We start from the raw sequence: 65,611 nt of genomic DNA on the forward strand, positions 1-65,611 counted from the left end.
TGCACTGTCAGACATTTACAACATCCAAAGATTGGAAAGGAACTGGCTGTCAGGGACACTGACAGTAGTGGAATGAGGTGAGAGAGGAAGGTTGGGTAGTGGGGAGAATGAGATTGATAAACGAGGAGGGAAGGTTACGTTAGTGAGTACTTTACTGGTATGCTGTCCTGGGCATCCCCAGCCATTTTCGAACAGCAGGGACTCTGGATAACAAATACTGAGAAACAAAGCCCAAACAAATAAGGCCTGTGTGGACAAGAGGGCGGCATCTCAGCAGAATCTGGATTCTTTCGTACTCTGCTCTTCTTGGCCGTCTAGTGCGATGTCCTAGCACAGTGTGCTGTGGCTCCACCTGCTCTTCCACACTGCAAAGCTGCCCCCCTTCCCTCCAAGGAGCCACAAGACAAAAGGCCATTTGGTCAGATGACATTTTACTAAGTTGGAAACACAAAATGTGTCTTTGGAGAATATCAAGAGCCACACGTGGGCCAGAGAAGAAAGCAGAGGTGCGACAATCAGGGTGGGACCTTGGGGGAAATGTGGCCAGCCAAGTGGGACGTCAGCGGTGACTGAAGAATCCTTGAGGATGGTTATATTTAAATGGCTTCATCCTACTGGGACCCCTAGAGAAACAGGAGAAGGGAGAGTAGTTAACACCGTGCCTCCTGACTGATAAGAAAATGACGGTCCATTCACTCAAAGGAACAATCTGTAGCTGTTAAAAGGTAGAATTACATGATATGGAACACTGTGAGACAAGCGGACTGCAGAACACTATGTAAGGTGTGACAGCATTTTTGTAAAGACTGATTTATATGCTTGCAAAAGGATTAACACAAATTGCTATGGGCCCGGGAAGACAGGAATCAGTTCTGGGATGGTTTGGGCCCCCTCACTTTCTTATTACTTGGTTAACCACAAGCATGTTTTATTTCTACAATAAAAAATAAATTACAAAAAACATTCCTGCTTATAGGAAGATTCTCACGCATGTGGAGTCTGGAAGTGCAAAGAATCTGCCTTAGCTGCCTACCAGAAGCCTTGTGCTCCATATTTAGTACATCTTAGGTGCGATTCGTATCATTTTACACATGAAGAAACAAGCTCAGAGAGGTAAACTGTTTGCCCGACATTATTCAGCCACCAGGAAGTGGCAGAGCCGAGATTCAAGAACAGGTCTGACACCAAACCCTGTTTGTCCTAGGCAGGCTGACAGTCAGGAGCAAGCAGGTGGGTGGGCAAGACCTGCATCCACAGCCTTGACCCCAGGAGGTGGAGGTGCTTCACCTGTAATTAAACTGCTTCAAGCAAAATAACTTTCTCTTCCACACAACTCCACAATTAATGGGTGCCCAGCTAAAAAGGGACCCTTTCTCCCCTTGCATCTGCTTGTGACTGAGTCAATAATAAAGAGAAGGTGACATCTGGGTCTTGGTCTAAGGAAGAGAGAGAGAGAGAGACAGAGAGACAGAGAGAGAGAAAGAGAGAGTGTGTATGTGTTTTGCAGGGGATTGTTGAGGGGAGAGTGAAGGTTATTACTCTAATACCAGTGGTTGAGGGCTTACTCTGCCAGTGCTGTGCTTGGTACTTTACATGCACATTCTTATTTAATTTCTTTTTTTTTTTTTAATTTAATTTCATCCTCCCAACAACACCTGAGGTAGATGCTGCTTTACAGATGACAAAACTGAAGCTCAGAAGGTTGGAAGAGCTGGAATTTGAACCCAGGTCTTTCTGGCCCCAAAGCCCTTAACTGTCATATACCTCCCAACATCAGGAAGGTGCAGTTACCTGGGAAGTCCAGGCACACTGTGATGAAGAACCCAAGCCCGATGGTACCCAGTCACAGGCAGAGCCAGGGCCAGCCCTCAGGTCCCCTGCTACCCAGGATAGCACTCTGCACCCCAGAATCTTGGTCTCATCCCCACTGTCAGCCTTGCCTGTCCCACCTCACCAGCCATGGAGTTTACTGGATCAGAATCACCACAGGAGCACCTTCCTGCATGTCCTGCCAGAGAATTCAGCCTGGGCAACAAAGTACTTCAGCAAGTGGGTCCTTCAGGAACATCAGAGAATAGCAAATAAACATGGGCTGAGTGAGAGCTACCACCCTGGAAATGTGCTGCAGCAGGCTGGGAGGGTAGGGAGAGCCGAGGTCTCACATAGACCACTGGAGAGTAAATACTAGAGGGCACCAACACCTGGGTACCAGCTCTGCCTTCCACCAGCCACTTGGGGGCTGGAGCTGGTTATAACCAGACAATACTGTGAACCAGAGCAGGTGGAAGTGCCAGATGGAGGTGGAAGGATGCTGGGACAGTGTCCAGGGGCTGAGCCTGGCTGTCCAGGAACAAGGGGAAAGACACCTTTGAGCCTGACAGGGAACAACTGAGATATCCTGATTATAAACAGATTATAACTCTAACCTTTCCACAAACACTGCTCCTTTCCAACTCCTGGCCCAAAAGGGAAGGGAAGCCTAAGCAGTGGACTCTGGGTTTTTGAAACTGACTCTTTAAGCACAAGCACATGAGTTAGGGCATAAACGGGCAAGAAGGACCTAAACCAAAAAGAAAAGGAAACTAGAACTGCTATGAGCCCAGACACCCTAAATCCAAACTTTCAGAATGTGCTGGCATTTTCTGAGCACCTATCTTAAGCTAGAACTGTCCCAGAAGCATTAGAAGACTTACCTCTGATTCCTTATAAGCTAGAAGGTATTACTTCCATTTCAGCTTTGGAGAAATGGGTTCAGGACTAAGGTACAGTGACTTTCCCAAAATCACACAGCTGGTAAGCAGAGAGTAAAGCTCTACCTCGAGTCTGTTTTACTTCAGAGTTGGGTTCCTTCTGGAGCTGCTACTGTCTAAGGATGTGATTCCCACCTGATATGTGAGCTCTCTGGGAAGACTACAGCAGACCCTCTAGGGAATGGTGGGGATGTACATATTTGGATGATAAAAAGCAAACAAAGTCCTATTGTTTTCCACAGAAGGTATAGAAAGTAAAGTTCAGTCATAGCCTCTTGGTTAGTGGTCTGCCTTTGGGTAGAGACAAGAAATGCTGCTCTGAGCTCAGTGTGTTTGTGAAGAACAGTTAGGCAAGGCCGATAGGAGATAGGTTGTGGGGAAGTTTCAGGAAGAATGGAGCAAGTCCTCCCCAGGAGGTATGGCTGCAGGATTTTAATTTCCACTGTGAACACAGGCAAGTGCACCTGCAACCATCCTGGGCTCTGTAAAAGGAGACTTTGCCTCCCACAGGACTCAGGTTTCTGCACAATCCCCATAAGAGGCAGGGTGAAGGATCTCCAACCAGAGCCCCTCCTGTCCCCATCCCTTACCTGAAGAGCCGAAGACACATCTTCTCCTGGGGAAATTCCTTGGGCCCCTCCACACTGTCATCGTGGCTCTCAGTCTCTAGGTAGACATCCAGCAGCACGCACAGACGCTGCAGCTGGTTGGTCAGGAGCTGGTGGCTGGGCCGGGGCCCACACAGCTCCTTGTAGCACACATTGACCTCACTCTCCATGGCCTGTGTGGGTGGGAAAGCCAGCAGGTCAGACTTCTGGAATGGCCTGCCAGTGTGTGGTCGATCCACTGGCAGGGCTTCCATACCCAGCTGGGCCTGAGGGCTCCATGAGACCTGTGTCTGGTGCCTCTGCAGGAGCTGGCCAGCCAGGATGAGGTGGACAGGCTTGTCCTGGGGCTCTCTCTCCTCAAGACAACAGGGTTTTCCTGATTTTGACCCATAACTTTCAATGCCTTTCATGCTCACAGCCATAAGGAGAAATCTTAAGGTAAGATCCAAGTCAGAAGGTACTAGGGTTAAAAATATAAGATCATGTAATACATACATGAAAAGATAACAACATCATTATCCATTAGGGAAATACAAATTAAAACCACAATGAGATATCACTGCACACCCACCAGGATAGCCATGGAACCTGGTACATTGTTGGTGTGAATATAAATGGTACAGCCTCTGTGGAAAACAGTTTGGCAGTTCCTCAGAAAGTTAAACATAGATTACAATATGACTCAGCAGTCCCATTTCTAGGTATATATGCCAAAGAACTGAAAACTGGAACTTGAACTGATATTTGTACACCGATGTTCATAGGAACATTATTTGCAATTAGCCAAAAGATGGAAGCAACCCAATTGTCCATTAACCAATGAATGGATAAACAAAATTGGTCTATCCATACAATGGAATATTATTCAGCTATAAAAAGGACTGAAGTGCTGACACATGCTACAACATGGATGAACCTTGATGACATCATGTTGAGTGAAATAAATGAAACACAAAAAGACAAATAATATATGATTTCACTTATATGAAATACTTAGAATAAACAAATTCAAAGAAAGTAGACTACAAATCACCTGGGGCTAGCGGTGAGGGGAATGGGGAATTATTATTTAACGGGTACAGAGTTCCTGTTTGTGGTGATGGTAGCACTGTAGTGTGAATATAATTAATACCACTGCATTGTACATATGTAAGTGGTTAAAACGGGAAATTCGATGTTGTATATATGTGACCGTGATAAGATTTAAAACAATATGTATATATAAACTTACAACTACTCTAATAAAATAAATAAGTAAATATATATACAAATATACCTAGCCATAAAGCTGCTACCAAATCAAATCTAGTATAATAATAATTAACCACTGCAATGCTCTCACACATTCTCATGCCAGAGCCTATCTAATGCTTTTGAAAATTCACGTCTTCACGCAAGGCCAAGACATCACCTTTTATTTATTTATTTTCCCCTCATTGTTTGTACTGTCTGTTCTCTGTGTCCATTCACTGTGTGCTCTCTCTGTCTGCTGGTCTTCCCTATAGGAGGCCACTGGGACCCAAACTTGAGACCTTCCATGTGGGAGAGAGGGCTCAACTGCTTGAGCCACCTTAGCTCCCTGACAGTCACCTTTTGAGGCAGGTATTTATAGCCCCATTTTATAAATGGAGAAACCTGTGGATCCCAAGTTAGTTAAGTGGGTGAGATGGGCCTAGGATTTTTCATCTACTACACCATGTAGCTTCCAGGAAATTCTACAATTTCTGGCAAGAGCCCCTGTCTGAAAGTTAAACCATTGTCCCACCCCTCAGTTGAAGCAGGCCCTGCTACTTCCCACTTGCCCAAGAAGGCACTCCTGCGCTCCCTGTCACTCCCAGCAAGGCCTTACCCGAATGTTGTCATCGTTGCTATTGGTTTTTTCCCCTTTCCAATTCAGACAAAGCTGGAAAATTGGTGGGATGGAGGAGTAGCCAGGGTTCAGCACGACAGCAGCTTGGAGTTTGGCTGGGAAGGGAGTAGACAGGAAAAAAGATCAGTTCTAGTCTCAGCCTGCCGGCCATGGCACCCTCCCCACTGTAGTCCTGAGGCTAGCTCAAATGTCTCATACTAATTCAAGTGCTGCAGAGGGCATTCTAGTACTGACTGACTCACATGTTTTTTCTAGAATTCCTGAAGTAGAATTGCCAGGTTGCAGAATGTGAGGCCCAGTGACTGGTTCCTCCAAGGACCTTGAGCTATTTCCTGTGCCGGGGGGTATGTGGCTCCCTAGAGTCTAGTCCCCATTGGGTTTGCGCAGGATTTCTATTTGCTAACTTTACAGACTGTTTTAACTGGTGTTCCTTTATTTGCAAAAACAGTTAAGGATTTTTCTATGTGAAGGTTTATGATCTGCTTTTTCTTTTCAACAATATTATGCATCAGCAGTTACATCAGTGAAATATATTTTCCCTATTTTGTTCCTTTTATTAATATATATTTTGTTATGTAAAACTTTTCAATAGCCAGCATTTAATAAGCACTACGTGTTCTATACACCACACAAAGCGCTTTACATATACTTTAGTTCATCCTAACAATGATCTCCCACAAGATGTGTTCAAGTCCTAACCCCATCCTATGGGTGTGAACATGTTTGTAAATAGGATCTTTGGAGAGCCTATTAAAATGAGGCTAAACTGAATTAGTGTGGGCCTTAATCCTAGACTGGAATCCTTATAAGCAAAGGAAATTTGGACACAGAAGTAGAAGCCACAGGAGACAGAAGGAGATTGTCAAGTGACAGTGGCAGAGGGAATGATACCGGCAAGCCACCACTAGAAAACTATAAACTTTGGAGTAAGCATGGCCTGCCAATACCTTGATTTTGGACTCTAGCCTCCAAAACGTGATATAACAAATTCCTGTTGTTTAAGCCAACCTATACATGGTACTTGTTATAGCTGCCCTGGCAAACTAAGACAGATCCTATGAGATGGGGACCATTGTTATCATTTCCATTTTATATATAAAGAAACAGAGACTCTAACAGAAACTTTCCCAAGATCCAACAGCTCCCAAACAGCATTGCTGAGTTTAACCAAAAAAGCCTGATGTCAAAGCCTGTGCTCATTATCACTGAACTAAACAACTGCATATTTGAATATATTCATTTTTTCTCTGGTAATAGGCTCCACCTTTTTCAATGGGCTGGCACTTATCTCCTCTCCAGCAATGGGATAAGTATACCATTCCTTTTTTTTTAATTTTTTAATTTTTTTAATGTTACATTAAAAAAATATGAGGTCCCATATACCCCCCACCCCCCTCACCCCACTCCTCCCCCCATAACCACCACCTTCTCCATCATCATGAGACATTCACTGCATTTGGTGAATACATCTCTGAGCACTGCTGCACCTCATGGTCAATGGTCCACACCATAGCCCACACTCTCCCACAGTCCACCCAGTGGGCCATGGGAGGACATACAATGTCCGGTAACTGTTCCTGCAGCACCACCCAGGACAAATCCAATCCCCGAAAATGCCCCCATATCACATCTCTTCCTCCCACTTTTTATTGATTTATGGGGGGAGAGGGGAGTTTAACTCTTTGACCCACCAGTAATTCAAATAATATATTAATAGGACAGGAAAGTACAGGTTAAGGTAATTTTTTCCTGACAGTTACAACATTTATTAAAAAATGACCCCTTTCCTTACTGTTGTTTCTCTTATAACGATCTGCATATATTTCTGGGTTTCTTTCCTCACCAATTTTTTTTTTTTTTTTTAAAGATTTATTTATTTAATTCCCCCCCTTTCCCCAGTTGTCTGTTCTCTGTGTCTGTTTGCTGCATCTTGTTTCTTTGTCCACTTCTGTTGTCGTCAGCGGCACGGGAAGTGTGCCATTCCTGGGCAGGCTGCACTTTCTTTCACACTGGGCGGCTCTCCTTACGGGGCACACTCCTTGCGCGTGGGCCTCCCCTACGCGGGGGACGCCCCTGCGTGGCAGGGCACTCCTTGCGCGCATCAGCACTGCGCATGGGCCAGCTCCACACGGGTCAAGGAGGCCCGGGGTTTGAACCGCGGACCTCCCATGTGGTAGACGGACGCCCTAACCACTGGGCCAAGTCCGTTTCCCACCAATTTGTTTTTAATCCGCATTAGGTAAAGTTCTCAAACTGATCCTTTGTAAAATAATTAAAAAAAAAAAAAAATATATATATATATATACGTAGTTGTTGCGGAGCTATACATCTAAATTTCACTTGCACCCTTTTAAAATAGTAACCTATATGTTTAGGGATGAGATAAAAATATTTTTAAAAAAGGCGGAGGAGTGGAGGATGATAAGCAAATGTATAGGGAATCGGACTTTGGCCCAGTGGTTAGGGCGTCCGTCTACCACATGGGAGGTCCGCGGTTCAAACCCCGGGCCTCCTTGACCCGTGTGGAGCTGGCCATGCGCAGTGCTGATGCACGCAAGGAGTGCCTTGCCACGCAAGGGTGTCCCCTGCGTGGGGGAGCCCCACGCGCAAAGGAGTGCACCTGTGAGGAAAGCCGCCCAGCGTGAAAAGAAAGAGCAGCCTGCCCAGGAATGGTGCTGCCCACACTTCCCGTGCCGCTGACGACAACAGAAGCGGACAAAGAAACAAGACGCAGCAAATAGACACCAAGAACAGACAACCAGGGGAGGGGGGAAATTAAATAAATAAATAAATCTTAAAAAAAAAAAAAGCAAATGTATAAATTCTAAATAATGTTTGCTTATTATGTGGGAGGGAATGAAATGGGATTGGGGAGCTTCAATTGTATATAAAATATTTAATTTACTCAGAATATTATTAAAAAAAGGACACAGGGAAGCAGATGTGGCCCAAATGATTGAGCTCCTGCCTACCACATGGGAGGTCCCAGGTTCAGTTCCCAGTGCCTCTTAGAGAAGATGAGCAAGATGGTGAGCTGGCCAACAAGATGACACAATAAGGAGACACAAAGAGGAAAGATAATGAGAAACACAACAAAGCAGGGAGCTGAGGTGGCTCAAGTGACTGAGCGCCTCTCTCCTGCATGGGAAGTCTCAGGTTCAGTTCCTGGTACCTCCTAAAGAGAAGACGAGGGAAATGGATGTGGCTCAATCAACTGGACTCCCGTTTGCCATGTGGGAGGTCCAGGGTTTGGTGCCCAGGGCCTCCTGGTGAGGGCAGGCTGGCCCATGCAGCAGGCTGGCCCATGCGGAGTGCCGGCCCATGCAGAGAATGTCACCCTGTGCAGGAATGTCACCCTGTGTGGGAATGCCGTCCTGCACAAGAGAGCTGCCATGTGCAGGGATGCCAGCTGACGCAGAGAGCTGGTGCAGCAAGATGATGCAACACAAGACACAGAGAAGAGAAAATAAGACATAGCAGAAGAGGGAGCAGAGGTGGCACAAGAGAGTAACAGCCTCTCTCCTACTCTGGAGGGTCCTGGGACTGGTTCCCAGAGCCGCCTAATGAGAATATAAGCAGACACAGAAGAATACACAGCAAATGGACACAGAAAGCAGGAGAGCAGACAATGGGGAGGGGGGAAAGAAAGAGGGGAGGGGAGGGGAAGGGAGGGGAAGGGAGGGGAGGGGAAGGGGAAGGGAGGGGAAGGAAGGGGAGGGGAAGGGAGGGGGAAGGGAGGGGGAAGGGAGGGGAAGGGAGGGGGAGGGGAGGGGGAGGGGAGGGGGAAAGGGAAAGGGAAGGGAAGGGGAAGGGGAAGGGGAAGGGAAGGGAAGGAAGAAAGGAAGAAAGGAAGAAAGGAAGAAAGAAAAAGATGAGCAGACACGGAGAGCACACAGCGAGTGCAAATGAGGGGTGGGGGAGATGAATAAATAAATCTTTAAAAAATAAAAAAAGGACATGAAGGAAAAAGAGAGAGGAAGGAAGTAGGTATTAAGACTCTAATATCAAAGACTCCGACCCTTCCTTCCACTTCTTGCTGTGGACTAGAACGACAGGCTTCTTTCTTGGCTCGGTGGCCAGGTTCTATGAAAAATGCCAGGCCCTGCTGAGACTGTGGTGAGACCCCAGCACGACAGGCCAAGTTTGGCAATCTGGGTCCTGGTGGAAACAGATGCTAAGAGAGCAGTGAGGAACCACAGCTTTTGATACCTCTAAAGTGGGGGCATTCTGAAGAGAGAAGGAGGTTCCAACTTTATAACCACAAAGAGTGACAACTCTGCCTTTTTGTGAAGAGGGGAAAGAACAGGATGTTTGATTCTAGAGACCAGAAAAGGCGCTAAGGGCTCAGGCTCAAGTCAGAGCTAGGTTTGAATCCACCATTTCCTGGCTTTGTGACTAAGCCTTAATTTCCCTACCTATAAAAAAGGGAATGATACTACCACTCCCAGGTCTGCTGTGAGGGTTAAATTAGATAAAGCATGTATGTGCCTGTGGCACAGACTAAGTCTCCACTCAGTGATGGCTATCATAATCATTGTTATTTAAGTATCCCTGGCAGTATTGCAGACCTTTTGCTTGCTTTAGGCAACCCTCAAGAAGGTTTTATTCTTAGTGGCTTCCCTTGCCTAGAACCAATGTGATCAGTACAGCAATTACCTGTGCCCCTTTCCACGAGAGCCATGTAGTACAGATTGGTGTCCCCAGCTAGTCCCGCCTCCACAATGTCTTTGGTGAAATGCAGCTCCTGAAACAGTCACAAAAGACAGGGAGTTAATCACTGACTCAATCCCCTATCCTTCAGGTGAAGGGCAGTAGTTCAAAGGAAACATGGGCATGCAGAACCTGTGAGAGCAAGGGTGACCTGTTGCTCCTCCACCTACCATGTAATCCTCATGGGCAAGTGTCACCCACTTGACCAGGCGAGAGACAACCTTTGCAGGGAAGAGGTACTGGCAATCACTGGTAACTGGCACAATGCCATGTTCTAAAAGAAAGCAAGATAGGTGAGGTCACAGGTAGAAAGCAGGTACTGTTGGGAAACTACATCCTCCTGAGGCCCTCGGGAGGGCTGAGATGGCCCTGACAGCTGTCTGGTATGCCTGATCCAGAGCAGGTACCCAAATGAATGTGTGCAAGGAATGCAACTTCACCAACCTGACCTTCACCCTGAAAGATGTGTATGTGGCTGGACCCGGCACCAGCATCCATGGTGCTTTATCTTTAACGCAAATGATAGTCCATGAAACAAAACCCCTGCAGCCAGAACCAGTGACAGGGCCTCTGCAGAAGTGACTGTTAATTAGATCAATTAGCCTTGAGGGCTGTGTTTTCACTGCTGACCTTGACTGAGTAAACCAAAGTGCTGTCAGTTTTTCTACCAAAGGAGAGGAGCTAGAGAACTGCTCGAGGGTAAATTCTTGCTGGCATTTCAACACGTAAATATGCCTTCTAAGTAAATGCTGCCCAGGAAGACAGCCATCCAACCCTGGGACAATATCCTCAGCATACTGAGAGAGTGAGGCATGAGAGAAAGCAGGGCTGGCCTGGAGAGATCAGCGACCACTGGCCCAGGGGTTGGCGTCTCGGAGGGGTCTTGGAAACCCAATGCCTTTCCTAATAAGAACTCTCTTAGACCAGAAAGATCTTAACTAAAGCCACCCTGCAAATGCCTTGTACATGGCAAGCACATAACAACTATTAATGAATAAACTAAAAGAAGTCCCCACAGGACCACTGCCCAGGGCTCAGCTGCAATCAGCTGGAGGCTCACCAGAATCAGCTGGAAGCTCACAAAAAATCAGGGGCCTATCACTCTGGAGACTATCAGTTCAGTGGGTGGGAATGAGGGAGTGGATCCCTGGGCAGCTGTATTTCAAATAATTTGAATGTAAACTCCTCAAAGGCAGGGGCTTGGTCTTTTCTTCTCCCAGCACCACACCCAGAGACCAAGAATTAGGTTCCTGTTACTTACCTGTAAAAAGCACACCAAAGTCTGGGAAGCACTGACCTAGGATGAGCTGCTCCTGACCATCTTCTAACTCAGGGGCTCTTAAAACACTTTTGTCCCATGGACTCCTTTGCCAGTCAGGTGAAAACCACAGACCCCCTACTAAGTCCACACTACACTGTGTATGATTTAATAAATACATCACACCCACACCAACATATCCCCACAAGAGTAATGTTTTTTGAATTTCAATTCAAGCTCATGGACCCCTGGTTAAGAACCCCTGCTCTAACTTGTGCTGCCCAGGCTTTGGGTATATTCTCTGAGGGTGGGGACAGCCCTGACGGCCCTGGGGGAAGTTAGACCTCCGCTTAGGCCCTCCCCAACCCCTCTTCTCTGTAAGAACTGGGAATCCAGTCCTTTTTGCCATCAGGCTTCAAGAACTCTGAATGACAGGCTAAGCCGTTCCTTTCCCTGTGTTGTCTAAGTGGCTCTCAAGCTGCAACCCCCTCAGCGGCTTACCCAGAGATGCAAACTGCTTATGGAGGGCCAGACGGGACTGCACCCTGGTCTTCAGCAGTTTCATGGTGGTCTCCATGTGGCTGGCACTCAGCGAGTGGTCAGCGATCACTGTGTGCTGTGAATGACAGTGAGGTGGCACACACTGGTGACTGCTCCCTCTCCCCTCTTCCAGGCACTGCCTCTCTCCTAGGACTTTCTGGCCTGTGGCAGCCCAGCCCACCCACGCCCCGTGACAGTGTCTTTTGGGAATGGCAGGATTTACCTGCCATGACAGGCCAGATGCAGAGTCCCAGCTAGAATGAACTCCTGAGAAAAAAAGGCTTTAGCTAAGATGCTGCATCCCCCGGGGTTCTAGTTCCTCATTATTTTTGGTGTCTTTATACATAATACTAAGGAAAGCACAAAGCCATATTATATCCAGAGCAAGTACCCAAGTTGCTTTGATGTGGAGGGCTACTAGGTTCAGGGAGAAGACCAAAGGTCCCTAAACATTTCTAGGCCTTCTATGTTTTAGTGATGGAGTATCCTGCAACCCTGAGTTCTCCTCAGCTGACGAAGGACAGGTTAGAGCCCCAAATAAAGCAGAATGCTAGCTCAAGGCCCTAAAAGGCCATGGGAGGTCTCTCTGAGGTATGTATAGGAGAGAAAGTAGAGCTCCTCAGCCAAGGAGACCAGACCAATGTACACACCTGGGGCTGCTCTTTGGGGAAGTGGAGGCCACCCAGCTTCTGTACCCACAAATAGGGATGACCCAGGTCAAGTACATAGTCTCTCAAAGTCAGGATGCTGCAGAAAAGAACACAGGACAAAATGGTTTTATAAGTTGTTTCTGCTGTGATCCCAGCATATTGCCCTTCTACCATCCTCCCCTTTCCCACAGTCTAGACCTGTAGGCTCAGTCATGATCACAGCCCAGGCTATCTTTAAAGCCTTGTGACTTCATCATTTCCTTCCTGTGAATCTCTCTCCCATATTCACTTTTCTCTTTCTCCTTGCAGCAAATCTCATGCATTTGAGATTTGACTCATGCAAATCTCAAATAAAAAGAGTCATTGGTCTACCAATTTCTAAAATATTTGAAAAATTTTTAATCCCCAGAGGATTAAAATGCTAACATTTTTGGGGAGTGGATATAGCTCAATTGTTGAGTGCCTGCTTTGCAAGAACGAGGTCCTGGGTTCAATCTCTGGTACTTCCTTAAAAAAAAAACTGAACATTTTGATGGTATAACATGTTCTTATCATGTTCATTGAGTTTTGATCCTCCCTCCACACTATGACTCCCCCACTCTTGGCCTCACAAGCAGGAAAGAGCACATGTTCCCTTTTCTCCCTTCTGCCCTGGGTCACCCCTCCCTTCTGGGAGGCTTCTGGCCCTCACGGGTCTCTAGCATTGGGCTTGGGCTACTAAAGACACTCAGAAGTGAAGAGGCTGGGAGAGGAAGAAACCTCTGCTGACTTACCCAACTTTATCAAATTGATACTGATTGGCTGGATTTGGAGTTTTCTTCCCATGATCCCCAGGGTACAAACAGCTTAGGACTGAGTCAGGAGACAGCAAGTCACTGGAAAAAGGAGAAGAAGCTACAGTGAGAATGCTAGCCATGCAGGTCTTGGATATTTGGGGTTTGGTAATGCCACCCTATCAACGATCAATGCCACCCCTTATGAGTGCTTCTTGTGGGACACACCATATATATGCCTGAGGCCACTGAATCCTCAACACCCTATGAGGTAGGGAATATTATCATCTCTATTTTACAAAGGAGGGCCTCAGGGCTCTGAAAGATGTGGCCTGTCTGAGATAACACTGCTAAGAAGTGGTGGAGTTAGGATTTGTACTGTCTGATCAAAGGTAATAGTAACCCTAACCACTAGATTTTTTTCTTTTTCTTTTAAAAACTAATCCCTTTCAAGAGTTATATAGAGGCCATAGCCTTATCACAGGGAGCAAAACCCAGTGACAATGGCAATAGAAATAATCACAAGTCTCATAGAAGTAGAATGCACTCCTTGCCACCCCAGAGAGAACAAGTGTGCTGCTTTGTTGCTGTGTCTAGCTCATTTTGACCAAACTGCAGGCTGATCACATAAAAATTTATACTTCCCTTTGTATTTCTAAAAAAAAAGATATTTTCAGATGCCCTGGAGACAAGGTGACCTAGCACTGTAAGCAGAGGGTGAGCACGTCACTATCGCCAGCCAGCAGGAATGGTTAGGGCAAAGTCTGTAATTAAACGTGACAAGCAGAAAAGAGAAGGTCCTGCTCTGTTGCAGAGGGTAATATATTAATCTTATCACAGAGGATGGCAAGGTCCATTCTTTCCCTGAGCCAACAGTGGGGGGCTCTCTTTTATCTTTCCAAGGGTAGCAGCAGAAGCCACTCAGGCTGGACATGTGGATCTGCTGCTGAGCCCCAGGGACACCCTGACCCCAGCAACCTTCGGGAAAAGCAGAGCAGGTGGCTGTGGCTCTTCCCTAGTCTTATCTAGTCCAGAGTATCCCTGTGCCCCAAGGGTATCTGCCCAATTCACTGCCTTACAAGGAGATCAGGCTAAAGAGTGAAAATTTTCAGACTTCAGTCAAAGTTAAGTGACTATTACTGGCAGCTTTTTAATTGACAAAACCTGATGGAAGAATGAAATCATCTTGACAAAATTTAGATCTGCAATATGTGGCTCAGGAAAAATGAACTTGGTAAAAATAATGGTCATAAAAGGGGAGGTTATATATAGTTACAGACATATGTTACAAACAAAAAAACTTCAGTGCATCAATTCTTTATTATAAAATTATAATGAACAAGAAGGGATTTTAAAACCTTGGTAAATTAAAAGTGAAAATGATTAAATATGGATTAATAGCTTAATGAAAAACTGATTAATAAATTAAACTGACCCAATGGAGATCATGCTGGAAAATAATTTCTCAAGGAAAATTTAGCAATGTTGGTATACCTACAACAAAATGTTTGTATTAAAAACTTTAATCCTTTAATGAATTAATAGATCCAGGCAATGGTCATCAATGGCTGCTAACATTACAAAAACAGATAGCCTGTGCTCCTGGTAAGTACCCAGTGACATCTGTGATGGTCTCACCTTCCACCTCTCCACCCCTATCCCAAATCAAAATAAAATCTGATGGAATCTCTAAATCTAACTAACGATTTAAGGAATACAGGGGGTAAGGACAACATGCTAAACTGTACCCCAGGGATACAATCGTCAAAATCCACACATGGGGAACTCTACTAAGCAAACAACCCTCTTTCCTTAAAAACTGGAAAAGACAAAAAAAGATGGTGAGACCATTTGATAAACAGACCTGGGAAAGGCTTCAGCCAATTACAATGTCTAGACCTTAGAGAGCTCCAAATTCAAAATGTGAGAAAATCAAGAAAATATGAAACCTGATTGGATATTGGATGATATTAAGGAATCACTATGATATTATGATTATACTGAGAGGAAAAAAGTGTCTCTATATTTTAGAAGAATGGATATTGGGTTGGTGTCTCCACAGGGTCAAAGTAGCCTGTACTTGATCAAAGGCCTCTGGGAGCCTGGAGCCTCAGGTTGTAGATCCAGGGTTTCACTATTAAGCCACATGAGCCACATGCCCTCTGGATATCAGTTCCCCATCTCTAAAATAGGGGGCTAGGCTAAACAAGCCCTGAAGATCTAATCACATGGTACTTCCTTTTATGTCTCCTCCCTTTTTGGGACCAGGGCCCACCTGGAGATGGCAGCAATATAGTACATTGGCTACAAAGATCCGGCCAACTTCAAATTAACTCTTTCTACTCACTACCACGACCTTGGGGAAGTCTCCGAACTCTCCAGAGCCGTCAGCTCCTTCACTGATATACTGAGGACAATAAGATCTATACTGTGGGGGAAACGGACTTTGGCCCAGTGGTTAGGGCGTCCGTCTACCACATGGGAGGTCCGTGGTTCAAGCCCCGGGCCTCCTTGACCCGTGTGGAGCTAGCCCATGCGCAGTGCTGATGCGCGCAAGGAGTGCCCTGCCACACAGGGGTGTACCCCGTGTAGGGGAGCCCCACGCACAAGGAGTGCGCCCATAAGGAGAGCCGCCCAGCGCGAAGGAGGGAGCAGCCTGCCGAGGAATGGCACCGCCCACACTTCCTGTGCCGCTGATGACAACAGAAGTGGACAAAGAAACAAGACGCAGCAAAAAGACACAGAAAACAGACAACCGGGGGAAGGGAGGGGAATTAAATAAATAAAAATAAATTAAAAAAAAAAAAAAAAGATCTAAACTGTGGAGTTACTGTTAAGAATTAAACAATTCTTCTAATTGATATGATAAACATACCAGCTGTTTACCAAGTACTTCACCTGTGCTAAGCACCTGGCTGGACTCTTCAAAAGCCCCATGTGGGGACACTACAATTGACAGTCACAGAGTGAGAAAACACTCAGAGGCCAGGTAATGTGCCTAAAGGTACATACACAGCTGTGAGGGGCAGAACCAGGATTTGCCTGAGTTCCAACTTGAGTCCTGACTCATAAGCAGTCCGCAGTGCTGCCTCCATTCTTGCCCACACGGAGCTTAGCGAGAAGCTAGAGTTATGCATGCAATCAAGGCCTGCCTACAGGACTGCTGTTAATAGGCTGGCCAGCTGAGAAATGAGCAAGCAAAATGATCCGGATGAGATGCTCCTCTGTAACCAGGGCTCCCAGGAAGGAGAGCCCTGGCTGAGCAGGGTTTCTGGGAGCTCTGAAGGCGGCCCTGGGCTCCCCCTACTGGGGTCAGGTGGGAACAGGGTCAATTTCATCCAGAGTGCCCTTGGGCAGTCTAACAACACTCTCAAGCACAGGGCCCCAGGCAGCAGCTGAAGATGGGGACTCTTAACTGCTAGGTCTAAAACCCAGGGGATGCCCCACCATTGTGTAGCCATGGGAAGTGCCCTGCCCCTCCAGGCTTTCTATAGCTGACATGAGGTCTAAGTGGAATCAGGTAGGTGTGGGTGCCAGCAGTGGTGCCGGGTTGGAGCAGTGCTCTCATAATCAGAGCTACTTCCTCTCCAGGCCCTGTTGGCCTTCCCTGCTTCCCACTCCTGGCTACAACACGACTGCCATGGCCAGGGGCTCCCTGGAGATACTGAGCCTGTGCCTCTGCTCACCCTCCACAAACACCCCACAGTCCTTCCTTCCACCCCCAAGTAAGGACAGCCTGGGAAATCTGTCAACCCGACAAGGTCTGCCATATCTTATTTTTATACTCCCACACTTTCCACTGGATGTAAAAAGCTGGTATTCTGCCCCGCCTACACAACTTCACAAATTAAAGTGAGTGCTTTCTAAATACCAGCCAGTGGTGTGCCAGGGCTTCTACACTATGTGGACACAATACAGAGTCAATGTAGCCGTGAACCTCCAAGAAACCAGGGAAGAGAACAACCAAGAGCAGCCCAGCATCACAGATCTTATCACAGGCCCCACTCCCATGCCCACTCCCACCCCCCACCCCAAAATACCCTGCACTGATGGGCGTGATCAGCTCCGTGGCAGTTGTGACTTTGGCTTTTACTGTCATGATGTTGAGGTTCATCAGGTAGTAGAAAGTCAGGTGAAGCACACTTTCATCTGGAGATGGGATTGGAAGGAAATAATTTATGAGTCAGACACTTAGAGCAGAGTCAACAGTACCATAGAAAAGAATTTAAAAGAGGCTTTGTAAATCTTTTACTAGAAAAAAAACTGAGACTGTTGAATAAAAAGAGTAAAGTGTCCACAAATTCTCCGATGCTCCTGCCTCCAAAAGGTAGAACTGAACTGTCCTCTTCTTGAGTATGGACTAGACTTTGTGAATTGCTTCTAGCAAAAAGAGCATGGAAAATGGTAGCTTTATTATGGAAAAATCTGGCAGATACCACCTTAATCAAGTGATCAAGGTTAACCAGTAATAAGACAGAGATATCATGAGAGCACAGATGACATCTTGATATTCTTTCCCCAAATCCATTACCTCAATGTAATCATGAAAAAATATCAGACAAGCCCAATCTGAGAGACAGTCTGTATGTGTCAAGTGCATGAAAGACAAGGAAGGATTGAGGAACTGTCACTAACAGGAGATTAAGAAGAATGACAATTAAAGGCAATGTGGGATCCTGGACTGAATTCTAGTTCAGATAAAAGACATTGGTGGAAAAACTGGGAAATCTGAATAAATTCTGTAGTTTAGTTAATAGTATTGTATTAATAAAGTTAATATTGGTTTTGTTAATTGTACTCTAGTTAAGTAAAACATGAACAATAAGGCGAAGGTGGTTGAAGAGTATATGGGAACTCTCAGTACCATCTTTGTAACACTCACTAAAATTATCTCAAATTAAATGGAAAAAGAAAAAGGCAGAGACAACCAGCGTATAGAATTATGTTTCCATTTGTGTGAAAAATAAAGGGGAGGGGAATGGATGTGGCTCAAGCAGTTGAGCACCCGCCTCCCACATGGGAGGTCCTGGGTTTGGTTTCTGGTGTCTCCTAAAGACGAGCAGATGCAATGAGCTGAAACAACAAGCTGATGCACCAACCAGATGTTGCGCGAGCAGTTGGGACAGCTGCCTCTCACATGGGTTTGGAGAAATTTGAAACTGTAATGCTTTCTTGGGCCAAGGACTCTCTGGCTTGCCTGACCCTCTGCACCTGCAGCTGGCTGAGCTCTTAGGTGCCATAGGAACCCCAAGAGCAAGGTAGGTGTACTGGGCTTGCTGCAGCCAGACCTTTGCACTTCAGGTCTAGCATGACGGACAGTGGGTGCCTCTTCAGCATCTCTTTGCGCTTGTCATCCAGTTGAACTCCCAGTGTGGGTCTCCGGCGTTTCTGACAAATGGAAAGAGCATAGACAATAAGCTCTGACTCTCTCACCCTGCTCCTCCCTGCCCACCAGGGCCCCAGCCCTGCCCTCCAGGACCTACTACTTAAGCTCCTAGAAACCCTTGCTTTCAAATCTATTTCTTCTGCTTCCTAGGGAGGAAAGCACCTGCAAACAAGCAAACCCCTGAACAACTGCTTGACGCCCCCACAAGAGGAAATGGTTCTCACCGTAGTCTGCTCCTCTTCAGCATCTGAATCGCTCTCATCATCTGCAGTCACAGAGAGAAAAAAGCTAAAGCAAGTGGCTCCAAAATGCTCACTTCAACCTATGGGGCTTAAAGACACAGCCTTCTGCAGAGTTTCTTTAGAGCAGGGGTTCTTGACCTTTTTTGTTCCACAGACCCTTTTGCCAGTTAGGTGAAAACCACAGACTAATACTAAACTGTGTATTAGTCTGCACCAACATAGCCCCAAGAATAATCCTTTTTTGCATTTTCAATTCAAGCTCATGGACCCCCTGAATCTTTCCATGGACCCCTGGTTAAGAACCCCTGCTTTAGAGTAAACAATAAATTCTTTCCTGCTTCCTATTTAGCATAGAAAACAGTAATGGAAAAGAAAAAAAAAGAATGACATATAATCCAACCACCCCTATTCTCTTAAAGGGCTTTTTAATGTTATTTCCATGGCCCATAAGCCTCTCCATTGGTGATGGTAGTAATAACAGTAACATAAATAAAAATAGTGATAATAATAGCAGTTCACATAATTTAAAGGCTGGCTATGTGCTGAGGATAGTGTTAAGAGTCTCACACGCATTACCTCATTTAATCCATATAAGTTAAGTCTACATGAAGAATTACTATGCCCTTTTTAAAGATGAGTAAAACTGAGGCTCAGAAATGTTAAAGACCTTCCCCAGTATCATCAAGCTAGTGAGTAGCAAAGCTGAAATCCAAAGGCAGTGCTTTGTGACTCCAGAAACTGATCTTTTCCCGTCCACCCCAGAGTCTTAAGACATTAAAGTCAAGCTTCCTGCTACATGGAACTAGAAAGGCAAATTTTCAAAGGACCTTTGGTGGTGACCTGGTGTCCCTGGAAGTCTTGGGGAAGGTTACCCACCTACCACATTACCTTGGGAGTCCTCAGGAGGCTTGAACAGAGCCTTGGCTTCATCCACACTGCCTTCAATCGCCACAGACAACGTCTTATCTGGGGGCAAGAAAATGCTTCATAAGGAAGTTGTTGAGGGAAGGAGCTAGGCTACACAAGCAGGCCAGTTATGGGACTGATTTCCACTGCTTCTGGCCTAGTTCCTTACTGACTAGGGGTGGAAGGGCAAAAGTCCTTACTCCAGATAAAGAGGAACAAGATGGGATAACCTAAGTCTTTTCTATCACATACCGAGAACAAAGAACCCAAAGTACACTTTCCTGGACAAGCATCACCTGAGACTAGCTGTGAACATCTGTCTCTTTTCAGGCTTACACCCAGGTGCAGAAATTCAATCCAAGGGCTTAAAGCTGCATGCAGCTCTTCTAATTTCCTGAAGGGTCTCATCCAGAAGCCTGGAACTGTCGACATCCCAGAAAAGACACTCTCACGTGACAAGTGCTTATTTCCTGCTTTGCATTCTGCCAAGCATATGACTGGCAGCATCATGTTTAGCTGGGAGACAGGAGGACAGTGGGGAGGAACTTGGACCTGCAGTCTAGTCCTAGGCCTGAGTCCTTGCCCCACCACCGCTTAACATGGGATCTGGCAAAGTTATGTTACTGCGCTGACTTTCATCTTCATGTCCATGAAACAGGGACTTGACAAGAGTATCTGCCCTATTAGGACAGGAGGATGGAATAAGCCAATGCTTATAATTTTAATTATAAAATCATAAGAAGAATTAATTTTTAATCCTCATAGCAACCCTCTAGAAGCACTAATATTATTACAGCCATTTACAGATGATAAAATTAAGGGTCAGAGAATTAAGTACTGTAGCCAGGAAGCAGATAAGCTGGGATTTAATACTAGGTTTATTTAGTTAAGCCTGTCCTCTCAAGCAAGAAGCTAACTGCCTGTCTGTTCACCAGGCCTGACATCTCAATGAGCGACACCTCCATGAGCTCTAGACTGGCAATCACCCACTCCTGCTCCATTTATAAGGGCACTGATAGTTACAGAGCCTGAAACGGTTTTCTCAACCTTACTCAGGAGGAATGGTAAATTTCCCCCAAATGAGATTATATTCCCAAGCAGCCCATTACCCTATTCCTGACAACCCGATATGAATTATCACACTCTACTAGTTTCCCCATCACCCACTGGCAAATGCTATGCTACTCTTTTGAACATAGAATTCTACAAATACATGGGAATGGAAACAGGTTAGACTTTAGATTCAAATGAAAAGAAAATTACTCACCCTGCCTAGGGGGCTGGGAGGATTTCAGGTGAGCTGATGATGGAAACAGGAGGGAGAACAAAGGGGAGGGAGAAGACCAGAAGGACCGGGAAAATACAGAGAGAGACAGTAATGCGCTGGTATCCATGGCTGGGTAGAGAGGCACGCAATGGTGCAATGGATGTCTGTTGTGGCAGGTGGGGTGATGGTGGGGAAAAACAGTTTACGTGCTGGGTGAAAGCTGCATCAGGGCTAAGAGGAAGGATTTCCACCCACTTCTCAAAACTCTAGTGGAATCATGGCTGCCCTTAAGCTTAATGAGGAGTCATCCTCTAACTCAGCAATTCACTATAACGACATGCAGTCTGACTCAGAAAGTGACAAGAGCTTGGGTAAGCTGGCTGGGACCTGTGTTTACCAGGTCCCTCTGTGAGGCTGAGCAAGAGGCACTGATGCACTTGCCAGGTGTGCCTTGATAGGAGAGGCTGAGCATGGCAGCCAGCAGGAAGCCCAGACTGGCTGCCAGGGCTCTGTACCCAACAGCCATCCAGCCAGGCTCAGGAAAGATTCAAAGCCATCCACTCTGAAATACCCTTCAGGTTAGTCTAGCCTCAGGTCAGCTGGTTAAAGCATCCATGCTGGGCAGTGCAGTGGGGAGGTAGCGTCTGTCACCTGAGACTGTGAGCAGGGCCAGGGAGCTTTCCTCGGCAGGCTGGTTTCGAAATGAATCAGATGGGTTCCAAGCGTCTCCCACAGGCCCTCTTCCTTGCCTAGCCCCCATACTCACCACAGGCCTGCCCGTAGGCAGTAGCCTGGACAAAAAGGACGTAGAGTGGAGGCGGCAGGTGTCTGGCTGTCTCATACTGCTTGTGAGCCTGGTCAAATGGCATGAACAGGTACTCCTGCACTGGGAGAGAAGCCTGCATGCAACAAAAGAAGGATTTTTTAGTTTTCCTTTTTAAAGCAGTCCACATAGGACAATGTGGCTGCTTAATTACCTTATACCGTTTTTCATTCAAGGAAGTGATATATGATAAACGAATAGAATAAATAGATGGCTAAAATGGTTAAAATAAATTGTATTTTTTATACCACAACAGTAAAAAAATGAAATTATAAGAAGACATCACTTCCAAAAGCATCAAGAAAACATCAAATACCTAAGAATAAAGAAATGAAAGACATGTAAGCCTCTGCACAAAGACCTGAAAATCAACTATCTAAATAAATGGAACTATAGGCCATATTAATTGCCCGGATGACTCAATAGTGTCAAGATATCAATTTCCCCCAAATTTATCTACAGATTCAGTGCAATCCAATCGAAATCCCTGCAGATGGAAACAGATAAGCTGATTCTAAAATGTACATGTAGGGAGAAGCAGCTGTGGCTCAGTCAGTTGGGCTCCCATCTGCCATGTGGGAGGCCCTGAGTTTGCATCCCGGGGCCTCCTTGTGAGGGCCCGTGCACCGTGGAGAGCTGACAGTCCACGTGCCACAGAAAGCTGACGGCACGTGCCTGCGGAGAGCTGATGGATCATGCGCCGCAGAGAGCTGGCGCAGCAAGATGACGCAGCAAAGGGAGACAAGCAGATACAGAAAAAACGTGCAGCAGATGGACACAGAGAAGAGACAGTAAAAAATGGAACAAGCCGCAAAGGGGGGAATAAATAATAAGTAAAAAAATCTTAAAAAAATAAAATAAAATGTATATGTAGGGAAAAAAATTTAGCTCAACTGATAAAGTGACTGCCTACCACATGGGAAGTCCAAGGTTCAAACCCAGGGCCTTCTGATCTGTGTGGTGAGCTGGCCCATGCGCAATGCTCATGCGCAAGGAGTGCCGTGCCACGTAGGGGTGTACCCCACATAGGGAACCCCACACGCAAGGAATGCACCCTGTAAGGAGAGCCACCCCATGTGAAAAAAGTGCAGCCTGCCCAGGTGTGGCGCCACACACATGGAGAGCTGACATAGCAAGATGACGCAACAAAAAGAGACACAGATTCCCAGTGCCACTGATAAGAATCCAAGTGGACACAGAAGAATATACACAGCAGATGGACACAGAAAGCAGACAATGGGGGGGAGAAATAAATAAAAAAATTAAAAAAATAAAATAAAATGTATATGTAAATGCAAAAGGACTAGAATAACAAGGACAATTCTGGAGAACAAAGCTAAAGGGCTATACCACTGGGCATTGAGACTTGTGATAAAGCTACCTAAATAAGGCAGCGTGGTACTGGCACAATGATAGACAAATAGATCATCAACAGGTCCATACATGCAGACATTTGATTTACAATGATAGTGGCATATTAGAACAGTAGAGAAAAAGAACGGTCTTCTATAAAAATGAGTCAACTGCATACCAAATTGGGGTAAAATCATGACCCTCACACCAAATATAAAAATCACTTCAAGGTAGACTATAGATCTAAATGTAAAAGGTAAACAATGAAGTTTATATAAGAAAAAAATTAATATCTCCATGACCTTGGGATAAAGACTTATGTGGGACCAAAAAGCACTAACCATAAAGAAAAAGACTGATAGTTGGACCATGTTAAAATTAAAGATATCTGTTCGTCAAAAGATACCATTACAAAAGTGAAAAAGTCACAGAATGGGGAAGCGGCTGTGGCTCAATCAGTTGGGCTCCCGCCTACCATATGGGAAGCCCTGGGTTCGTGTCCCAGGGCCTCCTTGTGAAGGCAAGCTGGCCAGCACGCCAGAGCTGATGGCCCGTGTGCCACAGAGAGCTGACACAGCAAGATGACGCAACAAAAGACAAACAGACACAGAAAAAACGTGCAGTGAATAGACACAGAGAATAGACAGCAAAAAACAAGCCACAAGGGGGGTAATAAACAAATAAATAAATAAATCTTAAAAAAAAAAAGTCACAGAATGGGAAAAGATATCTACAAAGGATTCATTCTGAGAACAAACAAAGAATTCCAGGTAACACAGCAAAAAAAGGACAAAAGACTTGAACAGGACCTTCATAAAAGAGGTTATCCAAAAGGCCAATAAACATACAAAAGCTGCTATGCTCAATGTCATCACTCCCCAGGGAAATGAAAATTAAAACCACGAGGGAGCCAATGTGGTTCTGTGGTTGAGTGCTGGCTTCCCACATATGAGGTCCCAGGTTCAATCCCTGAACCTATACCCTAAAAAAAAAAACAAACAAAAAAAAAAACATGAGATGCCCTCCCAGATAGCTAAAATTAAGAAGACTGATGATATAGTGTGTCAGCAAGGATACGGAGCAACTGGAACTCTTCTATAGTGCTAGTGGGAGTGTAAATCGGTATAATCACTTTAGAAAACTGTTTATCTGTTTACCAAAGCTAAATATATGCATACTCTATGACCCAGTGATTTCATTCCTGGGTATATATCCAACAGAAATGCGTATGCATGTGCAACAAAGGACATGAATATGAATGTTCATAGCAGCATTATTAATAACTCCAAACTGGAAACAACCAAAATCAAATACTAACCAGCAATTAAACTAAATAAACTGAGAGTCACAATAATGAAAATGGGGAAGCAGATTTGGCCCAGTGGTTAGGGCATCCATCTACCACATAGGAGGTCTGCGGTGCAAACCCCAGGCCTCCTTGACACGTGTGCAGCTGGCCCACGCACAGTGCTGATGTGTGCAAGGAGTGCTGTGCCATACAGGGGTGTCCCCGCGCAGGGGAGCCCCCCGTGCAAGGAGTGTGCCCCGTAAGGAGAGCTGCCCAGCGCAAAAGAAAGTTCAGCCTGCCCAGGAATGGCGCCGCCCACACGGAGAGCTGACACAGCAAGATAACGCAACAAAAAGAAACACAGATTCCCATGCCGCTGACACAGAAACGGACAAAGAACACGCAGCAATCGACACAGAGAACAGACAACTGGGGCAGAGGGGAGAAGGGGAGAGAAATAAATAAATCTTAAAAAAAAAACAACAATGTAGATGAATCTCACAAATATGATGGTGAGCAAATGAAGCCAGACACAAAAGAGTATATATATTATATGATTCCATCTATATAAAGTTCAAAAATAGGCAAAACTAACCTAAGACGTTAGAAGTCAAGATAACGGTAATGGGGGTGGGGTGGGGAATGATGGTGACTGGGAAAGAGCCAAAGGGGGCCCCTGGAAAGTGTAACATTCTTTCCCTGATCAGGGTGCTGGTCACACAGATGCGTTCACTTTGTGAATACTCATTGAACTGTGTTTCCTGTGTGTTTTATTTCGATAATTTTTAAAAAAATAACTAAATACATGCATATTATTTTTAAAAGTTGTCGATAGGTTTACAAAGTAAAAACCCCAGGTCCCAGCCCTTAACAGTAACTGTTAATAGTTAGGGATGAATAATGTTTTGGTATGAATACAGACTTTTTAGGCATATACATGGCACAAAGAAGTATAAATCCAGTCAGAAACTTTGTCAACGAAAATACACAAATGAGATCATGCTATATGTTCTACAACTTGGGTATTTTTTGTTTAATAGTAATACAATAATATTTCTGTAACATTATCCCCTCAGTGGTAAGATGTTCCATACTTCCATCACAGCTGCAAGGTTGTTCCATACAATTTATTTAACCTGTACTCTACTTAGGGACATTTAGAGCCTTTTTGGCTAACAAGAGAAAATTTAACCATGTGATAAGTACAACCAAATAAAACACTTTGTTTCTATTTTATTTTATTCCTATTATGAAGGGCTACTGGTGAATATTTCTGTTGACAACTGTACCTCTAGAATTGAAAGGAGAAAATGAAGATCCTGACAAATCCAGACAAGTAAATCTATAATTTTTTCCAGGGTCCTTGTACAAAATTCCTCCAAATTAAGCACTTTGCTTTTTAAAATGATAAGGATTTAGACTAAATCTGGCTTCACAAAGCAAACAAAAATCAGGTCACCTACATAGAAAGACATCATATTTTATGGATAAAGTGGGAACTTTTCTTCCTAAGGTATCTAGTAGCTTTCACATATGAGTAAAGTCCTTTTCAAACTAAGTGGATCTGCTAAGCAGTCTGCCTCCAAGGTGCAGTCAAGAAAGGGGGCTTCAGTGGTTAGGGCGTCCGTCTACCATATCGGAGGTCCGCGGTTCAAACCCCGGGCCTCCTTGAGCCGTGTGGAGCTGGCCATGCGCAGTGCTGATGCGCGCAAGGAGTGCCGTGCCACGCAAGGGCGTCCCCCGCGTGGGGAAGCCCCCACGCGCAAGGAGTGCGCCCGTGAGGAGAGCCGCCCAGCGTGAAAAGAAAGTGCAGCCTGCCCAGGAATGGCGCCGCCCACACTTCCCATGCCGCTGACGACAACAGAAGCGGACAAAGAAACAAGACGCAGCAAATAGACACCAAGAAAAGACAACCAGGGGAGGGGGGGAAATTAAATAAATAAAATAAATCTTTAAAAAAAAAAAAAAAAGAAAGGGGGCTTAACATATATCCATTAGAAACATGTTTAGATACCAGGAGACTGCAGGGTTGTAAAAGCACGCAGTGGGTAAACCACATTTACACAGTCAGAGAAAGTGTTCTACCTGGAAGAAGCTCTGGGTGAATATAAAACACCTCAGGTAAATGTGTGTATAGGTTCCCGAGCCCACCTGGTCAGGGTCAGGGATTTTTCCACCTAGGACACAACCACATGGGTAGGATACAGGTAAGACCATCCTTGCATTGTACCGTAATGTAACCATAATTAGGGCAAGAGACCTGGCAAAACCTAAATGGTGAAGTGGCTGCTGGTGGCTTCATGTAAGCAAGGTCTCATCGAGTGCAAACTAAAGGATAGAGGGCCTAACCTGCATGATGCTATTGAGGCGAGGCTGGAGGCTGCTCAGGTACTCCTTCTTCACCTCAATCTCTTTAAGGATCTTCTCTTTGTTGGACAAGCTCTCCCGGTACTTCTCTGCCAGCCTGTTGGAGGAGGACAGAACACTGTCACCAGTTGCCTCCTAGGGTACCCTTCACTGTCAGGCTTCACATAGTACCAGCAGTTGCGACTAACTGCTAATATTTATCAAGCACTTACTATGGGCCAGGAACTTTGATAAGCTCTTTATAAGCACTATCACATTTAATCCTTAAAAAAATCATGGAAAGTAAGGTATTTTATTATTTCCAAAGGAGGAAACAAAGGTTCAGGGAGGTAAGTAACTTGTCCAAAGTCATCCAACCACGAGTAAGTGCAGTTTGAATCTATGCCTAGCTCCAGAGCCTCTGCCTGAAACTGCTTTGGAACACCTGTATTTTTTTTACTCCATGTCTTGGCTCAAATGCTAGACCCAACACTTTCACAAACATGTGAACCTAGCTGCTACATGACCCAAATGAGACCCAGAGACTGGCCTGAATGGGTGAGGGTGGGAACAGATTCTAAGCTCACGGCTCAGCCTGTGCCCAGGGCAAGTAGTGGCCTGGAGAGCGGAGTAATGAACCAGCTCTACCTGCTAAAAAACTGACATCAATTCCCTAAGAACTCGTCTTCAGTGCTCATTAAATTTATAATATGGACTAAAGGCACAGAATATATTCTGTAACACAAAAAGGGATAAAAACAGCTGCTTTTTCATTGCAAGACAGAGCACACATGTCAACTATAAACCTTAGAACTCTTGCACAAATGTGAAAGGGGAAAAAGGCATGATGAATGGAAGGGATGGAATCCTGAAAAGTCCAGTATGAAAGAAAGGCCTAGATTAAATTACATAGTATAGACATATTTATGGTAATAAATAAAAGCTGTTTATTAAAACTAAAATGTTTTATATGTAAAGGTGTGCCTTGAAGCATTATTTATGATAGCCAAAAACAAAATGCAAACAACCTAAAAGTTCAATAGGGAGATGACTGTATGAATTATAATTTGTCTAAACAAACGAATGTTACACAACCTTCTAAAATAATACTGACAAAGCTTTCCAATAATATAGTTATGCTTATAGAGAGAGAGAGGAAAAAGCAAAATACAAAGTTAGATTTATGGTACAAAAGATACTTAAGTCTCAGGTTTTAAAATTTAAAAATTTTAAAAGTTACTCCATTTTGTGTGATCTAAGTATCTTTTAAGAACAAATAAAAAATACATTAAAAAAAAAAGTTACTTCAACTTCCTGTTAATGGCCTTAAGCAATTCTGACTCCATCCTGGATGAGACTGGTCATGTTTGAACGAGATCACAAAATGGGATTTGGTCTTAAAGACTACTCTGCTTGTTCCACAGTACTTTGCCGTTACATACTGGGTCATACAAAGCACTTGTCCCTGTTCCCTGTGGTGAAAGGTCTGCTGTCCACATAGGTCAGGAGAGAGGAAATGCTACCTTTTCCGCTGCTCCAGCTCCCAGTCCAGACGTGCAAGGGTTTGCTGATGAGGGTCTCCCATGGTGACTTCAGCCTTGCTGATATCTGAAGGAGCCTCTTCATAAAACTCCTCTACACTGACCAGATCAATTTCTTCATGCTTTGACCTGCAGGCAAAAGCTAGCTGTTAAACTGCTGTTCTCAAGAGCCCAAAGTGTGGTCCACTTAGCCTTGGACCAGAGCTACCCAGGAAACTGAAATCCAGTCTTCTCAGCATATGCTCACTAGTGGCCATTTCACTATGAAGGGAGGTAGTTGTAGATGTGCCACAGGATTCTTAACCATGCTGTCCAATGTTCTTATCCCTAAATTAGCTAAAGACCTGGACCATCTTGTGTGTGGGGTGTACAGGGATCAGGTTTCAGTGTCATCCCTCTCTGAGTAGACTCCCCCTCATTAAGGAACTTTGTAGATCCAGTTTTAAAATTAACTAAGAATGCAGACTTTTACACAAGTCGGTAAGGACAAAATAAACAAAAAAAAAGCATTATCTACATAAGCAAAGGATGGAGAAGTTCCAGCATGGTAGAACCAGATATGAAAAACACCTGAAGTATGTTGGGTGAAATAAACCACAAACAAAAAGACAAATATTTTATGACATCACTTATATGAAAGAGAAATGCAAACTCAAAGATTACAAATTTACAAGATTAAAGTAGGGAAGGAGATGTGGTTCAAGTGATTGAGCCCCTGCCTACCACATGGGAGATCTGGGTTTGGTTCTCCGTGCCTCCCAAAGATGAGCACAACAGCAAGCTGAGGCAACAGACTGGCATGGTGAGCTGATGCAACAAGACACACAGAGGAAAAGCATAACGAGAGATACAACAAAAGCAGGAAGTAGAGGTGATCAAGTGATTAGGTGCCTCCCTTCCACATGGGAGGTCCCGGGTTTGGTTCCCAGTGTCTCCTGAAAAAAAGACCAGCTTACAGGGAAGCAGCTGTGGTTCAATCAATTGGGCTCCCATCTACCATATGGGAGGCCCTGGTTTCGCTTCCCAGGGCCTCCTTGTGAAAGCAAGCTGGCCTGTACCCGCAGAAAGCTGATGGTCCATGCCCACAGAAAGCTGACAGCCTGTGCCCATGGAAGGTGGCGCAGCAAGATGATGCAACAATGGGAGACAAGCAGCCACAGAAGAACATGCAGCAAATGGACACAGAGAGCAGATAGCAAGCAAGCCGCAAGGAGGGGAAATAAATTAAAAGAAGAAAAAAAAGACCAGCATACAACAGACAGACACAGCAAAAGCAAACAATGAGGGGGTGGGAAGAAATAAAGAAAAATAAACCTTAAAAAATAAAGGAAGATTAAAGTAGATTATAAATTATCTGAGGGTGGGGGTGGGAATGGTGAGTTAATGCATAATGGTTACAGGGTTTCTATTTGAAGTGATGGAAAAGTTTTGGGAATGGATGGTGGTGATGATAGCACAAAATCATGAGTGTAACTAACAACACTAAGTTGTATAATTGAATATGGCTAAAATGGGAAATTTTATATTGTATATATGTTATCATAATAAAAAAAATTTTAAGAAATTGTTCCATAATAATTTCAAAATAAAATGCTTAAAGAAACTAAAAGATCTGGAGGCTTTAATTGTTGTACCTATACTGACATAGGTGTAAAAGAAAAAGAAATACAACATTCTGGGACACATTAACATAGTAGAGTGCTCAGGTCATGACAAGTGATGACAATAATTAAAAGCAGCTACCGTGTACTAAGTACCCACCATCAGCTGTCCTGCCCTCATTTACTTCTCACAACATCACTGTGAGGTGGGGATGTTCATCTCCATCTATCAAACAAGTCAGAGGCTTCAAGAAGGTAAAGATGTGGCCCAAGGTCATGTAGCTGGTGAGTGGCAGAGCTGGGTTGGAACCCAGGCTGTCAGACGCCAGGGCCCAGACTCTTTCCATCGGGCCACCTGTCTTCCCACGGGCCTGAGTCCCACTAATACTGGATTTATCTCCTTCTATATGAAGCAATGGGTACAGGTTAGGATATAGCTTTTTTTTTTTTTTTTAATTTTAAAACAGTTTAAGACTCAAAAGAAGTTGCAAAAATAGTACAGTATTCCGTATATCTTTCCACCAGTGTCTCCCAAGGACAACTTATTCAACCACAGTACATTGTCACAACCAGGAAAGCGACATTGAAGCAATACTATTTTTTTTTAAATATTTATTTATTTATTTCTCTCCCCCCCTCACCCCGGTTGTCTGTTTTGTGTCTATTTGCTGTGTCATCTTTGTCTGCTTCTGTTGTTGTCAGCGGCACAGGACTCTGTGTTTCTTTTGGTTGCGTCCTCTTGTATCAGCTCTCCGTCATCTTATGTCAGCTCTCCGTGCGTGCAGCATCATTCCTGGGCAGGGCTGCACTTTCTTTCGCGCTGGGTGGCTCTCCTTACGTGGCACACTCCTTGCGCGTGGGGCTCCCCTATGCAGGGGACACCCCTGCGTGGCATGGCACTCCTTGCACGCATCAGCACTGTGCATGGGCCAGCTCCACACGGGTCAAGGAGGCCCAGGGTTTGAACTGCGGACCTCCAAAGTGGTAGATGGGCGCCCTAACCACTGGGCCAAGTCCGCCGCCTGAAGCAATATTATTAATTCAGGTACAGACCTTATTCAGATTTCACCTCTGCTACTACTGTTAGTATTGAACTATCCATTATGTGATAAATTTGTGGAGCAGATAAAATGCTTCTCAAAAATCAGTGTCATCATTATTAAAAAAGAAGCTGGGGAAAGTGGACTTGGCTCAACGACCCGTGTGATGAGCTGGCCAATGCGCAGTGCTGAGGCGTGCAAGAAGTGCTGTGCCACGCACGAGTGCCGTGCCACGCATGGGTGTCCCCCGCATAGAGGAGCCCCATGAGCAAGGAGTGCGCCCCGTAAGGAGAGCCACCCTGCGTGAAAAAAGGGCAGCCTGCCCAGGAGTGGCACTGCATGCACAGAGAGCTGACACAGCATGATGATGCAACAAAAAGAGACACAGATTCCCAGTGCCGCTGACGAGAATAGAAGCAGATGCAGAAGAACACACAGTGAATGGACACAGAGAATGGACATAGAAACTGGGGCAGGGGAGGGGAGAAGGGAAAATAAATAAATAAAAATAAACTGGAAAAAAAAAAAAAAGAAGCTGGGAAAACAGATGTGGCTCAACCAATTGGGTTCCCATCTATCATATAGGAGGTCCAGGGTTCGATGCCCAGGGCCTCTTGGTAAGGGCAAGTGTGCCCACATGGAGTGCCAGCCCATGCAGGAGAGCTGCCCTGTGTGGGAAAGATGCCCCATGCAAGAGTGCCGGCCGACGCAGAGAGCTGGTGCTACAAGATCACGCAACAAAGGGAGAAAAGCAGACACAGAAGAACGTGCAGCAAATGGACACAGAGAACAGAGAGCCAGCTGCAAGGGGGGGGGGTAAATTAAAGAAATAAATCTTAAAAAAAAAAAAAAAAAAAAGAGGCTGAACCCAGTGACTAATGTAGTCCCTCTGCCTTCTTTCGGTTGGTACAAACAGTGCTGACCAAGCAAGAAAAATGTCCTTTCTCTTCCCCTGTCTACTCCCTCCACCATCTTATTTCTCTAGCCTCAGTCTTGTTTTGCCAGAGACACCCCAAATTAAGGAAGACATTGGCAAACTGTAAATTTTTCACCCACAACGAAGGCAGCTATGCAGCAAGAAGTTCAGGTTCCAAAGCATAAAATGCATTTGGAAAAATTAATTGCTGGGTGAGAGAAGGAAACTGGGTCACAAAGGATGAGACTGGAAGACTGGAAGTCAGTTGTTCTCACACAATGTATTCAGAAGTCAAAACAGCAGCAGAAAGACCCTTGCTAGGAGAAATAATGCTTCTTTACCAGGTGCAGTGCTCAAAATCAAAGGAGTCAGAGAGGTTTCTGAGGTTCTTTGTGCAGCCTGAAACTACTGCTTCTGATTCTTCACTTAAAGTGATCTATACACCCTTCTTCCAATCTTGTAGTCTTCTAAGTTCATAAGTTGTTTTTGTTTGTTTGTTTTAATAGAGGTCAGCTCATGCTGAGCTAGATAGCAAAAAGCAGTTACCAACAGACCATCTTTGTCAAAGCCCTTTCCTCCCAAACTTACTTAAACTCCAGGCATTTGGTGATCTCCTTCTGCAGGTGCATCACCTCGTATAAAAGGTTCTGTAGCTGCAGGTGATAGGCATCTACTTTCTGCTTAGCCTGAAAGGAGGACAAGGTCAGAGGTGAGTAGGGCAAGCAAGGAGCAGAGTGTCAGCAAACTCAGAGAAGAGGTAAAAGGTATAAGGAAGGGGATGGGGAATGGGGAGAAGAATGGTAAAGCCTCTTAACTCCTACCTCATGGGTCTGATCTCTTCCTTTTTTCAACCTGATGTGGGCTAGTCGGTTAAGCTTCTTTAGAGTCATGAAATGCACACAGCTCTGAATCCTGCGTTCTTCGATTTCAACGGCCTGGAGGCAAAGAAAACTGGTGAAGAGCTCTGACAATAGGTGCTGGTTCCAACTTCCTTCAGTCCCTCACTCCTGACCCATCCTCAGTTAGGGCCAAAAATGGACAATGGAGGGAGCTCAGAACCATGAAAACTATCAGAGGGAAATGAAGGAGTGATTGTATAAGAGAAGTGCTTAAGGTTCTTAGGCAATAAAGCAGTTTTTGCCTGAACTGGAGGAGAGGAATTGAAAATGAAGCAAGGGCAGTCAACACACAATTATTATCTATATCTACAGAACCTGTACAGAGAAGCTAGCAATAGCAACATCTTGAGACAAAATTTGACCTCTGTAAATGACATTATAGAATAACTGAAACGAAAATAACAGAATGATAGTAATGCAGCTTGGCTACAATAAAACAGATCAGATGTGATAATTTTCACAGTCTTGGACAGCCTAAGTACAAATAAGGATTCCTGTTTTGTCTTGCTTTTTAATATTTTCTTTTCTTAATTAGAGAAGTTGTAGGTTTATAGAAAAATCATGGATAAAATACAGAGTTCCCACATACCACTCTATTATAAACCCCTGGTGTTAGTATGATACAATTGTTGCTATTGATCAAAGAACATTTTTATAATCACATACTATTGACTATAATCCATGATTTACTTTAGAGGTCACTGTGTATGTTGTATAGTCCCATTTTTTTTTCATTTTTAAGTTTTTATTCTATGAACATATATACAACCTAAAATTTCCCCCTTCTAACCACATTCATATGTTTCAGTGCTATTAATTCACTATGTTGTGCCATCACCACCACCCATTACCAAAACTTTTCCATTGTCCCAAATAGAAACCACAATTTAAGCATTAACTCTCCATTCTTTATCCCCATCTCAGCCCCTAGTAACCTATATTCTAGTTTCTGACTCTATGAATTTGCTTATTTTAATTAGTTCCCATCATTGAGATCATACAATATTTGCCCTTTTGTGTCTGGCTTATTTCACTCAATATGATGTCTTTACGGTTCTGTTTTGCTTTTTAACTTATCTAGTTTTTGGCCAACCTGCTTAGTTTCTCTGCCCTTGAAGCCTTATTTATTCATTTAATATTGACAAAAACTTCATTTTTGGTTTCTATGGAACATATCCATTCTTTTAACATCAAGAGAATTTACATGTACCATTTTATCTCAATACCCAGCGAAACACCTGATCTACTATAATATTAGTTGGATGACTCATCAAATTAGTTATAGAAAATCTGAGTAACTGGGTGTACTGGAATTCTATATGTTGTTTTCATATTATTCTTAAAACTTCCTTTACATTTGAAGTTATTTCAAAATAAAACATTTTAAAAATTACAGTTATGAAAAGATTAATTATCATGTATTTTCATTACTGTAATTGGTGACTGGGTGGTGATGAGGAGTTCCAATAAATTAAGTTAGCAGGCAGGTCTCTGGAGCTCCCAGGTTCCAACCATTTGATTATGGTAAGTACAGAAGACCAGGATCAGAAGAAGGCCCTGGGGGGTGTGCAAACTTCTGGAGCCAGGAAAGCCTCAGTTCTGGCACATAGACCCATCAGGCTGGTGGCTGCACGGTCCCACTCCTTACCACTTCCTTGCCTCCCCTGCTTTTTAGGTCCTGGATCTCAGCCATTAGTCTCTGCAGCTCCTGGCACGTGTACTTGTACAAGTCGTAGTCTCTGCCAGGGTCCCTCAGGTCCACCTCGGCCTCCTCGCTGTAGTATTTACCTTCCTGTGGAGGCAAGGTAGGGGCTGTGGGTGGGGGGTGAAAGTCTCCCATTGGGACCAAGGCCACTTGGCTGGCATTTCTCCTTACGTTAAGAACAGGAACAATGAAACCCCAAATCAGGCCTCCAAAGGATCTGGTCCTCAAGTCAAATGTTTTTCTTCTTTTCAAAATGGAAACTTTTTTCCCCCTTTCTAATTACAAAAGTAATACATGCTTGGTATTGAAAATTTGGAACATACAGTTGCATAGAGAAAATAAAATAAAAATTTGCCTGTAATCTCACTGCTCAACCTGAAAAAATTCAGTTGTTAACACTGTAAGGTAAACACACATTTTATTTTTAAGTACAATGAGATCATATTGTCCATGCTGTGGTAGAACTTCTGATCCCAATAAACATAGCTCTCCATCAAAATGGCTGCATGGTAGTCCTCTATACAGATAAAAAATAATTCATTTACCCAAATTCCCACTGACGGGTGTTTAGGTGGTCAAATTAAGTTTTAGAAGCATCTGAACTATTAAGTTGGTCTTCAAGCCTTCAGAGCAAACAGAATGTATGAGACTTAAGAGACCACGAGAACCAATGTCCCAAAAAGGAAAAGGTTCTTATTTTAAGTTTAATTTCCTAAATCTGAGGAAAGCATCACTTTTTATGTAAATTTAAGCTGGCATATTTCCTTGTTTTAGTTAAAAAAACAAAAACCAATCAATGAAAACAACTCATAAATTGCTTGACAGATTCAAGGACAGACAGAAAGACAGAGAGGAAGAACCTGCTGACTACATGAGCTCTCAGGCCACAGAAGAGATTCTGTGGATATTTGGTTCTGGTGTCTCAAGAGTAGACCTAGGTAAGTCACATCTCTGGGGCTCCAGTGATGTGCTATGATAGACTGCCTTCTTCAGACCAGCAGGAAAATTGAAGACACATACTGTACTGGTGAATATGTACTAATCATGTCTAATATAGGCTTGTCAGTTCCTGGAATGTCACAACAAAGCTGATATGAATTCTCCAGATTTTATGGAGACACAGGAATTCCAGTCACCTGGTCAAGCAGAGGCTGCTGTGAGGTTATCATCTGGACAGTGCAATAACCCCAAGCTGCCACAAACTCATGACTGGGGGCCTGGCCACAAGCTGCAATTTCTCAGCAGCTCGCCAACGCTGGCTGATCATACCTGCTCAGTCTCAGATCGACTGCGCTTCCCCTCAGCTGGGGCTCCATCGCTTCGGATCACTTTGGGCTTCCGTTTTTTGCTCGATTCTGATGACATGGTTGTTCAGTGAGATCAGGAGGACACAGCAGAGACCTTCTAAGAGGAGAAAGTTTTTGAGATTTTCTGGAGTTGGAAAATTAGTCTAACTACCAATTCTGCCACTTACAGATTTGATAACTCAAGAAAAAACCTCTTAATCCTTCTAAAGTTGTAAGACTCAGTTACAAATCTGAAAAACGGGGAATCATCCTTCATCCTGTCCAAAATAAACTCATCTTCTCCACTTCTACCTCCTGTAAAGGTGTCACCATCCATTCCACTGTCCAAACTGACCTCAGAATTATCTTCAACTGTTCCTTTTGTCCCCATACCCACATCCTGCTCACCCTCTCCACAGAAGCATCCCTTTTCCAGGTGTTCACGCAGTGACCTAATGATTACTTTAGGTCAGGCTCTTTGCATTCCTCCCTGGGACCACTCTAACAGCCTCCAGCCTTGCCCAACACTGCTGTCTAAACTCCCTTAAATAAAGACCAATCTGAAAGCTCATCTGTTTCAAAACCTTTGCTGGCTGTTCATGAGACACCAAACGAAATCCACATTCCCTCGTGTGGCATAAAAACCCTTCATGCTCTATCTCCAACCTTTTCTCCAACCACATTTCTTTCATTCCTATTCCTATTCCTCTTCCCACCGCCCTCCCCAACCTCTATTCCTTGGCTGCAACTATATGTACCATTCCTGGGTCCCAAAATATTCCCTGTTATTTCCTCTGCTTACAATCACCTTTGGTTCTTTCTTCCTCTCACTTTCAAGACTAAGCAATGCTCACCTGCTCTGGGAAGCCTCTCTGATCTCCACAAGGTGGTCCCTCCTTTAGGTTCTTTGTATATGTATCACTGAACACAGTTACTTGACCTCCCCACCTAGACTAAGTTCTGCCCTCTCCTCCATGAACCTGGCAAAAAAAAAAGTAGAATTAGCATCCAAACTTCTCCACCTGGAAGCATTAAAAGCCCATTCCCAATACTACTGATTGATCACCATGTGCAAAGCACTTTCTGGGTATGTTTTCACTTGAGCCCCACAACAAAGCTTTGAGATAAGTTTTGAGATAAGAACTATTATCCCCATTTTAGAGATGAGAAAACTGAGGCTCAGAATGGTGAATGCCTTACTCAAGGTCACACAGCTAATAAACTATAAAGCTTGAGTTCATCAATGCCACATCAGTGTTCCTGACAACAATACTGTTGTCTCCCAGCCCATCAACTCCGTTTGACCCTAAAGTTTAAAAGAACGGAATCTTAGATTTCATGGGGCTCTAGAGTCGCAAAGCACCCTTACCTCTGCAACTTCTCCTGGCTGCCACCAGAGCCCCAAGGTGGGCAGCACTGTCTGCCTTATCCCAATCCACTTTTCACCAACACTTACTGAAGGAGCCAAAAGCACATTATGACAGAGTCAGAATACCCTGAATTGAAGTCTCCATTCTAATATTTTCTGGATACCAGTCCTGGGACAAATCACTTTCCTTCTCCCTGGGTCTGTTTCCTCACAAATCAAATGAGAACTGTCCCTACCTCAGGGGATGGTTGTTGACATTATCACAAGGTGCTGAAGATGATCTGGGGCTGGGGATGAGATTTTAGATGATGAATGGGTGATCCTGAAAAACAGTAACCACCTACGGAGAAAGTTAACCCCTTTCCAATCCTTTTTTGAAACTTCTGATGGTTTTCAAGGAAAGCAGCTTTTTTGCTTTTCTTTTGAGGTACCCTGGCCAGGAATTGAACCTGGGATCTCATATGCAGAACCCTGTGCTAAATCACCAAACCACATCAGCTTCCCTGAGTTGGTTTTATTGTCCGTTTTGTTTGTTGTCTATTTCTGTTTTTTCAGGAGGTACCAGAACCCAACTGGGACCTCCCAGTGGGAGGTGGGCACGCAACTGCTTGAGCCACATCCGCTCCACCCCTTTGTTTTTAACAGCTGATATTAACACTCCTTTGTAAAAAGGGCTGTCTCAGAGCTTTAAATAGACAATGAAATCTGGACAGAATTTATTAACAAGTGACCAGCTAAAATTATACTAATTTTTGTTATTTTCTCCCACATATGACAAGTGAAAGCAGTTTTCCATTCACGGTAGTGACTTAAAGTTTCCTTTTAAAATAAATTTAAGCTTAAAAAGTGACAATTATAAATAAAAAATGTTTTAAAAAGAAAGTGACAGTTAAAAATCTTTCAGTCACACAGATGGTAAATTGATTTGGCAAAACCCACAAAGGTAGGATCGGAAAGGCTAAAGTGGGGGAAACCTGACATTGACAACACAGGTAAAGAGTACCGGGCACACATAAGCGACCAATAAATGTAAGAGGTTACTTCCACCACCACCACCATCCTCATCATCGTCATCCTGAGGTTGCAACGTGGGCCCCGGTGATGCCGCTGCGAACAATTCCCAGACGAGGAAACTGAGCGCGGGGCACCGAGAGGCCGCGGATTCGGGGAATAAGGGCTAAACTGAAAGCCAGACCCCGACCCAAAGACGCCCTTCGGAAAGCGCTCAGCTCCGCGCCCCGACCCGCCACCCTCAGCACCGCCTGGGTTCCCACCTCACCATACCGCGTCGCGACCCTGTGCTGGGGAACAAGCCACTTCCGGCGACGCACCATAGAGAAGCGGAAGGAAGGAGCGGCTGGGCAAACGAGAGGCCCGGAGGACGGAAGTGAGGAGCGGAGGGCGGTGTGGTGGCGGGAGGCGGCCAACGGTGGTGGAATTGATGGGTCAACAGCCGGGTGCTGCTACCAGGAAACAGGAGGCTCTAAGGGTAGACTCTTATGTGCTTCGTTTACGCTTTTCTTTCCCCAGTGCCTGAAGCAGTGCCCGGCAATTAAGTAAGCAACAAACACTAAAGTGTTGATTAAGTTGTCACATGCTGAAATCACACAGGAAAGTGATAGAGCCAAGATTTCCACCCCAGTGTATTTGCCTCCAAAATCTAGTTTTTTAACCACTGTCATTCAGTGCCCCAAAGCACAAGGCTCTCTAAAACACTTCAACATTCCACACCAAGTGAGGGCTGAGTCAAGGAGGGCAGTAACCTCATTTATTTTTTTTAGAGAAGTTGTGAGCTTGCAAAAACAATCATGCACAATGTGCAGAATTCCCATGTCACCCCTCCACCAACACCTTACATTGTGGTGGTACATTTGTTAAGATTTTTTAAGGAGGTATTGGGGATATTGAACCTCCCCCTTTCCCTGACTTCATACATGTGAAGCATTTGCTTAACCAATGAGCTACACCTATTCCTGTTACAGATTATGAAGGAACACGATCAGACTATTACCACTATCTATGGCCCATAGCGTACACTTGGTATATTTTTTCCATACACCCCTATTAACATCATGTACTACTATTTGTTATAGTTCATGAGAGAACACTCATATTTGTGCAGTAACCTCACTTTACACTTGCTTTTTTCCACAGGTACATCACAAGTTTCCCCATTTTAGACCCGATTTACGCAAGACAGTGTCCTAACTCTGATGCAATATTTCAGTCTCAGTGTTTCCTGGCTCTGACGTGCGTTATACAGACTGGGCCCAGGAATTTTAATGTAAATCCTACTTATCTGGAACTAAGGATCATGACCTGATCCCTAGTTATACAAGGTCAGTTCTTTCTCCTGTTTTTGGGCAAAGCAGAAGACACCCTCCCTGACAGTGGCTTAGGGAACACAAACCCTGCAAGGGACAGATCGACCAGAAGGGAATGGGAAGCTGGCAAACTCTGTCCTGCCTCAGGTACTTGCTGAAGTTCCTTGCAGATGAAAAAAAAAAAAAGTCACCAAGTTTTATAGTAAATATTTAATTGGTTCCACCAGAAACTCTACTACAAGTTTTCCTGGAAGGCAGAATCAAGCTACCCAGGGGTTCATAAGGTGTGGGGGGTCACTGACGCCACTCCATACACCTGATTTGTCCAGTCGAATGAGAATATGGAGGGAAAAGAAATTGAATGGGGGAAACACAGGTACTGTCTTGTCCCTCTCCCTGCACAAAAGAGCTAGAATGACACATTCAAGTTGTCAACCCTATTACCTAGAGAGAAGTGAATAAGCCTCCCCCCATTCACTTTGTATTAGTAATCCCTCCCAAGTTGACTTCTGTTACCTAATTTATTGTTCCAACTCTGGATTCTAAATTCCAAATTCGGTGGTGCATACCCAAGTTCTGAATTCTAACTTCTACCTTCTGGGGTCCCTATTCTATGCCTGTCTCCTGCTCCCAAATCCTTCTGCCCCCATCTCTTTTCCCAGCTTTCCTTGGTGGCAAGTCCTGACCTTGCTGACCTGAGGGTTTTTAGCAGATTCCAGCAGGAGGGTCTTGGCTCAGACAGTCCAGCAAGTAGGTGGCCCAGGAAATTGCCGAGTGACTGGCCTGGTCCTGAACGTGTTCCTTCCCATCCCACCTCTAACCACAGGACACGCTATCCTTTGTGCAACTAAAGTAAACTGAGGATTCCCGTGCTGATGACTGGGGGACTGGGAGCCTTGAGATGAGGACTCTTAGGGGAAGATGTGGGAAGACATGAAAGGCTGCTGCTCTTCCCTCACTTCCAGCAGGAGGGGAAGGAGGCGGGCAGAGATGGCGGGCAGGGTCTGGGCAAAGACGATCCTTTGGCTCCTTCAGCTCCTGCTCACCTGAGCTGAGCACCAACCCCAGAGTTCCCACAGATCTGAGAAGAAACCAAATGAGCAGGATTGGAAGCTCCTCTGTCCGTGGCTGCCTTGAGGGAGAAGGGGAAGGAGGTGGAGGTCATGGTGGCATCACTGAAGAGGCGAGATCTTCAGAGGGATCATGATCCGAGACTCCATGTGCCGCACCAGGGGGACTGCAGAGAGAGAAGCGGAGGTCTCGGAGGGGGCTGGGGCGAGCCAACCCCCCCAACACACCCACACAATGGACTTCTGGAGGGGGAGGAGGATTCAGATGGGGCTACGATGAAAGCCTAGAGGATCTCCTGGAAGGATCCATGGGGAAAGCGAGATCTCTCAAATTGTGGGACAGGAAAGACTTAGGTGGGAATGAGATGAATGTTTAAAAATGTTTAATAATTACACATTTTTCTGTGTCTAGGAAAAAAATAACCAGCAGAGTAAAAAGTGACTTTGCGGATAGTACTGCTTAGGGCAAAGCTAGGTGAAGAACAAAATAGGGGGATTTAAAGAAAAATACCAAGAAAATCATTGCAATGATGGCAGTATGCTGATAGGGCAAAGATGTCAGTGTCGGTGAGTGTCCTTGAGTGGCTGAAGTTAGAGAAACACAGATTTAATCCAAATGCCTCACTTTTAGATGGGCGGGATATAGCACTCATGGGTCCAGGAATAGGCCAAGGTCACCCAAGAAGTCAGATTCCTTCTGCCAGCTCAGAGGTTCTCAAACCTTACCGTGCAGACAAATCATCTGCAGTTCCTCTTTAAGTGCAGATTCTGTTTCAGTAGGTCTGGGGAGTCGGAGATGCTGCATTTTTAACAAGCGCCCGCCTCCGGGGGGTTGTGATACTGTCACTTGGGGTCCATGCTTTCAGTAGTGAGGGTCCCACTAACTCCTCCAGCAAACACGTCGTCCCCCACACCAGTTGGTAAGTTTGTAAGCTTAACTATAAGCTTCCCAAGGGCAGTGACGGGCTCGTGTTCATTTCTGTGTTCCCCGCTCACCGGAGGCCCTGGCACAGTGAGGGCTCAATCAACCTACTGACTCCAGGTAGCCTTCAGGGGTCCCCAACAAAGCGGCACACAACCTGGAGCTGAAAATGTCAGGTTCCATTTGCTGCAGGCTGCCTGTGCCTGATCGTGGACCATAATTGAGCTTATGGAATTCTCCCTACAGCCCTTTTAAGAGGCACTATCACCATCTTACAGAAACAGAAAACAGCGTCAGCAAGATGAACTGTGCCTGAGGTCCCAGTGGACACCTGGCTACTCCCTGTCTCCGAGGCAGGGGCTGCCTGGCTGCCTTCTGGTTCCTGGGACACAGTCCTCTAGGACTGCCTGTATCACAAGGGATGTGCCGCCAGGATAGAAAACCCACTAGTTCACACTGTCTTGAAATTGAGCTTCCCATCCCTGGAGGTAATCAAGCAGGCTAGAGCTCCTTGCAGAGGATTCCACAGTCCTGTCAGATAACCTCAAAGAACCCCACTGACCCCCCGAGGCAGCCCTCACCTGTGTAGTAGACATTTTCGTCCCAGCCCCTCTTCCTCCAGGCAGCATTCCGCGTCTCCTCCCGAGACTGAAGGTCTTTATAAGCTGTGGGAAAGGTATGTGCTCGTTCCTTGGGCACAAAGGATCTGAAGCCATGACCAGTCCAGGGCTCTCCTCCCACTGCCCCAAACCCTGCCCTACTATCTCCTCCACCCCAGAGACCCCAGGCTGTTAGCAAAACACCGCCTCCTTTGACAATCTCATGCAGTCTGTACATATGCTGACAACTCCCAAAATTTATATTTCCAGTCCCATCTTCTCCTGTGGGTTCCAGATTCATCTATCTAAAGCCCCCCTGACATCTCCACTTGGATGTCCAGTCAGCATCTCAAACATAACACTTCCAGGGGTCAAAATTACATTCTGAATAAAGCATACAATTCATCCAAAGAGTGCAATCAATGGTATGTGGTATAATCACATAGTTGTACATTCATCGCTTCAATCCTTATTAGAGCGTTTTCATTATTCCAATAATAATAATAATGAAAAACTACATTCCTGATCTTCCGACCTGCTCCTCCCTAGACATCCACTCCATCCAGGTCTGAGTAAATGACACCACTGTTCATACAGCTGTTTAAGCAAGAGCCTAGGAGTTCTTCTGGAATCTTCTCCTCTCCTCAGGCAACACAGTCAATTCATCCACAAATCCATCTAGACAAATGACATCTGTGGACTTCTTGTCATTCTCACTGCCCCCACTTTGGGCCAGGTCACCATCCCCCCTCCCCTGGACCAGTGTTCCTCTCTTGTTCCCCTATAAACTACTCTCCAACGGCAGCGTAAGGAATCCTATTAGAACATAAATCAGGTCATGTTGCTGCCACTTAAAACACTGCAGCAGCCTGCTATTAGATTTAGAATAAATCCCAAATCCTCCCCGTGGCCTGCCCAGCCCCTGCCCCCACTCCTATTTCATCTCTCTATACTCTTCCCCGTTCTGTCCATACCAGCCTTCCTTCTGCTCCTCCCTATCATCCATATGGAATATCAATGAAAGAACAGGGACTAGCAGGGGGCTCCCAGAGGGGGCCCCAGCCTACCCCAAAGATGATGCACCACGTAGAGCTCTCCGATCTGAGAGAAGAAGCCACCCACCGCCTCCTGGTTCTCCTGCCGGTACTTGATGGCCCGAGCCCTGGGGATGGTAGAAGGTGTCTGCCAGACGTCAGGGGGATGCCTGGGAATCTGGCTGGTGCCTGAGGTCTACCCAGAGTGACACCTCACAGGAGGGGCCTGGAGGAGGGCCCCTGGCTCTTGGAGATGATTCAGAGGAGAGGTACAGGTGCTGGCTGGGTGTCCTAGGAGGGGAGGCCTCACAAGTCCCTGGGAGAGCCTTACCTCCTGCCTGGACATCCTTCTCCAGGATCTAGGAGGGGCAGAGGATGCTAAGTTGCCCTGTGAGATGGCCCTGGGAAAGGGGGCCCACCATGGGCCTTGGCGGGGCTGGGGGAGCAGGGTACCCCCTCTTCTGCCCCCAGTGCTATAGTGCTGCCACTCACCAGTTGTTCCCCCACTCGATCATAGTTCCTGGCTGAAAGAGAACCAGAGGGGATGAGAATGAGCCCCACCTTGGATTCCCACAGTCACAGTTGGGGAGAGAGGGGAAAACTGCACATCCCTCCAGCCCCAGTAGTTCATCGGCCTCATCCAGGGGCTCCTGACTTGCATTTGGATGTGCATGTATGCACATGTGCATACACAGCTCTGTTCTGGGCCTGTAGGGAGGAAGGGCCAGAATCCCCAGCACAGGGACCACCCACAAAACAGCACCGCAGCAGGAAAGGTGGGAGGCCAGCAGGGCTCTATTGGGAGGAGGCACCTTGAGCTTGTATGTCCTCAGCTCATAGATGTTAGGGCCTGCTCTGGGCTGTGGTTCATTCCAGAAGCTGAACTCGAGAAGCAGCTGGTTTCTCCGGGACAGCAGCATGTGGCTCCGCTCTTTCCGGAACTCTAGGTACTCCTGTGGGCAAGGTAGTATGGGCACGGCAACCAGGAATGACTCCCCCCACCCAGCCCATCCACCTGTGCCCCACGAGGTGGCAGAGGAAGCTCAGGGCTGGGCCAGAACCAACATCCAGAGAGGTGTGCTAGATGGCGGCCTCGCCAGACATACCTTGTTGTTTTTGAGCTTGTTCATGCAGTCCATGAGGGCTGGGTAGCCGCCAGAGAATCGCCATAGGTGCACTGATAGGGGTAGAAGGTGCAGGTCAGGGGGCTGCTGGGACCCCATTCCGCTTACTGCAAAACTGGCTAAGTGTGTATGTAGGGGGTGCCCTGGTGCAACAGGGCACTCTGAGTTCCCTCTGCCCCAGTGGGGATGACCCCAGGTTCAGGAGACCTGGGGTCAAACTGCAGCTTGGCCAGGAAGGCTTTGACCTTTCGAGGCCTCAACATCCTCATCTTGAAAATGGGAATAGTGGCCGCAACCAGCTTTCCTTAAACAGCAAGCAAGAGGAGCTATACGTTCTTTTTTTTTTTTTCCCCTAAGGAGTTACTGGAGATTGAACCCAGGACCTCATACATGGGAAGCAGGCACTCAACAACTGAGTTACATCTGCTCCCCAGTGAGTTGGTTTTTCCATTTGTGGTTTTTAAAAAAGATTTATTATTGTTATTTTTTATTTCTCCCCTCATCGTTGTTTACACTTGCTGTATCTGTTCATTGTGCACTCGTCTTCTTTTTGGAGGCATTGGAACTGAACCCAGGACCTATGTGGGAGGGAGGCACCTAATTTCTTGAGCCACTTCTACTCCCTGCTTTGCTGTGTCTCTCATTGTGTTTTCCTCCTTGTGTCTCTCTGTTGTGTCATCTTGTGTCAGCTCATCATGTCAGCTCACTGTCTTGCTTGTCTTCTTTAGGAGGCACTGGGAACTGAACCTGGGACCTACCATGTGGCAGGTGGAAGCTCAATCTCTTGAGCCACATCTACTTCCCTGTGTGGGTTTTTTGTTGTTGGTATGCTTTTGTTTTTCAGGAACTTGAACCTGGGACCTCATACATGGGAATCAGGCACTCAATCACTTGAGCTATGCGTTTGTGTTCCCCAGGAGCAGTGGCAAACATAAGCTAAACACCATGCCCAGGAGGCACAGGCTGGACAAAAGGAAAAGTAGGTCTGACGTGGGCTGATCCAGAACACTCTCCAAGACAGCAAATTATAAAAAGAGAAAGAAACCAAGCACGAAGCAACAGAACAGCCTTTACAGTGCACTACCACGTGTTGAAGGGATGGGGAACATATGAAATGGTTGATCTCCTGATGGGAGACCAAAGAGCTGTGACAAAAGACACCATTGTGGTAGACTGGAGGACTAGGGGGTCGGGGGGAGGCTTGCTTTTCACTGACAACTCTCTGTACAGTCTGACTGTGTTTTTATCGTACTGCGGAGGAGAAAACAGGAAATAGTTTGGTCATCCTGGAGCATGGGAGGGCCTGCCAGGGAAGGCTCAGTCAGGCAGGCTAGAGCTTGGGCAGGTGGCTGATCAGCAGTTTGGAAGCTCAGCCTCTGCTACTTCTGATCCCCAGCCTGTCCTTCACTTGCCTTTTGACTCCATCTGTGCCTTGATTTTCCCATCTGCAAAACGGACTAACTCTATATGGTTTAAAGGCCTCTTTCCCAAGGGAAGGAGCAAAAGTATTAAATGGATAGAAGTCTACCGAAACCAGAAATGCTGACCTGTGGAAAAAGGATTAACCTAATACTATGGGACCAACGGGTAAAAATTACAGGGAGGGTATCCTAGGCTCTAAAAAGAGAATTTCCTAACAATGATAGTGGTCCCTATAGAGGATGGGTCAGAGATTCTTACAAATTCATTAAAATGTAGATTTCTGGGTCCTACTCCTAGGACTTGGCTCAGAGGGTCTTCCCCATAACTGGTTCTGATGGAGATGCTTCAGAGCCTACACCTCAAGACACACAAAATAAAGGATATCCTTTAAAATTCAGGTTCCATCCCTCAAAGCTCATTTCACAACCTGCAAACTTAAGAGAACCCAAGGAATACTGATGCACGGGATTAAGCAGTGGCTGGAACTGAAGACAGTTTGCCTTTCCCTCATCTCCTTACTGATGTCCATGTTTGTTACCGAAACTGAATCAATTATTAAGGGAATCGGTCTATCAGTCTGTTTGTCTGTCTGCAGGTCACATTATTTTTTTAAAGCCACACACAGTTATCAGGGCTGTCAAAGGATGAGATAGATTGGTTTACAAGGTAGTGAGCTCCCCATTGCTGGGAGTGTTCAAGGAAACTTAGAGGACCTTTTGTCAGGGTTGCTCACGAAGAGATCCCTAGGCCGAGCAGTCTAAATCAGCACTATCCAAAAGGACTTTATGCAACAATGGAAATGTTCCACAGCTGTTTTGTCCAAGATGTTGGGTACAAACCACATGTCTACTGGCAAACACTTGAAATGTGGCCAGTGCAACTGAGGAACTAAACTGTAAATTTTAGCTAATTTACATTTAAATAGCTGCATGTGGTTAGTGGTTACCATCTTGGACAGGGCAGGTCTAAACACCAAGGCCACTTTGAATAGCTGAGATGCTAAGAATCAACCAAATTCATGTATGGGTTCCAGTGGCAGGTGCTAACTGAGGTGGGTTTGTTGGGGTGGGATGGGGCATACCGGGGTGCCCTGGGGAAGCTGTAAGCAACAAGCTCAGACAAGAGCCCCGTCTATTCCATAAACACGTGCTGGGTCTTGGGGATTCCGTGGTTAAGAAAGACAGAACTGGGGAGTGGATGTAGCTCAAGAGGTTATACACCTGCTTCCCACGTGTGAGGTCCCAGGTTCAATCCCCAGTACCTCCTAAAAACAAACAAAAAACCAAAAAAAACCAACTCTCATTGAGGAGTGGATGTAGCTCAGGGGTTGAGCATCTGCTTCTCATGTACAAGGTCCCGGGTTCAACCCCCGGTACCTTCTTAAAAAAAAAAAAGGCACAACTCACCCACAGACTACATAGGGAGACAGACAAGTTCACAGGCATGTACAGGGGTGTGGGATCAGGAGAGGCCTCCAGGAGGAGGTGCCGTCTATGCACAAGCAAAAGATAAGAAGAGGCATGAGCCAGGTGATGTGACAAAGGGAAAGGATGCCTCAGGCAGAAGAAACAGCATACACAACAGCCTGGAACCAGAGAGCAGAAGTGTTGATTGAGGAGCTCAAAGAAGTTCTGGGAAGGAACAGCACAGTGAGCAAGGCAAGAATGGGAAGATGGGGCTGGAGGCTGGGAAGGGAAAGACTTGGGGCCTCACAGGCCACCTGAGGGCAGGGGAGTGCAGCGTTGAGGTTTACATTTGGAAAGACCATTCTGGTGCCACGGTGGAGAGAGGGGACAGCAGGCCCAGAGGGGGTGGTGGCACTGGGGAGGTGGGCATCTCACCTGCCTGGTCCTGCTCCCCGTACCACGTGTTCCAGTTGCCCACGAGTGAGCAAGGGTAGTCCTCATCCAGGTGCAGCTTGGGCAGCACAGCCTCACTAGAGAAGAGGCACAGAGGGAAGGGAGGGCTCCCACCAGCTCTCAGCACCTCTGGGATTAAGGTCCCAACCCAGGCCTCCCCAGGGCCTCAGTCTCCCCATCTCTAAGACGTTGAGGCTAGACAAGATGTGCGTAGGCCTTCCAGCTCTGAAATCTACATCCCCTGGAGTTTCACGAGGAGGACATGCGAGGGGCTGCTGGAGAGAAAGAGCTGGGATGGAGTCTCCCACCCAAGCAGGCTGGGAAGGGTACACGGAGAATGCTCACGTCAGACTGTTGTAGGCATCCAGGCACTCAGGCTTCACATTGTGAACTGCAACAGAAGACAGAGCAGTAGATGAAGTGGGCACGTGTGGGTTTGCAGGAAGGCAGATTTGAGCAGGGAGCCCAGCAGGGCCAGGACTCCCAGGGCAGCCTTGGGAGGGCAGGGTTGGCTGGCTCAGCAGCTACTCACACTGGATCTTGTAGAGGCTGCTGGTCTCCTTCTTGGACAGCAGGGTTGAGTGGGCATCCTTCCTGGGATCCACCTTGTGGACAAAGAGGGAGCGGAACCAGCTGCCTTCATTGTCTTTGGAATAGAAGCTGCAGGACAGAGGAGTTCAGGGGGTCGTTCAGAGGCAGAGGGAGCCCTGGCTCCTCCATCTGCTCAGGTACCCTGCTCCCCCTTGCTGATGACCCACAGTTCTGAGAACAGGGCCATGGAATCCATGGCAGCTCAAGTATGAAATGTCATCAGAGCCAGCCAGGCAGATCTGGTCTCTTCTATAGAGATCTGGGATGCCCAAATGGTCTCTCGAGCTCTGTAGGGCCTCAGGAGGCCAGGAGAGGCAGCCCGGCCTCGCACCTCTCTTTCTGGCCTCCCTGCCTCCACTTCACCCCCTTCCTAGGGGTCCTCCACTTGGGCCACACAACTGCAACCTTTTGCCAAAAGGATCAACCTGAAATCCATTGTGCCTAATGCACAAACCCAAAGCCCTTGACTGTTCAACCCATCAAGTTAGCCTCCTCCCACCCCGTCCTGTAGACCCCGCCCTCCAGGTACGGTCCTTCCTGAACACACCAGGCTCTTTTACTCTACTTTCTTTGCAGGTTCCGTTCCCTCTCCCCAGTGTTCATAGTGCACTTGGCCTGGGCCCCCTCCCGCCCCCACAAACAGAGAGCCAAAGACCAATAAGCCTTGTCCTTGAGGCCTCAGAACCCAATTACAGCTGGGGCGGGGGGCATCTGGGAGAGCCTAGGTGAGCAAGGCCTTAATTCTGCCTCTAGTGGGTCTGATCTGGGCAGGTTCTCCAGAGAAGTGGGGGGGGGGGGGGGGCGGGGTTGGGTCCTGTCTGAGCCTTGAGGGCTTATTTTGTATTTCCAGGCAGAGAATAGGGGTGAAAGACATTGTAAGGTTAGAGTCATTCATTCGTTCATTTATTCTGCTAATACTTAATCGGCAAATATCTGCCCTGCCCACCCCACCAGGGTGTTGTGAGAATAAATGAACGAACGAGCGAATAAATGAACGAACGAGCGAATAAATGAATGGTGAGCATGTGCTTTGCCCTATACACACAGCAGTTCAGACCAGGCAACCCACTGTCAGGTCCTGCCAGGCCAGAACCACCACCCCCAACCCATAAGGCGGGGATTATTTCGCCAGAGATTGCAAGTCCTCTTGCTCAACAGCCTCAGTGCAGTGTGCAGCCTGGTTTAGAAGAGCAAGTTTCCCACTGAAGGAAAAGTTCCCAGCCAGGGAACCTGGCAGTGGGGAGCCTGGGGGCTGGCAAACCTTTTCCCTTTTCTGTGGCTAGAACAAACTGTCCTGCAAATAAAAGCATTAGCGTTTTCCAAAATATGGCCCAGCTATTGGGACTGATGAAACAGAAAATAATTTTAAAGTGGTGATTCGTTTGTATGGGCATAAAGAAATGCGAGAAAGGATTTGTCCCAAACCGTTACTACTGCTTGGCCAGGAGAAGGGTGAGGGAGGTGATATCGTTTTTTCTTTATTCATTATAGTTTTTTATCAAGCCAAAAATATTTGTTTTAAGTGTTTCTGAATGCATAGGCTCTGTCGTTGTGCGTGTATTTCCTTCATTAATAAAAAGACAATTTCTACCAGGAGGGCAGCGTGGTTTGTGGCGCTTTTGGATAAGGGAGCCTCACTATAAATTACATTTCCTAAGGAACTCCTCTGTGCCAGGCACCTGGGATCAACTTTTTAATAGCTTGATCTCACTGAATTTATGCAACGATCTTACAGGGGCAGTATTATTAATGTTTCCATTTTCCAGATGAGAAAACCGAGGCTCGGGGAGTTAAAGGAACCTGCCCAACGTCACATGGCAAATCAGGGGCATTGTGGAGGCAAGAACAGCCAGTCCTGACTTGGTGGCACCAGGAAGACACTGTGAAGAACCAGGTAGTTTCAACAAAGCCAGGGTCAACGGGGACCTGACCTTTGGCTTGAATATAGATGGACTGATTTCTCTGGCGGCAGTGGCATCAGGGAGGAGGGAGGAGAGCGGCTGTCACAATTTGCAACCAAGACCTTTGCTCCTGGACTGGGCTTCGAGTAATTTATTAACATCACTACTGACCAAGATAAACAGCCAAGTGACTAGTCTTGAAGAAAAAGGTTAGGGGCTGGAGTGATGTGCTTTGCCTTATACAGACAGTTCAAAGCAGGAGACCCACTGCCAGGTCCTGCCAGGCCAGAACCACCCCCGCCTCCCCAGCCCTCAAGGGCAGGGATTATTTCCAGGCTGCAAATTCTCTTGCTCAATAGCTTCAGTGCAGGGACGGGGTTCCCAAGAGCTCCCATGGGTTCCCACCTCATCCCACCACCTCTAAAACTTCCTGTGGATGGGCCTCAGTTTCCCTACCTGTCAAATAAGCTGGGGGGAGCGGCCTATCGCTAAAGATCCCTTCTGCAGGCAAAATCCAAAAAGGGCCTTGTCCATAATCCCAGGGCAGGGTCTAAACTCGAAGCCAGTATCCTCAAATGTACATTTTCAAGAGTTCAAATTTCACTTTCTCAGTGAAACTGCAATGTTCTCCTACCCTTGAACTCCCCAACCCTTTGATACTGCTCTCTAATTTGTCCACAAACATGCCACCTTCACACTATACCTAACACACTATACTATTTTCCTGCTTATTATGGGCCATATTTATCATCTGTCACCCTATCAGAAGTGGTCCCAGGAGGGCAGGGATCTTCTCTGTTCTGTTATCTGCTTTATCCCTACTGCCTGGCACATGGAGTGTGCTCAGTCAGTGTTTGGGGAATCAATGAAGGTGTGATGGGGAGCTAAGACACAGTCATGTGAAAAAGATGAAAGCAAGGAGGAAATAAAGGGGAAAAAAATAGGACAGGCCTTGGCCCAGAGTATGGCCTTAGAGGCTCTTCCATCCCACATTCAGCAGCAAAATTAATGCTTAAGAGCACAGGCTCTGGACAAACCTGGCTTCAAACCCCGCCTCGGCTACTACCATGTCATGTGTCCCTGGGCTATTCACTTCATCTTTCTGAGCCTGATTTTCCTCATCTGCAAAATAGGTGCAATAAAAGGGACATTTTTAGGGAAAGGGTGGCAGTGCTGACATGGGGAGCAGCGATCACTATTCCATCTAACTTCCTAACTGATCTCCCAGCTCCCACTCTCTCCCCATTTTGCCTACTCTGCCCATCAATCTTCATAAGGCACCATTTTTATGACACCATTCCTCTGCTCAAAAGCCTTCCACGGCTCCCTACTACTCACAAAACAAAGGCCCAATGCCTCCACATGGGCTTCTGAGTCCTTCCTCATCCAGCTCCAATCCACGTTGCTGAACTTTCCAGAGTTGACCACCTTGCAAATGTGGGTGACCACAGAGCCAGGATCCCTTAGCCCAGTGATTCTCAGATCAAAAGGGCCAGCATCAACTTGGGAACGTGTTAGAAATTCTCCAGCTGCATCAGAAACTCGGGGGATGGTGATAGGGCAACAACCTTCGATTTAAATAGGTTTGAGAATCACTGCTCTACAGCAGTCCCCATTTCTTTTTCATGTAATCTCAGTAAATCATCCAGAAATGCCAAAGATTCTGGTATCTAAATTACATTAGGATTGACTCTTAGGCCTCAAAAGACACAATACAGCTTTGTCTGCTCCTGCTTTCCCAAAAATATGGATGCTGTCCCGAAAATGTGGACACTGGACCTGTGGGAAGAAGGATCTGCCTCAGCTGGATCAGCCCAACCCCTTCCCACAAAAGTGCCTCTCATGTTTCCCCCTCGACCTTTTCATCAATCTCATATATGTCTTGTCCCCCCAGCCACACCAGCAGCCACCACTAGCTAATGTCATTCCATACCCCTCTGAGTGCTTAGCACAGTGTTTTTGGCAAGAGAGTTGCTCAATAAATATTTGTCCCAGAGAACTCTTCAGTCTCTCTTAGGAAAAGTTACAGTCGATAACACATTTGCATTCCACAGGGACCGGCAGTTGGATGCCTCCCTACATGAATATGTTCCAGAATATTATAGATGCGTGTACTGCGAAGCTCAGTTCTATGTACATTCTGAAAAGACTCTTCTCTTTGACTCAACTGGCTTCAGAAAGGGGCCATGTTTCTGCTTATTGTTCCAGAAGTATGTCTCTAGCTAGAGGAACTAAAGTTCTGCCAATAGCAGGATGGCTGACACGGCAAGCAGTTTATTGAGCACTATGTGCTAAGAGCTGATCCTCACAATATGTTATTAAGAAAAATGAGGCTCAGAGATGTTCCATGTCTTTTTGAAGGATGGCTTATTCACATCCAAGAGGACTCCAACCTTGGGATGTCTGGTTCCAGAACCCACGCTCTGCCCCACCCTGGCAGCTTCGCTGTCCCCAAACCTCAGAGGCCAGGAGGGCTCCTGCTGGCCCCCCTAGTAACTTGAGAGAGATGGGGAAGGAGAGGTCGGCAGGAGGAGATGTTTCCAGGTATCCTCTGTGGGACCAAGGAGCAAGTAACTGTGAAGCAGTCCTTGAGGGACTCGATAATTATTCATCTAAGTGTCTTCGCAGCAATTCTATGTGGAAGACCAAACAAGGGTCACCATCCTGACTTTACAGAGAAGGAAACAGAGGTCCAAAGAAGCTCAGTGACTCATCCAGAGTCACAGAACAAATACTGAGAGGCAGCAGGCCTGCTGCCTCCAAGTCCCACCTTCCTTCTGTGTGCTCACTGGATATTTGTCACACAATGGTTCTACCACTAACTGATTCTGTAACCCTGGGGAAGTGAGGTTCCCCTCCCAAGCCATGGTTTCTTCATCTATAAAACAAGGGGCTCAAAAGAGATTGTTCCCCACCGCCTACCCCCAAGGCCCTTTCAGCCTTGACGCTGTGAGGGGCTCACACAGAAATTCCTTGACATGGGCTTGAGCAAGGGGCAACATTTGTTGCATGTTCATCATGTGCTAGAAGCCTCACAGCCTCTTTAATCCTCAACAATCCTATGAGATACCTCCTATTTTAGCTCTCCCATTTCACAGATGAGGAACCTGAAGAGGCCAAATGACTTGTCCAAAGCCATCCCGCTAAGAAAGGCTGAGTCAGCTTTGCCTGGTGCCAGGCAAATTCCAGACTCTTTCCATGACGGCAGCCCTGTCCCCCATCATTGGGCAGCTGGGTGGTGGGAACATGGCTGTCTTCTTTCTCCTGGCTGCCCCACAGTCCCACTAAACATAGTTCTCACATCTCATGGTAAAGTCTAAAAGAACTCTGGAGTTTTGCTTTTGGGCTGATAGGCAGGAGGGACCTCACTTCTTTGGCAGATGTTCTTTGAGCCCTGTGCAGGGAACTGGGAAAACAGAGAAAAATGAACTGACATCTGGTGGGGAAGAGAGGTCAGCACCAAGCCCTAAGTGTACTGGGTGGAAAGTGGAGGGGTGGGGGAGGTACAAGGCTCTGGAGAGGAGGAGGCAGAGACCCAGAGCAGGGCCCAGACAAAGGCCCAGGCTGCCCGTGTGCGTGGCCTAGCAGGTCTCCATCTTCTAGGGGGCCACCCAGTTGTAATGCAAAAAGCACAAGGTGAGAGAAGACCAGGCCCAGTCCCAGGGCTGCCACTGGACAGCAGGTGGAGTGACCTTGAACTACTCTCCTACCCTCTCAAGCCTCACTTGCCCCTTCTGGACTGCTCAGGGTGGGGGTGCAGAGGGCCTGGGCATCCCTGGCCTTTGAGGATACCCCCCTTTACTCCCTGCCCTTATCTCTTCCCCTCAGAACAGACCCTTTCCGAAGGAGGGGCTGGCCTTCCTAGAAGTCCCCAGTGGGCGGTATCTCACAGTCAAGGCACAGGCCTGGGGTGGGGGCTTCTCCTTCGCCACAGCGCCACTCCTTCGGGCCCTCTCACTCCACAGGGTCTAGGGCCTGCCCCTCCCACCCTTCCATCTTTCATTGTCCGCCCAGTTCCCGGTCCCCACTAGGACAAAGAGCCTGCCCCTCCCTTTCCCACCTACCCCATTCTTTGCCCAGACCCATCCCCAGATCTAGATCTTGCCCGGCACCCCACCCCACCCCCAGCCCGGCCTCAACCCCCGGATTCCCAGCGCAGGAGTGCCTACCCCTCCCCCAGGCCTGGACCCCGGTCCCCACCCCTGCATCCACGCGCGCACCCGGCCCCGCCCGGCCCGGTTCTTACCGCGCCGCAGCGTCTCTGGTCTGGGGTACCGGGGCCCGCAGCAGCCGCTGCGCCGCCGCAGAGATGCCGCACAGCCGCGGAGCCATGTTGGAGCGAGCAGGTTGGAGGAAGGCCCCGCCCCCGAACCCCGCGGCGGAGGCGGGGCGTCACTGAGCCTGGCCCCGCCCACCCGCCAATCCCCCTCCGCGCCCGAGCAGGTGGACGTTCCCCTACCCCACCATCCCCCCAGTGCCGCAGACTCTGGGAGGAAGTCGGGGTTCTTGTGCTTTGAGCCCCTCCGGCGTTGCCACTGACTCGCTTGGGAACTTAATCCCTTAGCGGGCTCTGGGCCTCAGCGTCCACCTCCGAAAAATGGGAGCATTGTGAATGAGGGGCAGTAAGCCCTCCAGATTTGCATGCAAAGGTGTGTGCGCCTGTCTGCTTTTCTGGGAAGGAATCCGTAGACCACGTTTATACATTTTAAAATCCCCTGACAATTTAAACAAGTCTGGGCAAGGCTCTGGGTTAGGGATGCTTTCTCTCCACCATCCTCTTTTTCCTTTCCATCCCTCTTAACCTTCTGGTCTCCTGGGGCCCCAAGCCCTCCTGCCCTGCCCAGCCTTTTTGCCTACCAGCCAAACTAATCCCTTCTCAGGCCACAATCCTCCAGATCACAGACCCTGGAGGCAGACTTGAAATCATTGAAGGGACTTGCTCTAGGGCAGTGGTTCTTAACGTATTTTGTTCCATGGACCCCTTTGCCAGGCAGGTGAAATGAACACTACTGTAATTTATTTATCATATACATTCATAAGTGAAGGAAATGCTAGATTTCAGTTAGAGGTCAGAGAAAATAATAAGTTGATTTGTTTCAATTCAAGCTCATGGACCCCCTGAAATCTTTCCACAGACCTCTGGTTAAGAATCCCTGCTAGGGTGAGTCAGCTGTCAATTCATGAGGATGCCCAAGCTGCCCTCTGGAGTTGCCCATGTGGCAAGAAACTGAGGTTCCTGCCAACAACCAGAACAGATTTGCCACCTTGGAAGTGGGTGCCTAGGCTTTCAGAGGCGCAGAAAACATAGATATGTATACCCTGCACATCTGGAAAAGAATGTCCACTGACTGTATTAGTCAGCCAAAGGGGTGCTGATGCAAAGTACCAGAAATCTGCTGGTTTTTATAAAGAGTATTTATTTGGGGTAGAAGCTTACAGTTACAAGGACCTACAGAGTCCAACTCAAGGTTACTTCCTCACCAAACTCTGTTGCCATGTGTTGAAGCAAGATGGCGGGTGACATCTATAAGAGTTCAGCCTTCCTCTCTCTTTTAATGCTCCATGGGCCCAGCTTCTTCCAATTTCAGCTGGAGAATGGAGGACTCATTTCTTTTCAGGCCTTCTTAGTTGCTCAGGGCTGTGGTCTCTTCAGCTGCAAACTGTCAGGCTAATGGCTCATCTCTCTCCAGGGCCCAGAATCAAGGTCTCTCCTCTGCCATGTCTGTGGAGCTCTCTCTGTGGTTTGTATCTTCATCTGTGTTCTCCTTGAGTGACTCTGTCTATATAGCCCACCAAGGGCGCCTGTACTCAACTCTAAATCACCCTTACAATGTGGTTGAATCAAGCCTTAATCTTAACATAATTTAGAACAGACATCTCAGCTGAATTTAATACAATCAAAGGGTATTAAACCTAGAGGAACAGTTTACAAACATAATCTCTTTTTGGGGTTCATAAATAATCTGAAACTGCCACACTGACCTAGTGAGTTTGATAGTCCACCTGGCCAAGGCCTGTGCTAGTGAAGCAGGCTACATAGGGAATCAATAGATGGATCTGGAACCTGGCAAGAAGTCCACGTGGACATTGATACCCCCAAGGTGGCTGCTGGAAGACCCCCCCACCAGAGTCTGCCATTCAGAATGAGATTTCCTCTGGAAACCAGGAGAAACCCCGGATATTCTCCAGGGGACTTATTATTGGGCCCTCCAGGGGGATTGATTGGTGGGGTAATCAATCAAAACAGCAAACACCTGGGACTCCTCCCATGCCATTAGCAAAAGTGTGGAATAATTAATGTTCAAAAAGCAAGTGCAAAGGCTGAATTGCTCTCTCTTGCCTTTGCCCTGAACCAGGGCCTATTCTGTTGCCAGTCCATGTGCCTGTTCTTGACTTCTGCGTCCTGCTCTCACTGTTTTTCCCCTGCCATGAGGGCCATGCAAGTAAAACCTGGGCATTCATAATCTATAATGGGTATTGTAATCTGTAAATCAGCCTGCTTTATCACTCTTCAGCCCCTTCCTCTCTACTTGGAACTCATGATCTGTTATTTTCTCCCATTTCTCTTTCCTCCCTACCTTAATAAATTACTGGCCTACTTAACCCGACTTGCTCTTGAAATTCATTTCTGCAGTGTAGTCAAAAGTCTAGACAAAATCTGGTTACACTAGGCCTGAGATACTAAAGGTGGGGGCAATTAGCCCTCTTGGGGTTTCTGGCCTGATGAGGGAGACAGACAGGACTGTGAACCCCTCCAGGATAGAGGCCTTAGCCCCCTGCCTATGGCTGACCCACTAAATGTTACTAAATAAATGAGAAATACACGTAGCCACATTTGCCAATTGTGATAGAGAATCTGAGGAAATAGGGGGCTCTTATAATGTGGAGAGGAAGGGAGAGGGGAGGTCCTGTATATTCTAGAAGCACCACTGATGACTTTGTAAGCAAGTGACGTTTGAACTACGAAATTCTTTTGCTTGTGTGTTTTCTAAAGGTGCTACAATGAAAATGTTATTGGTGTGATTTATCTTAAAAGGAAGCTATATATCATCATGATAAATGGAACACCTGAATCAATTGTCATAAAGGAGCAGAACCATCTAAATAAATGCAATGAAAACAACAGGGGCACTGCTGAGTTATAGCTGAGGCAGAAGGCTCTGAGCCTGGGGCCTCCTCTCCTCGTTAACACAGATGAACATGCAGAGGGCATTAGAAATGCCGCTGGGCCCATGCTTGGACTTCCTTGTGAGGAAGGTTAGTAGAGGGAAAGGGAAGACTTGGGTCCCACCTGAGGCCTGATAGACACCATGGCCGACAGACAACATGGCTGCAAGACCTTCTAAGGAATCCAGCAAGATCCTGGCCATGAGTATCTCATTTGGAATGAGAATCCTGTTCAGCGTCAAGGGAAAGCCCTGCATACCCGCAAAAGGCCTCACCATTGACCCCCTGAGAAATGACAGGTAGGGCAACCAATCAGAACAAAAAGCTGGAGCCCTCCCCCAACACTATGAAGGAGGAGGAGGAAAGACTTTAAAAAACCCTCACCTGGGGCCCCATGCATGCATCTCATTCTGCAGCAGCCTGCGGTCCATGGCTAGGATGGTGTACTTTTCTCGTTTTCTCCTTTCTTAATACTTTACTCCCTTGCCTGCCCTATGGCGTGTCCTTAAATTCTTTTATGTGACATAAGTCGAGACTTAGAAGCTCAGAGCCATCTGGTAGCACTTGGAGTTATCAGAAGGGCCTCATTCTGGAAGTAATTGTGCTCTCCGCAGGGTTCCCAGTCACAGCCATACAGGAAAAGTCCAGACAGGCAGCTGGAGAAGGGGGAAATGAAGCTGTCACTGGTATGACACAGAAGAGCTCCCCTTCTTTTAATTTCTGAGTATGGTCTTGCAAAAGTTTGGACTTGAGTTTTAAAGGATGAGTGGGAGAGTTTGCTAGGACTAGGGAGAAGGGGAGAATGTCAAATAGAGAAACCAACTTGTGTAAGGGCTGCCTGGAAGAAATGGGTTGGAGTTGGAAATGGGTTGGAAGAAATGGCCCTCAGGGGTGGAATATCATCAAAGCGTGGAGATTATGTGGAGGCCAAGTCTCATTCAGTACAAGGAATAATTTTCTAACAATGGAATAGGCTATCTTGGCGATGCATCACTAAATTACTCCAATAGAGGCCGCAGATCATCTCGTTGGCCATCTGGTAAAAAGTGTTTGGCTCTTAAGCTCAAGGGAGCCAGGCTGACCACTAGCCCAGAACCCATGAACAGGGAGAGGCTGGCCTGGCTTGTCAGGGTAAGAGTCTGTCAACAAAGCCTTGATGTTTCTGGCTGCCTCACCCATCTCAGCCTTCTCTTGCTGGTTTTGACATTTCCAAGCCAGGTGGGAAGGTCAAACAAGGTGGTTTCATGAGCACGTTCCCACCACTGGCCAGGTGAGAAGGGAGATGGGTCTCCTTGTCTTTCTCCCCATCCCAAAGAAATCACAGTAGTAGCTCACTGGGAGGGCAGGCTCTTGACCCCAATCCCTACTGTATCCCTGGCTTGGGAGTCCCAACTCAACCCAGTTTACTCAGGACTTTCCCAGTTTTAGCACTGAAAGTCTCTGTCCCAGGAAACCCCTCTTTCTTGAGGAAACTGAGATAGTTGGCCATCCTTAACTGTGGTCCTTTCTCTCTCCCCAGGATACCCACCTACCCACATCCCAGAATCTCTTCCTTGCTTAACCAAATCCATTTACCCTACTTGAAGGAGAAGGGGTGGGTAGAGAGGAGGGGTTCTTTGTGGCACTCAGTGATGCAGTGATGTTCAGTGCAGCTAGTCAGTTAAGGAGCACCTGGTGTGAACTGACCCTGACCCATAGAACATGCATTCTGGGTCACAAAGCAGATGTTGGGCAAAAAAACTCAACAAATAAGGAATCAGACCATTACTAAACGTTTGACGTGCAAAGGGGGAACCTATATTCGATATCACTTACTGTGGAATAAATTACCCCAAAACTTAGTGGTTTGAAACAATAGACAATCATTATCCTACACATTTCCTAAGGGTCAGGAATCAAGAACTGGGTGGTAGCTCAGGGCCTCCAAAGAGTTTGCATATAAGATGTATTCTTGGGCTGTGGTCATCTGAAGTCATGATTGGGACTGTAGAATCCACTTCCAAGATGGCAAATCCATTGTTGGCAGGAGGCCTCAGTTTCTTGCCACATGGCATCTCCAGAGGGCAGCTTGGGCATCCTTATGAATTGACAGCTGACTCCACCTAGAGCAAGGCTCTTCAGTGATTTTATGACCTGGCCTTGCAACTCAAGCTATCATTTCTGCCATATTCTCTTGGTTGCACAGGTTGGCCCTATTCTGTGTGGGAGGGGACTAACAAGGATATGAATGACAATATGCAAGTATTGTGGGGGCTGTCTTGGAGGCTGGTTACCAATTTAGACTTGGCTCTAGGCCCTACGTAATTATTGGAGTTAGACTTAGCTCTTCAAGCTGTCATCTAAGAGCAGGCCTCCCCAGCCCATTGCTCTCTGCCCTAGGATCTCTCCTTCTTCCTCTCATACCCCTTCCTCTCCACAGTTCCTTCCTACCCACCACTGAGTCTATGACATCTCTTTCCACAGAACCTGTCTCCTGTCCAGCCCCTCCTGCTTTGCAGGGAGCTGACCAGTCCTCTTCTTCTCCATCCTTCCCTCCCCAAAGTTGCCCTCACGGAATCCACTTTCATAATTCTCTGCCAAGGCCTGCTGCCCAATCCGTGAAATGAAGTGAGAGGAGCCAGAGACAAAGACAGATGGGCAGAGCCAGGCAGCGAGGAGCAGGCAGGTTCATCAGTGTAAAATATAGACAAACCTGCCATCATCTATTCCCTGGGACAAATAGATCAGCACCAAATGGGCTGCAGACGAGCACAGAGACAAATTACCGAGCTGTGGCAGTGTCACCCGCTCTTTATTGATGACCCTTTATACTCAGGCCCAACTGCTCTCTGAGAACATCTCCCAAGCTCCTAGGAGACCCCAAACAGGCATGAGAAAGACAAGAAAGCATTTCTGTTTCAGCTGGGGCATGAGCCACACCGCCAATCCTGACCTTATCATCATATGCAGATATGAATTATGAGATTTTGGCACAGTGCCACATAAAAATATGAACAAAGTGCCACTCTAGGCATGCGTTGGAAATAATTAATGCCAGGGGGAAAAACAACATTTAAAATAATTAGGTATCGCACAATTTCAAAGGGTGGAATGAATTATAAACTCTTTATAATTCTGGCCACCAGGCGGCACCACTTTAGCTAGGAAACAAATGCCCACAGCTTGTGTCATTTCGGAGGGAATCATGCTGTTGGAGTGATTTGGACTCCGGCAACTGCTGCTTTTTGTGACTCTTGAACTGTGATTTTGCCACTCACTGTTATTATAAACCACTTTAGAAAGCTATCACAATATCATTCAAGCATTCATAAAGTAGAGTTGCTAGTGTCGAAAAACACCCCCCCAAAACCCATCAATTCCTTTTGAGGGGATACCAGACGTGATAAAACACTATGAAGAAGACTTGAACCATCTCTGTGGCAGGTGGCCCTGTTAATTTAGGAGAGTGCCAGCAGGTAATTAGAGATAAATGCTGAAAAGATACAAAGTGGCATCACCAGCAGAAATATAGGTGGATAGTTGTAGATTTACAAGCTGTGCAGTTGCATTTCATCTTCTACTTGATACTCATTTGTATGGGGACAAAAAGGGCCTTAGAATACGATGTTTTTCCCCCTGCTCTGGGTATAAGGGGAATGACTGGAAAAAAGGGTGTCCTCTCCTTATTGGACAGGGAGGGGACACAGCAAGTCCACCCTATCTTAGTGGTACAGGGCATACACCTCTGGTTCTGGAATTCTCATCATGTAACCTAGAGAAATAGGTGCTATAAACAGGGAATTAAGCAAAATGCTGGATGCTATAGATCTTTTGTCTTAATTTTTTTCTATTATTAAACTACAGGCTGTAGATTTCTTAGTTCTCACAGAACTGCTATCATTTTAAACTGACTTGTCTATTAAGGGAAAAAAAGATCTTAAGTAGGATGTTTTGTACTATTGCCTGACCCTCTTCTGTGATGGGTATTGCATGTGATTGTTTGGGATTTTCTGTTTTTAAAAATGTAACACCTGACTTTTTTGCCAAGGGAAAAAAGTACATATTATTCCAGTGCAAAAAAAAAAAAAAAAAAAAGAATACGATGTTTTGAATTATGTGAAGTTTACAGACAGCATTCTTCCTATAAAATGTGGTTGCCCTGGACCTCCCCAGCTCTCCTGGCATAATTATGACTTTTGGAGCCCACATCTGGAAATAGGGTTAGGTTGAGCCCCCAAAATATCTACCACAGTAAAAACAGCAGCAAATTGCAAGTTAGGCACACGCATGAGTTTGCAGCTAGAAAACACTGTTCAGTGTCTTCTGTAGACAAGACCTTCTGCTTTGAGTAGCACATTGTTCTAGAAAGTCCATAAGTCCAGAGCCTGAGACCTGGGTTTAGAATCCAGACTCTACCTCTGATAGGCTGTGTGTTCTCCTGCCAGAAACTTAGCTTCTGAGTACCTCGGTTTTCTTAACACTCAAATGTGTATAATAAGCTAATTAATTGTAGGAATTAAATGAGAATTGCATGCATTTGAACAATAAAAGTTTATAAACATGTGCTTTTAGGCTTTGCTATTTTAATCCAGTTTCCTATACTCCCCATTTTAAGCAATGAAGTAGCAGTCCAGAGATGGTAAAAACTCTCTGAGGTCATGCAGCTAGTGAGTGGAAGCACCTTAAGCATAAGGTGTGCTCAGTAAATATTAATTCCTTTCTATGTGGGGCTCTTTCTAAAAATTTATTTATTTTTAATTGTGGCAAAATATAAATAGTATAAAATCATTTTAACCATTTTAAACAGACAATTCTTTGACTTTAAGTACATTGACAGTACTTTGTAACTGTCATCCCTATTTCCAGACAATTTTCATCATCCTAAACCAAAGTTCATATTTGCTTAACAGTAACTCCCCGTTTGTGCCTTCTGCTACTCTTACTAACCACTATTCTGCTTTCTGTCTCTATGAACTTGCTTATTCTAAGCAATTCATATAAGAGAAATCATACAATATTTGTCCTTCTGTGTCTGGTTTACTTAGCTCAACATGATGTCTTCAAGGTTCATCCACGTTGTAGCATATACCAGTACTTCATTTCTTTTTAAGGCTGAAAAATATTCCACTGTATGGATATACCACATTTTGTTTATCTGTTCCATCTATTGATGGACATTTGGGTTGTTTCTACCTTTTGGCTCTTTTGAATAACATTGTGATGAACATGGGTATATAAATCTCTGTCCACGTCCCTGATTTCAATTCTTTTGGGGATATACCTACAAGTGGAGTTGCCAGGTCATAAGGTAATTCTATGTTTAATTTTCTGAGGAACCGTCAAATTGTTTTCCACAATGGCTAGACCATTTTCACATTCCCACCAATGATGTATGAGGCTTCCTATTTCTTCCTTGCCAACATTTGTTATTTTCAGTTTTTTTAATTATGGCCATTCTAGTGTGAATGAAGTGGTATCTCATTGTAGTTTTAATTTGCATTTCTCAATGGGTTCAAACCCACAGGAATAGATTAAGGACATGATTTTCTGGGGTCCATCCAGCATCAGACCACACTACTTATTTGTAGGTTCCAATTTCCTTTTTACTGTGCATATGGATTACTTGTAAAATCAGTAAAAACACATTAAAAGTTATTTAAAAACACAGAAACAAGCAAACCAATTGTCCATGAGAAATGCAAGTGCTGTAGCCTAAGAGATATTTCTCCTGTGGGTCCTTATGGAAAGGATGCTGTGTGAACCTTTGTCAGCTAAATCTCTACTATAAAGACTGCCAGAATTCCTTGGGGCTATTTCATATAACAGCCTCTTTGAAGAACACAGGCTTTGTGCCAATGTGCAGTAAAAGTAATCCCACAAGTGGCCAAAATGAAGTGGTTCAGTTTTTGGCAGAGGTGCCACAATCTAGAATTCACATGTAACATCTAGGACAAGTTGACTTAATCTGGGCTTTATAGATGTACTTTAGAGGGAACTTTCCATGAACCTCTGAAACCATATACAAAATTGTGTGCATTCTTGGTAGAATGTTTCTGATTAAAAAAGATCAAAGAAGCACTGCTTTTTTGGGCACTATTGACATTTTGGGCTGGATAATTTCTTTGTCTTGGAGGCTGTCCCAGGCATTGTAGGGTGTTTAACATCATCCTTGCCCTTCACCCATAGAGGCCAGAAGCATCCTCTAATTGTGACAACCAAAAAAGTCTCCACACATATTCCCTGGGCAGCGAAATCATTTCCTGGATGAGAAATGCAGTTCTCTTCTGGAGCTCAGGGTTCTCTTCCAAGCTTATTCAGATTATTGACAAAATTAAGTTCCTTGGGGGAAGCGGATATGGCTCAACTGATAGAGCTTCTGCCTACCATATGGAAGGACCTGTGTTTGATCCCTGGGGCATCCTGGTGAAAAAGAAGAAGAGAAAGCATACCCGCATGGCAAGCCAATGTCCATGTGAGTGCCCATGTGGTGAGCCAGTGCCCGCGCAAGTGAGTCGCGCAGCAAGATGAGATGCATCAAAAGAGAGACAACGCAAGAGTCAAGATGTCGCACTTGACAGGGAACCTCTAGCCCCATCAGAGGTCTCCAGGATAGAATCCTAGAGGAAGAGAAAATGAGAAGACAACACAGACAGCAAAAACAGCAGGGTGGGTGGAGGGGAAGGAGGAGAAGTGGGGAGTAAATAAATAAATAAATCTTTAAGGAAAAGAAAAATTCAGTTTCTTGGGGTTATAGGACTTATAGGACTGAGAATCACTCAGGCTGAGAAACTGGCTCCAGAGTACACTTTGCCCTGGAGGGCTTGTTGAAACAAGGCCATTGGACTCCACCCCCAGAGTTTTTGATTTAGTTATCTGGGGCAGGGCCTGAGAATTTGCATTTCTAACAAGTTTCCAGGTGATGCTGACGCTGCTGGTCCAGGGACCCAACTTTGAGAACCACTGATTTTATAGAAGAGTGGATGAGTGAAGGTAAATCGGGTAAGATCTGGACTAAAACTGTCTGGATGCAAGTCGCAGTTCTACCAATTAGAATCATGTGTAAATTACCTCATTTCAGCCTTAACAGTTTCTTCCTATATAAACTGGGGATAAAATACCTACCAAATGGAATTTTGGTAAGGATCAAAAGATTCTTCCTGTATAAACTGGGGATAAAATACCTACCAAATGGAATTTTGGTAAGGATCAAAAGAAATAAAGGGGGAACAGATGTGGATCAAGCCCCTACTTCCCACACGGGATGGCCCGTGTTTGGTTCCCGGTGCCTCCTAAAAACAAACAACAAGAAAACAGATGAAAAAAACAATTCAGGGAAGCCAATGTGACTCAGTAGTTGAGCACTGGCTTCCCACATATGAGGTCCCGGGTTCAATCCCTGGCACCTGTACCTCAACAACAACAAGAACAAAGAAATAATGCATGCAAAGCACGTTGCAGGATGCCTTATATTGTAAGCACTTAATATATTGTGGCTATTGATAGTGTTGTCATAACTGAGACCATAAGCATTTCCTCATGTCCTGCATTTCTTCACTCAATATGTATTTATTAACTGGTGTCTGTATGCTGATTCCTTCTCAAGGTGCTCTACCTAAATTAATTCATTACATCTTCCTCAAGCCCTTATCTGGAAGATACTGTTATCATCTTTATTTATTCTTTGTGAAGGACATTTTTAATGCCTATATAATATCCCATCACATCTATTTTTATTCCTGGCCCCAGCCTCCCTTCTAAGATTCAGACCCATGTGTCTTCCTGGAATACCCCAGGAACGTTGAACTTGGCATGTTTGGCTAATTAGCCCAGTGCCTAGTACCTAGTAGGCCCTCCATAAATAGGAGCTATTACTGGCCACCAATATTATATTTTAGCCCCTGCTGTATAATCTGCCTCCTTTTCCTTACTCCTCGGTGAGCTCCCAGCATCACTTATTTTCTATCAGCAGCCTTGGCTCTGGGTTAAAGCCCTGATTTGTTGTCCCAGTGGGGAGCCCATAGGAGAATCCATCCCTGTTCTTCCACCTGCAGGGAAGAACTGAAGCAATGAAAATGAAGACACTCCCACGCCAGGCCCTACTGCCTAGAACAATCATCAGTTTGGTGGAGAGAGTGTGCTAGCAGTTTCTAGGACATAAAGTTCCCCAGGCTGCAGCATCTCTGCCTGTGCCAGTAAATGATTCCTGGGGCCTGGCTGGTGCTTCAGGGCACAGCAGGGGCTTGCTGGGAAGAGCTAGATTTATCCATTATTATAGTTACAGCAGCAGTGTCTGCAGGGTGCTCCAGAACTGTAGTTCATGTCTCATGGATGCAACAGGGAGCAATCTGAAAGCTACAACCAGGGAAGCAGTGCAGCATGGTGGTGATACCAGCAAGCTCTGGGTTTGCTAGACCTGGGTTTGAATCCCAGCTTTGCCTCCCACTGTCGGGATATAGTCAGCGGCTCTATTATAGACAGCCTCTAATTTTTTC

The 65,611-nt window shown here is 46.0% G+C and overlaps 2 protein-coding genes across 21 annotated transcripts; both read right to left on the bottom strand.

Moving 5' to 3' along the window:
* Positions 1-414: 414 nt before the first annotated feature.
* On the bottom strand, positions 415-38,624 carry THOC5 (THO complex subunit 5). 20 transcript variants are annotated; one of them, XM_058281608.1, is made up of 23 exons: positions 38,407-38,430; positions 37,128-37,213; positions 36,613-36,738; positions 35,742-35,873; positions 34,416-34,559; positions 32,690-32,803; positions 32,457-32,554; positions 28,294-28,440; positions 26,774-26,888; positions 21,727-21,859; positions 20,961-20,993; positions 19,676-19,753; positions 18,770-18,810; positions 18,448-18,547; positions 17,200-17,308; positions 13,160-13,261; positions 12,387-12,483; positions 11,698-11,812; positions 10,109-10,212; positions 9,885-9,972; positions 5,208-5,323; positions 3,341-3,531; positions 415-623 (listed from the first exon to the last, which is right to left on the bottom strand). In XM_058281608.1, the coding sequence occupies exons 4-23, from the start codon at positions 35,835-35,837 to the stop codon at positions 560-562; spliced, it is 2,085 nt and encodes a 694-aa protein (XP_058137591.1). In that variant the 5' UTR covers positions 35,838-35,873; positions 36,613-36,738; positions 37,128-37,213; positions 38,407-38,430; the 3' UTR covers positions 415-559. The 20 variants fall into 20 exon arrangements, with proteins under 20 accessions (XP_058137591.1, XP_071065948.1, XP_023445513.1 ...); XM_071209847.1 differs by lacking the exon at positions 37,128-37,213 and adding an exon at positions 37,364-37,414 and having other exon boundaries at positions 35,742-35,876; positions 38,407-38,422; XM_023589745.3 differs by lacking the exon at positions 37,128-37,213 and having other exon boundaries at positions 35,742-35,876; positions 38,412-38,624.
* A 238-nt stretch (positions 38,625-38,862) lies between these two features.
* On the bottom strand, positions 38,863-54,364 carry NIPSNAP1 (nipsnap homolog 1). Its single transcript, XM_004461759.3, has 10 exons — positions 54,220-54,364; positions 48,014-48,141; positions 47,827-47,872; positions 47,464-47,558; positions 44,183-44,253; positions 43,889-44,029; positions 43,569-43,600; positions 43,110-43,204; positions 42,025-42,108; positions 38,863-40,688 (listed from the first exon to the last, which is right to left on the bottom strand). Exons 1-10 carry the CDS (start codon positions 54,303-54,305, stop codon positions 40,624-40,626), a joined length of 843 nt encoding a protein of 280 aa, XP_004461816.1. The 5' UTR covers positions 54,306-54,364; the 3' UTR covers positions 38,863-40,623.
* Positions 54,365-65,611: the final 11,247 nt, after the last annotated feature.

Source organism: Dasypus novemcinctus, chromosome 19, assembly GCF_030445035.2.
Source record: "Dasypus novemcinctus isolate mDasNov1 chromosome 19, mDasNov1.1.hap2, whole genome shotgun sequence".
Lineage (NCBI taxonomy): Eukaryota > Metazoa > Chordata > Mammalia > Cingulata > Dasypodidae > Dasypus > Dasypus novemcinctus.

What these genes read in the sequence shown, in the direction of transcription:
- THOC5 (XM_023589745.3), bottom strand. Translation starts at nt 35,837, where the DNA reads ATGTCATCAGAATCGAGCAAAAAACGGAAGCCCAAAGTGATCCGAAGC. An exon ending in CTGAAGAGGAGCAGACTACG is followed by an intron (nt 18,548 to 18,769) that starts GTGAGAACCATT and finishes TCCATTTGTCAG; the next exon opens with AAACGCCGGAGACCCACACT. An exon ending in TAAGCAGTTTGCATCTCTGG is followed by an intron (nt 10,213 to 11,697) that starts GTAAGCCGCTGA and finishes GCTTTCTTTTAG; the next exon opens with AACATGGCATTGTGCCAGTT.
- NIPSNAP1 (XM_004461759.3), bottom strand. Translation starts at nt 54,305, where the DNA reads ATGGCTCCGCGGCTGTGCGGCATCTCTGCGGCGGCGCAGCGGCTGCTG. An exon ending in ATCGAGTGGGGGAACAACTG is followed by an intron (nt 43,205 to 43,568) that starts GTGAGTGGCAGC and finishes TACCATCCCCAG; the next exon opens with GGCTCGGGCCATCAAGTACC. An exon ending in CGAAAATGTCTACTACACAG is followed by an intron (nt 40,689 to 42,024) that starts GTGAGGGCTGCC and finishes CTCTCTCTGCAG; the next exon opens with TCCCCCTGGTGCGGCACATG.